At 37.2% G+C, this 72089-nt stretch overlaps 2 protein-coding genes across 2 annotated transcripts; one reads left to right on the top strand and one right to left on the bottom strand.

Annotated features, from left to right (window-relative positions):
• Window positions 1–62495: 62495 nt before the first annotated feature.
• LOC122030056 (heavy metal-associated isoprenylated plant protein 7-like) lies at window positions 62496–64506 on the top strand. The gene is made up of 5 exons (XM_042589210.1): window positions 62496–62698; window positions 62816–63083; window positions 63185–63399; window positions 63503–63590; window positions 63855–64506. The coding sequence occupies exons 1-5, from the start codon at window positions 62690–62692 to the stop codon at window positions 64337–64339; spliced, it is 1065 nt and encodes a 354-aa protein (XP_042445144.1). The 5' UTR covers window positions 62496–62689; the 3' UTR covers window positions 64340–64506.
• Window positions 64507–68324: 3818 nt separating this feature from the next.
• LOC122029834 lies at window positions 68325–68846 on the bottom strand. The gene has a single exon (XM_042588965.1). The coding sequence runs from the start codon at window positions 68715–68717 to the stop codon at window positions 68508–68510; it is 210 nt and encodes a 69-aa protein (XP_042444899.1). The 5' UTR covers window positions 68718–68846; the 3' UTR covers window positions 68325–68507.
• Between the last annotated feature and the right edge of the window lie 3243 nt (window positions 68847–72089).

The following is a 72089-nucleotide window of genomic DNA, read 5'->3' as shown; positions in this document are numbered from 1 at the left end:
TGGGATAACCAACCGGATGGTCATTGGGCACGTGAGTCATGCACGCTTATAACTTGCAGTTGAGGCAAGAGTCTGTGATAACCGACCGGATGAACGTTGGGCGCGTGAGCCATGCAAGCTTATAACTCACAGCTGAGAAAATAGTCTAGGACAATCGAGTGGATGGTAGTTGGGCACGTGAGCCATGCACACTTATAACTTGGAGCTGTGGCAAGAGTCTGGGATAACTGATTGGATGGTCATTGGGTGTATAAGCCATGCATACTTATAACTTGTAGCTGAGACGAGAGTCTGGGATAGCCGACCAGATGACCATTGGGCGCATGAGTCATGTACGCTTATAACTTGTAGCTGAGGCGAGAGTCTGGGACAGCTGACCAGATGATCGTTGGGTGCATGAGCCATGCACACTTATAAGTCGCAACTATAGCCAGAGTTTAGGACAGTCGACTGGATGATCGTTGGGCTAGTGAGTCATGCACTGTTATAACTCGCAACTGAGGTGAGTGACTAGGATAGACGACCGGATGGTCATTGGTCACATGAACCATGAACACTTATAACTCGTAGCTTTGGCAAGAGTCTAGGACAACCGACTGGATGGTCGTTGGGCGCGTAATTAAGTCATGCATGCTTATAACTCACAACTGTGGTGATTCTGGGATATTCGATTGGATGGTCATTGGGCGTGTGAGTTATGCACACTTATAACTCGGCAAAGTAGCACGAGTTTAGAGGCATCGTATATGACCTAAATGCCTTGAAGTTTGGAGGCATGGTGTTAGAGACATTATGTATGACCCGAATATCTTGAAACTTGGAGGCACGGTGTTGGAGGTGTGGTGTATGACCCGAATACTTTGAAGATTGGAGGCACGATATTGGAGGCATGGTGTATGACCTGAATGTCTTGAAGCTTGGAAGCACGGTGTTAGAGCAATGGTGTATGACCCGAATGCCTTGAAGCTTGGAGGCATGATGTGTGAGGTATGGTGTATGACTAAAATGTCTTAAAGTTTAGAGGCACGATGTTGGAAGCATAGTTTATGACCTAAATTCCTTGAACCTTGGAGGCACGATGTTGGAGGCATGGTGTATGACCCAAATGTCTTGAATCTTAGAGGCACGGTGTTAGAGGCATGGTGTATAACCTGAATGCCTTGAAGCTTAGAGGCACGATGTTAGAGGCATGTTGTATGACCCGAATGCTTTTGAGCTTGGACTTTCTATTGTGCTGAAAATAGGGATATATTTTGAATTTTAATCTACAAAATTCAAAATTTTAGGCTTATCTATTGAGCTGGCGTTAGAGGATGATCTCAAGTTGCTAAATGGAGACGAATGAGCCGCTTGGTATAGCTGAGTTGCAAGTTGGAGCTACCACTTGGATGACCGATTGAGCTATTGATCAAAGAAGATGTTTGCCATTTGTAGCCGAGCCGCTGATGAGCTACTAATTTGGCTGCTGCCAGTCAGATTGACCATGGAATCTTTTACAAAAACTCGATTGGAATTGCTAAATGGAATTAGGTTTTTTTTGCTAAGTGGGTTCTTCAAGTTCTAATTGAATTAGGCCATTTAGATCGCCATTCACTTTGACTTTGGTTGCTCGGACTTACCTTGCCAATTGGGCACTGCCCATTTTGATATTTGTCGATCGATCTTTACTTAGAGATATCGATCGGATGTTTGGTTTGAGCATCAACTAGGATCTTCCCACTATGTTCTTGAAGGAGATCCTCTTGAGGGGAGCGAGAATGATCCTTTATTCACTTTTCCTGACTCTGTTATTCGACAGAGCATCTTTGCATACTGATGACATTCCTTGGTAGTATGATGATGGGATTGATGGTACTCATAAAAATGTTGGCGCTTTTCAGGAAGCAACAGGTTTGGTACGACAGTTGATTTTGATCTGCTTCATGTCTTGCTCTCTTCTCCCTTCTTGTTGGCTCAAGTGGGCGACTTAAAAATGACAACTTGCCTCTTATGAGGGAGGAGGGGGGGGTCTTGCACTCTATCTAAGTTTAGCGGGAGTTGGTGTATTACTTTCTTTTCTGGCGGATTGGGCCTCCTCCACGTTGATATACTTGACATCCCTTTCTAGTAGATTATTGTAATCCTAAGGAGGTTTCTTAATCAGTTAAAGGAAGAAGTCCCCATCTATTAGCTCTTGGAAAAAAGAACTCACCAGAATCTTTGGAGTGGCCGAAGGGACTTCCATGACCACTTAGTTGAATCGTTTGATGTAAGCTCACAATGATTCCTTGGCTCCTTGCTTGAGCATGAACAGCTCAAGAAGGTCTTTTGATACCTCCTACTACTGTCGAAGTGGTGCAGGAAGTCTTTTCTAAATTATTTAAAAAAATTAATAGATCTGAGCGGTAGTCAGTTGAACCATCTCTGTGCCGAGCATGAGAGAGTAGTCAAAAACACTCTGTACTTTATTACATCGCTATACTGGTGCAATAGAGCGATGTTCTTGAATCTTCAAAGATCTTTAGGATCATTGTTGCCTCTATATTCCCCAATCAAAAAAAGTCGGGAATGATTAGGTAGCTTTTCATCTAGTACTTCTTGAGAGAATAGTACACTGGGTTATTCAGGTGATTCCTAATGGCAGGAGCCTTACCTCACCTCGAGTAAATTCATAAATTAACAAGCAGAGGCAAGAGAATTTATTAGGTTTGCAATAAGAGGATTACTAATCCTAGACAAATAAAGTTCACCCAAATCTCCTTTGGGCGGAGTAACTTCTTTACGACGTTGACAACTCACAAAAGTAGTAGAACAAGAATAGAGGTCATTTTACAAGTGATGATCTAAGCTACTGGGATTAGGACTGTATTTATAGTCCTAATCAAGGCGCTTGGAAGGGTTCCAAATGCCTGGACATGGATAGAATCTTATCTTCATCGCATCAGATTAAACAGGTGGTGTTTCGATAATTTTTCTGGTCTGGGCGCCCGGACCCGCTCCAGGCGCCTTAGACCCGTTAAAACCCGATCTAAAATTGAGGGCGACTCTGGGGGCACCCTCGGCACCCAAGGTGGTCTGGGCATCCGAACCAGCTCCGGGCGCCTAGACTTCGAGTGCATGAAATTGCTCCAAGCACCTAGACCACAGTCAACATCAAGTTGACTTTTCATCCAAGTCTTCCGCTCCGACTCTGCTCGATTGGGTGATTTTGATCATCCAGAATAGGGCTCACCCGAACCCATTTCCCAATTTTCTCAAGCAACCTTCCACTTCGGCTTCTCGTCCCTCGGAAACGTCGCACGCCTCCTTCTTGTCCACTAGTGACTCTTCCGCAGCGCCTCATCCCTTAGACACACCGAGCCCATCGATTCTCTCTCATGCCATCCTTCTCGCTAGCTGCGTCTTTCGCTCGACCTCCTGTGCTCCTAAGTTCCTGCACACTTTGACACAAGGTATCAAAATAACAACAAAACTTAACTTGACTTGGTTGATCACATCAAAACTATCACGAGGTACTTACAATCTCCCCTTTTTTGATCTGGATAAATCCAAGTTAAGTTAGGAAAAAACAAGACATTCATATTAAAGATATTAAATGAATATGCAAGTTTGAAACAGAAGAGTAGATATGCATATTTTGAAAAATATACCTCCCCCTTTAACTTAACTTCTAACTCTCCCCCTTTGATCACATTAAAAATAGGGGTTTTACTAAAATAAGTTGAAATTAAAGACTAAAGATTTTATACTCGAAATTAAAAATAGTGACTTATACTTAGGAAAAATTTTGAAAATTGATACTCGAAATTCTATTTTTTGTGATTAAAAAGTAATTTAAAACAAAAATAATTCTAAAAATTAGTGTATTTGTTGAAAAATTCTGAAAATTTTTATAAAGGTTAATCAGACACATCAAAGTAGGAATAAAATTTTCATAAAAAAATGACATTAATTTAAATAGTAATGATTTATTTACTATAGAAGGAGGAATTTTGATAAAAAATACTCAAAATAGTTTAGAGATTAAAAACATCTTGAGAAATTTTATGAGAATGTAAATATGTACATATATTTGCAAAAAAAAAAATAGTTTTAAAAAAAATTAAGTATTCAAGAATTTTTTTTTTATTTTAAAAGTTAGCATTTATCTAAACAATTCATAAAAAATCAAAATACTTTGAAAATAATTTGTTGGGCGGAGAATATTATAAGTAAAAATATCTCTATAATTTTTTTAATTGAAAATTATAATATTTGAAAAACAAATCATAAAATACAACGGTAAAAAAAATTAAAATTTTTTTCTCCAAATAGGAAATTAAATCCTCTTTTTTAAAAATTATACAAAGGAATTTATTTTAGCATATTAGACAATTAAAAGACATATATTAAAGTAAATTAAAATTAGAGATATGCACAAATTAAACTAGGCATGATTTTGGAACCCAATATAGATTTTTTCCTACTGAATTAATCAAACATTTTCTAGGGATGCATGTTTTCATTATTTTTCTGATATGACCCTTATGAAATCTATAATATCAATTTAATCCTTAATAGTTCCTAAAATTTAAACATTTTAAAGTTTCTATTTGTTCTTTCAAATTGGCATTTTTAATTTTTAATTTATCTAAATCCTCTATTAAGCATAATTTTGCTAAGGTTCTTTTTATCTCTAAATTTTTATTTTTTACTTTATCATTTTTAGTTTTTAATTTGTGCATTGATTTTGCCATTGATTTAATGCCAAAATATAGTTAATCAGGTGGTAAGAGGCATACCTCACTTACAATGTTAGATCTAAAGCTTAATTCTCCCCCTGCTTCGCTACATTCGTTTGAAGTCGCTATCTTTTCATTAATGTTGGCTTCTGAGGTGCTTTGTTTTTCGTGGTTATCCATCAGTGCTAGACCAATGTATGCTTCTATTTCTGACTCGGATGATAATCTTTCGTCCCCAAGTGGCCTTGAGATTCTTGTGCTTGTCTTGCTTGGGCCTCTTATCTTTTTTCCTTTTTGAGTTTCGGGTAGTCCTCCTTTATATGCCCTTCTTTTTGACACTGGTAGCATCAAACCTTTCTTCTATTTCTTGGATTTTTTTTCTGTTCTGCATTTCTTTGAATTTGTTAGATCTAAAAAAATTTCTAAATTTCCTTACCATATAAGCATTTTGGTCTCCTTCCAGATCTGAGTCTGACAAGGGTTCGTCCTTTTTTGTGACTTTTTGTGCTAGATTCTGGTTTGATTCTTTTGTTGTACCTACACATCTAGTTTCATGTAATTCTAAGATAGAAAAGAGTTCCTCTAGGGTACTTACCTCCAAGTTCTTCAAGATGTAGTATGCGTCGATTATAGAAGTCCATTCTGGAGTCTTGGGGAAAGCATTGAGTGCGTAGCGTATCGAATCCCAGTTGATTAATGTTTCACCAAATTTGACCAGTCCGGTGATTAACTCCTTGATCTTTGCATGTAGTTCGGCTACCTTCTCACCTTTTTTCAGACAGATGTTTGTTAGCTTATTCCAAAGAATGTCCCGTCGTGTGAGTTTCACTTTAGATGTTCCTTCGTAGAGTTCTAGGAACTTCTCCCAAATGTCTTTTGCTAATGTGTAGCTTCTGATGTGATTTACTTCTTTGTTGGCTATGAAATTGCTTTTCTCCTTCTTTGTCCAGAGGTACTCTTCTATCTCTACACCTTGTTGATCTTTTGGAATTACAAAATCATACTTAATTATTAACAGAATTTCAAAGTCAGTTTTTAGTAATACCTCCATTCGACATTTCTAGTGCGTGAATTTCCCCTCGAATTTTGGCGAGATGAGGCTTGGTCAGACCATCGATTTCTTTGCTTCGGTCAACAGTTAGTCCTTTTGAAGCATCTTGACTCTAATACCAATTGTTGGTCTCCTGGCGGCCAATAAGAGGGGGGTGAATTGCCCTAAAAATCAAGATCAACCTTTCTCGATGTTTTAACCTAATTAAGAAAAAACGTAAATGCATAAATTAAAAAAGCAAAGGCAAGAGAAATTACTAGGTTTTCAATCAGAAGATTACTAATCCTAGACAAATGAAGTTCACTCAAGTCTCCTTTGGGCGGAGTTGCCTCTTTACAAAATTAGTAGAACAAGAATAGAAGTCATTTTACAAGTGATGATCTAAGCTACTGGGATTAGGGATGTATTTATAGCCCTGATCAGTATGTTTGAAAGCGTTCTAGGCGCTTGGATGTGTATAGAATTTTATCCTCACCGCACCAGATTGCAACAGGTGGCATTTCGATAATTTTTCTAGTCGGGCACCGGACCCTTTAAAACTCGATCCAAAATCGAGGGCGCCTCTGGGGCACCCTTGGCACCCGAGGTGGTCCGTGCGCCCGGACCAGCTTCAGGCGCTCAGACCACAGTCAACATCTAATTGACTTTTAGTCTGGATCTTCTACTCCGGGTTCGCTCGATTGGGTGATTTTGACCATCCGAAATAGAGCTCACCTGAACCCATTTCTTGGTCTTCTCGAGCAACCTTCTGCTCCGGCTTCTCATCCCTCAGAAATGTTATGCGCCTCCTTCTCGTCCGTCAGCGTACTCTTCCACAATGCCTCGTCCCTCAAACACACGTAGCTCGTCGACTCTCTCCCGTGCTATTCTTCTCGCTAGCTATGTCTTTCGCTCGACCTCCTGTGCTCCTAAGTTCCTGCATACTTAGACACAAGGTATCAAAATAATAATAGGACCTAACTTAACTTTGTTGATTATATTAAAACCATCACGAGGTACTTACAATATGTTAGTATCCTAAGGTAGTTTTGATGTAATCAACCAAGTTAAGTTAGGTCCTGTTATGTTTTGATGTCCTGTGTCGGAGTATGCAGGAACTTAGGAGCACAGGAAGTTGAGCAAAAAATGGGAGAGAGTCAATGGGCTCGGTGCGTCCGAGGGACAAGGTGTTGCAAAAGAGTACGCTGGTGGAAGAGAGGGAGGCACCCAACATTTTCAAGGGATGAGAAGCCAGAGCGGAAGGTTGTTCAAGAAGGCCGAAAAATGGGTTCGGGTTAGCCCTATTTCGGATGGCAAGAATCACCCAAATAAGTATAGCCGAAGCGGAAGACCCGGACCCAAGCGAGCGAAATCGGAGCGACAGCCACCGGGAAGGAAAAGTCAACAAGGAGGTTGACTTTAGTCTGGGCGCCCGAACCTGGTCTAGGTGCCCGGATCACCTTGGCACCCCGGGGCGCCTCGACCAGCGGGGGCTGGATCGACACCGTTTGGGCGCCCAGAACCCTTTCGGGCGCCTGGACTAAAAAGTTTATCAAAACGTGACGTGTCGTGATCCATTGCGATGGGGATAAAATTTAATCCCCACTAGTCACTTTGAATCCTTCTAGGTGCCCCGATCAGGACTATAAATACAACTCTGATTCCAGAACCTAAACAACACTGAAAAATATAGAGAAGAATACTTGTAAACGTTTTACCTTGAGTTCAGCTTTATAATTGTGAGCTTTGACTGCTATAAGAGGCTTCTCCACCTGAAGGAGATTTTAGTGGACTTTCAATGTCTTTGATTAGTAATCTTCTGATTACAAATCAAGTAAAATCTTTGTGCCTCTTTTTCTTTAATTAGTTTCTTAATTCCTTCTATGTAAGTGTTTGTTTTAATAAAGCTATAAAAGTTCTAAAAAGGTATTTCTGCTTTTAGATTTCAAGCAATTCACCCCCTCTTGCTGGTATCCAAGGGACCAACAATTGGTATTAGAGCAAGGTTACTTCAGAAGTACTAACTGCTGACCGAAGCAAAATCAATGGTCGGACCAAGCCTCATCCCACCAAAGTTTGAGGGCGAGTTCACACACTGGAAACGCCGAATGAATGTATTCCTAAAAACTGACTTTGAAATTCTTTAATAATTAAGTATGATTTTGTAGTTGCAAAAGATCAACAAGGCATAGAGAAAGAAGAATACCTCCGGACGAAGAACGAGCAAAGTGATTTCATAGTCAACAGTAAAGAAAAATATCACTTATTAAGTGTATTACCGCCTCAAGAAGTAAATTGCATCGAAAGCTACACATTGACAAAAGACCTCTAGGAGAAGTTTCTGGAACTCTACGAAGGAACATCCAAAGCAAAACTAGCATGATGGGACATTCTTCGAAACAAGCTAAAGAACATTCGTCTGGAAAAAAGTGAGAAGGTAGCTGAACTACACACAAAGATCATGGAGCTGACCACCGGACTGGTCAACCTCGGCGAAACGGTAACCAACCGAGACTCTGTATGATACACACTCAATGCTTTTACCAGGACTCCAGAATAGACCTCGATAATCAATGTCTGCTACATCTCGAAGAACCTGGAAGTAAGTGCTCTAGAGGAACTTTTTTCAACTTTAGAATTACATGAAGTCAGATGTGTAGATACAACAAAAGAATCAAGCTAGAATCTAGCACTAAAAGCCACCAAAAAGGACGAATCTGAGTCAGACTCAGATATGGAAGGAGACCAAGAAGTTTATATGGTAAGGAAATTTATAAAATTTTTTACATCTAACGAATTTAAAGAAATGTAGAATAGAAAAAAATCTAAGAAATAGAAGAATGTTTCGATGCTACTAGTGTCAAAAAGGACATATAAAGGAGGACTGCCCAGAACTCAAGAAGGAAAAAAGACAAGAGGACCAAGCAAAACAAACACAAGAATCTCAAGGCCACTTGGGATGAAAGCTCATCATCCGAGTTAGAAATAGAAGCATACGCTAGTCTAGCACTGATGACTATCCACGAAGAACAAAGCACCTTAGAAGCCAGCATCAATGAAGGGAGAGCGACTTCAGATGAATGTAACAAAGCAGGGGGAGAATTAAACTTCAGATTTGACATGGTAAGTGAGGTATACCTCTTACCACCTGATCAACGGTATTTCGACATTAAATCAAAAACAAAATCAATGTGCAAATTGAAAACTAAAAATGATAAATTTAAAAATAAAAATTTAGAGATAAAAAGAACCTGAGCAAAATCATGCTTAATAGAGGATCTAGATAAGTTAAAAATTAAAAATGTCAATTTCAAAGAACAAATAGAAAATTTAAAATGTTTAAATTTTTTTACTACAAATTTTAGAAACTATGAAAGATTAAATTGGCATTATAGATTTCGAGATAAATTAGAAGAATAACAAAAACATACATCCTAAGAAAATATCTGATTAACCAATTAGAAGGAACCTATATTGAGTTTCAAAATCATGCTTAGTCTAAATTATACATATTTCTAATTTCAAATTAATTTAATATTTGCCTTTTAACTGCCCAATGTACCAAAATAAATCTCTTCATACAATTTTTGTTTAAAATTAAATAGCTATTAACTTTTCTGAAAAAGAGGATTTTATTTCCCATATATAAAAAATTTTCAAAATTATTTGACCATTGTATTTTTTTTTTGAATTTTCATTTAAATATTATATCTTACAAATTAAAAATATATCATAGAATTATTTTTTACAAAATTTATTTTTCTATAAAAATTTATCACATTCTCTATCCAAGAAAAATTTTATGATTTTTTATTGTTATTGAATTTTTAATGAATTATCTATTAAAATACTAATTTTTAGTATTAAAAATTCTTGAATACTCAATTCTAAAAAATTTATTGTTTTTTTTTGTAAAAAATATTTACTCTATTATATTCTCAGAATTTTTTTCAAAATTTTTTCGAACCTCAAAACTATTTTCTTAAGTATTTTTAAGTAAAATTCATCCTTCTATAGTAAATAAGTATTTACTATTTAAATTTCTTATGAAAATTTTATCCCGATTTAAGATGTATATGATTAACATTTAGAAATTTTTTTAGAATTTTTCAACAAATAAAATAATTTTTAGAATTATTTTGGTTAAAAGTTTTTTTTAATCACAAAAATCAGAATTTCGAGTATACATTTTTCAAAAATTTTCCTAAGTATAAGTCAATGGTTTTAATTTCAAGTACAAATTCCTTAGACCTTATTTCAACTTAATTTAGTAAGAAACCCCTATTTTTTATGTGATCAAAGGGGGAGAGTTAGAAGTTAAGTTTAAGGAGGAGGTATATTTTTAAAAATATTGCATATCTTCTGTTTCAAAACTTGCAATTTCATTTAATGTCTTGTTTTACTCTAGCTTAACTTGGGTTGATCCACATTAAAAAGGGAGAGATTGTTAGTACCCCAAGGTAGTTTTGATGTGATCAACCAAGTTAAGTTAGGTTTTGTTATGTTTTGATGCCCTGTGTCTAAGTATACAGGAACTTAGGAGCACAGGAGGTTGAATGAAAGACGCAGTTAGTGAAAATGATGGCATGGGAGAGAGTCGATGGATTCGGTGCGTCTGAGAGATGAGGTGTTACAGAAGAGTACATTAGTAGACGAGAAGGAGACGTGCGACATTTCCGAGGGACAAGAAGTCAAAGCAGAAGATTGCTCGAGAAGGTTAGAAAATGAGTTTGGGTGAGCCCTATTTCGGATGGCCAGAATCACCCAAGTAAGCGGAGTCGGAGCGGAAGACCCGGACCCAAGCGAGTGGAGCCGGAGCGAGAGTAGGGACCAAAAAGTCAACAGGGAGGTTGACTTTGGTCTGGGCGCCTGGACCTGGTCGGGGCACCCAGATTACTTGGGTGCCCCCGAGGCGCCTCGCCCAACGGGGGCCGGATCGACACCCTCTGGCACCCAGAACCCTTCGAACGCCCAGACAAAAAAGTTTATCAAAATGCGACGTGTCACGATCCGTTACGACGGGGATAAAATTTTATCCCCCTCTAGACTCTTGGAACCCTTCCAGGCGCACCGATCAAAGCTATAAATATAGTCCTAATCTCAGAAGCTAAACAACACTGAAAAATACAGAGAAGAACACTTATAAACATTCTACCTTGAGTTTAGCTTTATAATTGTAAGCTTTGACTGCTGTAAGAGGTTTTTCCACCTGACGAAAATTTTAGTGGGCTTTCAAAGTCTTGGATTAATAATCTTCTGATTACAACCCAAGTAAAATCTCTATGTCTCTTTTTCTTTATTAGTTTCTTAATTCCTTCTATGCAAGTGTTTGTTTTAATAAAGCTGTAAAAGTTCGAGAAAGGTATTTTTATTTTTACATTTCAGGCAATCCACCCCCTCTTGCCGGCCTCCAAGGGACCAGCACCTCTGGGGTGAATTCTCGACCGAGGAGGCTTGTGACCACTCAATTTTGGAGTAACCCTCAGTGGATGTTCGGAAAAACACTCGGGGGAACTCAAATAGTTGTTTTTGCTTGGATCTTTTCTCAGATACATGAAGCTCTTCTAACAAGGCTGCAGATGCTCGGTGTGAGTGAGAATCTTCGACCCATTCTTGGGACAATGCTTGTGCCTTGGAATTCATAAATAGCTCATACTCCTCTGGTGTTATGGCAACGTTGATTTTACAGGTTACATCCATCTTTATGTTTCGAAATAGGTGAATGTGTTCCTACATATGGTGCCAAATTTGATCATGTCTGGAAGTTGAGTAAATGGATGGCTGGTGAAGTGGAAGGAATGTTAACGGAGGAAAGACTTCGAGCTGGGAGCTGTGGACCTGGAGCTAGGAGTTGTAGACCTACACACACCATAGATAGAGCCAACGGGAATGTTAGAGCGAGAACTAATGAGGGGGTCCCTAGCGCAAGCACTCTGATGCTCAAGTCAGAATGTAGCCGAGCGAAAATGGAGAAGAAGATGAACATTAGAATAATAATGTGGATGTGTGTGAATGTGCACGCATACCTAGCCAACGAAGAGGACCCCTGTTTTATATTATATCTCATAACCTCCGTAATAATGAGGCATCAGAGAATGTTTGGTATCAGAATATGTCGGGTAGTGGAGGATATATGTGTAGGTACAATTGACCTCTAGGGTTTCGATGTTTGATAATGCACCTAAGTCTGGTCAGTTTGACTAAGGGTTAATCCAAATAGGACTTGATGTTTGGAAGAGAGAAGTCTAGTCAGGACTAGATGACTAGCAAGGGTAAGTCCTAACCGAAGGATAGGAAAATGAGTAGTCCTAACTAGAGGGTAGGCAAGTGGAAGTCCTGGTGAGTGAAGCCAGACCCTAGTGAGTGAAGCTAGGTGGTGGAAGTCCTGGTGAGTGAAGTCGGGTCATAGTGAGTGAAGCTAAGTGGTGGAAATCTTGGTGAGTGAATTCATACCCTAATCAGTGAATCTAGGTGGTGGAAGTCATGGTGAGTGAAGTCGGGCCATAATGAGTGAAGCTAGGTGGAGGAAGTCCTGGTAAGTGAAGTCAGACAATGGAAGTCCTAATGAGTGAAGCTAGGCAACCCTAGGAAGGTAACCCTAGGTAATGTGTGATCGACTAGTTTCCGGTCGACCGCGCGCGGTCGATCGGACCAATGAATCCTGAAATATGTTGGCACTATTTACTTTACTATTTTATCTATTGTACTAACCTAGTGTGCAGGAGTTGACAGGTCTAAGGGAGTCCAGGTAGGTTAACGGGCCGATCGGATAGATGGCATGAAGTCCAGACAGGTCGACGAGCTGACTGGATTCTGACGAACTGATAAGTTAAGGTAAGTCACTAGAGGAGAGTGACCAAGTGAGGATGCATCCCGGTTGAAGGGACAGTAGGTGTCAGTTCAGTTTAGGTCCATTTGGGATCCCTAAGCTGAGACCTTGACTAGTTCCTGATCCTAAGAGGACAAGAACTATACTATTCTTTAATTATAATTATGCTAACACTTATCTCGCAGATTTATCAGACTAACATTATTTTACAGGACAAAAGAGGAAAATTACCTTTGGGTGAACAGTGGTTGAAGGCGCCTTCCATGGCTATGGAAGGCGCCTTCATACTGTCCATAGGAGGATCCTTCCATGGCTATGGAAGGAGCCTTCAGCAAGATAAAGTTTGGCTGAAGTCGTGGATAAGCACAGGGCTATTCGGGATCGAACTTACCTCATTAGAGGCGCCTTCCATGGCTATAGAAGGCGCCTTCCATGCCTTTTATATGGCTGTCTCGAGAAGGCATTGAAACACAACACATATTCAAGCTACTATGGGTTCTTTTGAGGTTCCGATTGCTCCAGGCTCCTGCTACGACTCTACTGCAAAGTTGCTGCGCTCGACAACTACTTTGAGGACTTCCGATCGCGATCGGCAAACCGACATCGACACAAGCACTCCCACTTTAATTTTTAAGTGTCGGTAATTTTTATTTTGTAATTAATTGCTGCAAAAGGATAAGTGCAGTGAGTTTCCTCTTCCGGAGGTACCGGAAGAGGCCTTTAGTGAAGTACCCATCGATAGGTCTGCGGGACCTGAGTCTTGGAATAGGAGTCGTCAAATGCTCCGAGCCAAGTAAACAGTTCGTGTCTTCTTGTGTTTTCATTCTTCTTAGTTTTTCGCTGTGTTTGTACTTTGATTTTAAAACAAAAAAGATGAGTTTTTGAAAATCACGTTATTCACCCTCCCTCTCACGTGCGATCGATCTAACAGTATGATAATCCTCTTTTAGGTAGAAGAAAGTTCTATTGTATGTATATGTCAGAGTGGCAGAATATTCCCTGGTGAGAAGTTGTTATTCTCTAACAGATATTTGCGATTCTCTAACAATGCTCTCCTAGAGGGAGTTCGATTGGCTTGAAGCCAACCAAATTTAGGTGGGGAGCCATGCCCCGTGAGATTGGGAGCTGAGTCTCAGAGGTCTGATAGGCTATAGGGCCGACCAAATGTAGGATGAGAGTCATGCCCACGAGAAGTGGGGAGCTGAGGCCCGAAGGTCCGATCGGATATGGGGTCAACCAGATGTATGCTGGAAATCATATCCATAAGAAGTGGGGAGTTGAGCCCCTGGGGTCCGATCGGCTATGGGGTCAACCAGATGTATATTGGGAGTCATGCCCATGAGAAGTGGGGAGCTGAGCTCTAGAGGTCCAATCGACTATGAGGTTGTCCGGATGTATGCTGGGAGCCTTATCCATGAGAAGTGGGGAACTGAGCCTCGAAGGTTTAACTGACTATAGGGTCAGTTAGGTTTATGTTGGGAGTCATACCCATGAGATGTGAGGAACTCAGCCCTGAAGGTCTGACCAACACTACGGCTAGTTGGGTTTATGTTGGAAGTCATGCCCATGAGAAGTGGGGAACTGAGCCCCGAAGGTTCGACCAACTCTAGTGCCAGTCGGGTTTATGTTGGGAGTCATGCCCATGAAAAGTGGGGAACTAAGCCTCATAGATCTGACTGGCTCTAGAGTTGGTCGGGCTAATATTGGGAGTCATGCCCATGAGAAGTGGGGAGTTAAGCCCAGAAGGTGTGATCGGTCATAGAGCTAGCCGGTTAGGCTAATGTTGGGAGTCATACCCATGAGAAGTGAGGAACTAAGTCCCAAAAGTCTGACTGGCACTAAAGCTAGTCGGGCTAATGTTAAGAGTCATACCCATGAGAAGTAGAGAACGAAACCCCATAGATCTGACCAGCTCTAGAGTCGGTCAAGCAATATTGGGAGTCATACCCATGAGAAGTAGGGAACTTAGCCCCATAAGTATGACCGACTCTAGAGTCAGTTGTGCTAATGTTGGGAGCCCTGTCCATGAGAAATGAGGAGCTGAGCTCTGAAGGTCCGACCGACCCTAGAGCCGTTCGGGCTAATGTTGAGAGTCATCATGCCCATGAGAAGTTGAGAACTGAGCCCCGTAGGTCCGATCGGTTCTAGAGCCAGTTGGGCTAATGTTGGGAGCCACCATGCCCATGAGAAGTGGGGATCTGAGCTCTGAATGTGTGACCGACCCTAGAGCCGATCGAGCTAATGTTGGGAGTCATGCTTATGAGAAGTAGGGAATTAAATCCCAAAGGTCCAACCAGAACTAGAGACGATCGGGCTAATGTTGGGAGGTATGTCCATGAGAAGTGGGAAGCTGAGCCTCGTAGGTCCAATTGACTCTAGAGATAGTTGGGCTAATGTTGGGAGTCATGCCCATGAGAAGTGGGGAATTGAGTTTTGTAGGTCCGACCGGCTCGAGAGCTGGTCGAGCTAATATTGAAAGTTATGCCTATGAGAAGGGGAGAGCTAAGGCTCGTAAGTCCAACCAATCCTAGAGCCGGTTGGGCTAATGTTGGGAGTCATGCCCATGAGAATTGAGGAATTAAGCCTCATCGGTATGATCGGCTCTAGAGCTAGTTGGGCTAATATTGGGAGTCATGCCCATGAGAAGTGGAGAGCTGAGCCCCGTAGGTCCGATCGACCCTAGAGTCGGTCAGACTAATGTTGGGATTCATGCCTATGAGAAGTGGATAACTGAACTCTATAGGTCCGACCAGCTCTTGAGCTGGTCAGGCTAATGTTGGGAGCTCTGCCCCTAAGAAGTGAAGAGTTGAGCCCCGTATATCCGACTGATACTAGAGCCGGTCAGGCTAATGTTAGGAGTCTTGCCTATAAGAAGTGGGGAGTTGAGTCCCAGAGGTCCGACCAATTACTATGAACCTGATTTGGTTTATGCTAGGAGTCTTTCCCATGAGAAGTGGGGAGTTGAACCCTGTAAATCAAACCGGGACTAGAGTCGATCAGGCTTATGCTAGGAGTCTTGCTCATAAGAGGTGGGGAGCTGAGTCATGTTGAAAGTGATTCGTTCAGATATATATATATATCTTGATTTTGACTGTCACCTTATTTTAATCTTAACTATCACATCACCTTAACTATAGACCTCCACATTACGTTTACAGCCACTCATAACATCACCTTAACTATAGATCTCACATTAGAGCCACTCATAACATGTTATATCATTCACTAGACAATACTTGATTGATAGCTTTATTATGGATTTGACTGAATGATTAACAGTATATTAACACGTCTTGATTCGTGATTGCTAAGTGATAAAAAGAAATGGACAATCAACAAAAAAATATCAAGCTCTTTTTACGTTTCCCAGTGCCCTGTCGACTAGAAACAAGAATCAAGCTTAGTATCATGTATTGTGAGCTTCATCGAGTGAGTAGTAGTAATATTCAAGGATTCAATCAAAAAGGAAGTTATCAGCGTGATTATGTGGATGCCACCCACGTCAGACTAATTACATTATTGATTCACTAATACCTGCCAAACATGCGCGGCAAGAAATTGACTATTTAAAGATAAAAACATCATTTCAAAATCAACTAAAAGGATTATAGAATACTGCAGAAACACGTAAAAAAAAGTAACACTTGCTAATAAACATTGTAGTACAAAGTGTCCTTAAGATTAGGATAAGAGTTGGTTCAGTAAAACAATGAATGATATCATCGTTATTCAAAATTAGATTGATCAGACTGTCAGATCAGGAGTAACTTTGCAAAATCAGCATCTGAAAAAACAAAAAAAATCCAATGAATAGTTGGCTCCCTATAAAGTTATGTTGGTATCAAGATCCCATAAATAGTTATCTCCCTATGAGCCTATCAACTCATGATATGCACTGATCCCATCCTGTACAAAAAAAATTCATACTCAAAGTTTGCCTCGCTTATTCACTGCTTGTAATTCTATGCCGACGTGACAGATGGGATACCTTCATCGGAACATTTTTACACTACTAAAAAGTATCACTGATATATACAGAAACAATTCAACGTTACAAAATGAGAATTTTCTGTATCAACTGAAATTCTTGTTTTGAAGAGCATTAAATCAATCAGAAATTGGACCGTATACTGCAGTGTATGGCTTGTTCAATTAGGTGACTGGAAAACTAACTAAACTTTGTCTAATCCAGCAGCATTGTTCCTCAATTGCCAATGCACGTGGAATAAAATAAAATCCAATAAGAGAACAGAAAAATAAGTACCATGAGGATCGTAGGTTGATGGTACTAGAATCAAGGTTCCACGTAAAGTCACCATATATAACATTTCTTAGAAGGCATTGCTTTGCTTTTTTTTTTAAAATTTTTTTTTATAATCCAGTTATCCAACTCTTCAAATCAATTAATGACCAATATGATCCAACAAAAATTTTACACCTGTCACGCTTTGCTCAATTATATAATACTAAGTCATTGACCTTTAAATTTTGACATCCAAATATCTGTCGAGTTAATGGACAAATGCAACAAACCACTCCTAAGCTAGCTTTAATCATCCAATGCATAAGAAAAGCTTATTATCATGCCTAATAAGATTAGCTGTGAGGAGTTCGATAAGCATGCAAAACATTCTCTAGTACCACCGTACTTCTGCCCTTGTTTTGCACTAAAGATTGACTTTATTAAAGCCTCTGACACAATACATTGGGATCTCTTCTCCAAATTCTCAACAATGTGGTTGTCCTCACTAAATAAATTTAGGGTAATATTAAATGGCTAAAATCTGATCATCCAAACTACATACATATATATATGTGTATGTATGAATATTTTAGTAATATCATATATACATATTAATTACATGTATGTATATATATGTATTATGATTGATAGATAAAAATTTCTAACTGATCAGATTCTTACTAACAAGATTTACTAATAAATTTATTCCCCGACATTTTACTAGGAAATCTGCAATCTTGTTGAACAACTCACTGGTCGTTTTCATGCAGACGGGGACAGACAGGGTGACACTCTCTCCCGTCTCAGCCTATATCTATTCCTCCTCATTATGAATCTCCATAACAAGATCATCCTCAAGGGCCATCAAATTTATCTAATCTGGAGCATGTGATCACATCATCTCAAACAACATGCAGGTCATGCAATAAGCTGACGAAGTTATCCTCCTGCTGTAACAGAATCCACTCTGATACGAACAGTGGTGGATCCAGGAATTTAAGTATGGAGAGATAATTTTTAAGTGGAACAGGGGTAATATCTTCTATCTCCACCGGTAAAACCACATACTATTAGGGGTTCCATTACCGACAAGGAGGGCGACTGTCGATGCCGCCCCCCCTCTGGATCCGCCCCTGGATACGAGCCGTATTAAAAGTTGTCACGGTGTAAAGAAGGTCGATCAACCTACTGAGTTAAATTAAAGTCAAAAGAGGTCAATGGGACCCTCTCTTCTCGATTGAGCAGACCCGTCACTCATTTCAATTGAGCCAACTCGCTTGTCATTTTGGTTGAGCCGACCGGCCAGTCATTCAAATTGACCGGGCCAACTTGCTACTCATTCAATCGCTCATTCAGCGCCTCTCCATTCGGTCTTATACTAACAAACTCTCCAATTCTGTCCTCCCGATTAACAAGAGCACGTGGGCCTCCATGTTGGTTGTAAGAACCTAATTAGGGACATGGGCGACTTGACCTTCTAACACTTTTGACATGACACATTCTTTACCGTACTCTCTATAAGAGACCCACTACCGCAGGTCAAGGTATGTTAGGTATTAATTCTTACACACATTCATATTTTATTACTCAACTATCGTTCATCTTCTCTGTATTTTTATATTTCCAAAGATTTAACTTGAGCGTTGGAATGGAAAGTCAGGCAGTTCAAAATCCATTCTAATCTCCTCCTTCACTCTTTTACCCTTTGCAAACTCTCAAGACGATTCAGTCCAGCTCACAGCTACTTAGTCAACTTCGAAGATAGCTCACTGACATTTCTGACAGTCCTAGCTTCCTCCTAGTCATGGAGACTTGGTCAACATCGGCAACACCTCACCGGTAGTCCAACTCTCATCAATTTCAGATAGAATAAATTTATCGGGAACATATTCATAATCTGAAACTTAAAGATGAATGACATCGAAAAATTCTCTGTCATCACCATGACTTTGGAGGATTTTAACAAGTCCGTCATCACCGTATTACTAGAGCGAGAGAGCAAAATTTCTTAAATTTTATTTTTATTCAATACTGTGCTAAAAGCCCCAAAGTCTTCATCCTAACAAAATCCTTACTCTTCAGATCTTCAATCGGCAGATTTCTGTCACACTCAATGGAAAATTCCAATTACATGTAAATGGGCAAAAGCCGAATGACACTCAAATTCCGTGCAAATTCAAAGGGGCTAAGTCCAACCAAATTGGCAAACTCCAAGATGGCAAATGTCTATCGACAAACTCCAAATTTCGTTAACAATCCCATGGCCAAATCCGATCGGCTAAGGGACAAAGTAAAAATTTTCAATTAGCTCCAATTGGTAAAGTCTGATCGGCATCTCTCAGTAAAATTCGATTGGCAGATGTGATGGGCTAATTCTAATCGATCGTTTAGTCGACACTTCCACTGAAAATTCCAATCAAGTTCTAAGTTGGCAAAAGTCGGTTGGTGATTCTACTCCAAAGCAATTCAGATGAGCAAGTCCCAAGCCAGTTCAAATGGGAAAATTCTAATCAAAGTCAACATTAGTCAATTCAAATTTCAAGTGGCCAAAGCTGATCGGCAACACCCAATCGTTAATTCCAAGAATATTCCGATCAACGTCAAGTGGAAAAATCCCATGGGCAAAATTTTAATCAGCTACAATCGGCTTTGATCGACAACCGCTTAGTTTACAATAAAAAAAAAGTTAAAAGATAATCCTTTTTATGCATTATCTATATGATTAAAAAATATTGTTAAAAGTATGATTATTATAAGTCGGCATAAAAACAACACATAAAAACTATTGTCATTTGTAAACGGTTACTTTTGTGATGCTTAAAAAGTATTACCGTATTTTGCAAAGAAGTGATTTTACAACAGTATTATTTTTTCTATTTGTAAAATCATTATCTATTATATTTACATCATAAATTATTTAATCAAATTCTTATAAATAACATCAATTAAAATATTATAAAAATACAATTGATCAACCTTCTTACTATTGGACTAGAAATGTGTTATATAATTCAAATAAAAAATATGTAAATATAATCCATAAACTTTGGATCCATGTTAAGTGTATATAAAAACAAAAAAATCCTATACATTAGACATGCATATTTGTTCTAATATATCTTGCTTCTTACATTGAATCTTTTAGTAATATTGCAACTTCTCGAAAATATATGAGTACTCTTCTTGGTAAAATAAAAACCTTATTTTTAACTTATTTTCACATTCATCTACGAGGAAAAAAAGTATTACATTATAATTAAGTAAGAAAAATATTACATTATAATTAAGATGAAGTAGATTATATAATCAATATATTAAATTATTGTATTATAATTAAGATGAAGTAGTTCATATAATCAATACATTAAATCCGGCCAATGAACATATTTGACAAAGAAAATAAGTTAACAACAAATACTATATATATATATTAAACTCAAGATAATAAGTAAGCTCACATAATTAATACATTGAACTTAATGAACATATTCTACATTTATAAAATGCCTTTTTTAAGCAAAGGATAATGGATTCGATTTTGAAAAATCAAAAAGTAGATACATTACATGAAAAAAGTGAAAGATAATATTTTTTATGCGTTGTTTATGTAGTTTAAAAAGAATCGTTAAAAACATTGTTATTAAAAATTCACTCAAAGACAATATATAAAAGCATTGTCGTTTTTACAAAGATAACACTTTTGTAACGCTTAAAAGGTATTATCATTTTTTGCAAAGACGACGCTTTTGCAACATATAAAAAATATTGTTTTTTCTATTTACAAAACTGTTGTCTATTATATTTACACCATGAATTATTTAATTAAATCCTTACAAATAACACCAATTAAAATATCATGAAAATGCAACTGATCAATTTTCTTACTATTGAACCAGAAATATGTCATACAATTCAAACAGAATGTAGACATAATCTACAAACTTTGGATCCAATGTAAGTCTATATAAAAGCAAAAACCATATATATTAGACATGCATATTAGTTCCAATATATCTTTCTCCTTGAATTAAATCTTTATGGTAATATTGCATCTTTTCAAAAATATATGAGTACCCATCTTGGCAAAACAAAAACCCTAATTTCAAAATTTTGTTTTCCACATTCATCTGCAAGGAAGAAAAGTATTACATTATAATTAAGATGAAATAAGTCATATAATCAATACATTAAATTATTACATTATAATTAAGATGAAGTAGCTCACATAATTAATATATTAAACCTAATGAACAAATTTGACAAAGACAATAAACTAACAATAGATGCAACATCTATATATTAAACTCAAGATAATAGTTAAGCTCACGTAATTAATACATTGAGTTAAACTCAATGAACAAATTCTACACTTTTTAACATAATCAATACATTAAACTTAACTAATGAAATCTAGAGTGAGCAGCAAAGTAAAGTCATTCTCATAAAGACAGACATGAGTATTGATCCATGGCATTGGAAATTGAGAGCAATAGCAAAGTAAAGTCATTCTCATATATTAATTTGACTGAAACATTCACTACATATAGAGCAGTAAAGAAATATAATCCAATCTACCTTAATTGCATTCAATTAAAAGACATCAACATAAACATGGGAGTTTAAGACAAGAATTCAACTATTATAATTGCTTTTGTTGAATACCTCTTTCAACTACTGCAAATGCTTTCAACTACTGTAAAGATAAATGAGTGCTACATATACAAGCTCGAATAATAACAGACCTATGATATACAAATATATTGCTTATCAAACAAGTGATGCATCACAAAGATTTTTCTGACAAGAAATGGAGTGATATAAAAATCTGTAAAGCATAATAGGAGACCAAAAAAGTATGTTAGCTAGGAAAGCAAACAACATAGAGGAACGAATACGTAAATGAAATGCCATTCATCGTGTCAAACACACCCATCTAACCAATTTATTGTCAGAAAGTTGCAAACTTCAGCTACGACCAAGAAACTACTATAGTTTTTAGTAGTTAACTAGCTAAAGTCATTAGTGTGAATTACTACAAGGAATTAAAATACCTGAAGAACCACTGTAGATGTAATAAAAACAAATACATACTCTCTAACACATGGATGACGAATAATTGTGGCCTCTTTAAAAGCTGTGGTATTTTGATATGCGCAATAAGAGCAATGGTACATTAAAATATGGGTTTATTCAATGCTCGGTTGAGGTATCAATAAGAACATTTGTTAATTTGAAAGAAAATTGTAGAAAATGTAGAATTAGATCATGATTAATTAGAGATATAGTGCATAAATGAATAAATACTAAATACTTGAAAATTATGGCTTTAATAGTGGAGATATCCAAAATCACAACAAGCCCAGCTAATTTCAAGTATTTGGAGTTTGGTACTTGAATCCTAACCCACCTAATTGAACTCCATTCAAGGCAATTTGAGTCACAAAAATTTAGGAAATATTAGAAATAAACTGTTGCGTGAAGAAATTTATCCAAATTCCTATATAAAGCAAGAAAATAACAAATTGTTCCATTTGCAAAATAAATTAAGATAAAAAAAATAAATTATCTAGCAAAATAATACAAAACATCATGACAATGTCACTATTTTTTTTAATATTCTATACAATGTATTGGATTGTTGTTGGAATAAAAGTAGTAACAAAATCATTTAAGGGAGGCAGAAAATTTATTGAGAAAATGTTCTTTAAAACCAGAAATGGCAATTTTGTATCGTTGTAGTTAACTCCTATGAGTGGAAAAAAGATGCTACAAATACGGTAGCTATTATAAGAAATCAGTTTATAACCGCTACCAACGGTATGTCTGATAGTTTTTCATAAAATAAAATGAAATATGAACCGTTTTCAAACAAATCAAATACCTGGAGAAGTTGCAATGCTAATTTGCTTTGATGTTGAATAAATGTGCTTTACAAAAGGCATTTTTTTAATGTCTTTCATTTGAATGCAACTATAGTAGTTGAAAGAGACATTCAACCAATCTAATCTAATCTATCCTAAAACATTCAACTAACTAAGCATGATAAGAATTCAAACCAAGAAGATGCAAGTTTAGAAAATAATGAAAGAGGCATTTCATCGAACACATAACGAGTGATAATTCAATTAAGCAAAATACGTGCAATCCTAAACATGGGAGAATAACTATATTACAATTCAACAATCAACAAGTACAACACAATCCAACACAGATATAAATAACCCAATGTTGTAGACGCTAATTGGTATGAAGCTCTTCTCTTTGAATCCAAAGAGTAGAGGGGGTTGCTGAATGGAGCTTCTCCAACGACCAATCTGAAGTGGATGGCTCCTCACGAGTGGAGAATGAACCCTTCTCTTCGAATCTGAGGAAAAAGGGGTTGTCGGAAGGATGATGAACTCTCCTCTTCGAATTCGAAGAGGAGAGGGGCTGCTAGCTAGTGATGAAGCTCTCCTCTTCAAATCCGAAATGGAGAGGTGGAGAAGAAACCTCTCCCAATCAAGAGAGGGTGAGGTGGAGTCCGAAGGTGGCGCATCTCCCCATTGGGAGAAGGTTGTGGGCTAAGGACAAATGCACTGTGAGAGGGCTTTCGGATTTGGAATCTCTGTGAGAAGACCTTATGGTCAGTGGTGCAGTGAGGAAGATGGTAGAGGAGATGAGATGGCTGGCGGATTCTGGAATGAAGCTCCTGTTGCATGTGTTGGCATCGGCGGTGGATGAGATGGAGGCAGAAGAGGGAGCCTCTTCTCTCCCAATTGGGTAGAGGAAGAGAATGAGGGAGGTCGGCGGCGATGAAGTGGAGGAGGCCGACGACCTTTGGTATTGGCGGAGAAGAGATCAAGCTTTGGGTTTTTGTCCGGGTGACGAGATATCCCCATCGTAGTTGCTGTGCCTCGCCAGTGCTCTTCAAATCTAATTGGACAACTCTGATTAGTCTAAATTTGATGGCGCGATTGAGATAGGATCTCAGCAGATGGTCAAGATCAAACATATCCTAATAGATGATCACAGACAACGATTTTTAAAAATTATTGTATACATCAAAAAGTGTTGTCTTTAACCTAAAAAAACAACTAATAAATAATAATTATTTGAAAAAAACATTGTTTTGATAAGAAAAGAAATTATGAACAACAATTTTTACTAAAAGCGTTAAAAAAAAAAAAAGACAATACTTTTAATAAAAAACATTATCTTTTCAGTGTGTTATGTATAAACATATTTCTTATAATGACTTGATCAAATTCGAATCACCTGCTCCAAACAGCAACTGCCCACCAACTCCAATCATAAAACTTCTGATTGCCAGCTCCCAAATTCCAATTTGAAAAATTCAGTCATTATGACCAATCAAATTTCCAATGGGCAATTTCATCACCACTCAATATTTTCAGCCAACATCTCCAAATTAGACGTCTTCAAAGTCATTCAGGCTCTCCAATTATCAATCGACATTCGGGTCATATATCATATTGCCCAACTCTAATACATTTGGATCATATATTATGTCTCCAAGCACCAATCATCATTCGAGGCATACACTATGTTGTCTAACTCCAAGGCATTCGGGTTATGCATTATGCCTCCAAGCATCAAGATATTCAGGGCATAGACCAGGCTTCCAAGTACTAATCGACATTCAAGTCGTATACCATGTCATTTAACTCTAAGGAATTCATGTCATACATCCTGCATCCAAGCACCAATCGAAATTTAGGTCATATACAATGTCGTCCAACTCCAAGCCATTCAAATCATATACCATGCCTCCAAGATCCAAGGCATTCATATCATACACAATGCCTCTAAACACTAATCGACATTCGAGTCATACACCATGTCGTCTAACTCTAAGGCATTCGGGGCATACACCATAACTATAAGCTTCAATACATTCAAATCATATATCATGCCTCCAAGCATCAAGACATTTGGGTCATGTACTATGCCTCAAAACTCTAAGACATTCAGGTCATACTTCATGCCTTCAAGCACCAATCAGCATTCGGGTCATATACCGTGTCATCCAACTCCAAGTCATTCAGATCATAGACCATGCCTCTAAGGTCCAAGGTATTCGGGTCATACACCATACTATTAGTATAATTTGTACTAACGTTCTAACTCAGATTTTGATCAAGGACAAGTGAGTTAAGTTAGGTGTTTTTATGGTCTAATACATTTATCAAGTATGCAGGGTTGACTAACTTGGCAGGAAGTCCAGTCGGAATGTTCGATTCCCGATTGGCAATCGGGATATTTGATTCCTGATTAGAAGGAAGTCTAGTCAGGATCTTTGCTTCCCGATTGGATGGAAGTTCAGTCAGGATGTTCGATTTCTGATTGGCAGTCGGGATGTTCGATTCCTGATTGGAAAGAAGTCCAGTCAGGATGTTCGATTTTCGACTGGCCAAAAATCAGATGTGTAATTCTAGAAAGAAGACCGGGATGTTCGATTCCCGAAGTCCGAATGTGCGATTCTGGAAGGAAAATCAGGATATTCGATTCCCGATGTGTTTACTCGACAGTGGATAAGTAAAGGTCAGTCACTAAAAGAGAGTGACTAAGTGAGGACACGTCTCGGTTGAGGGGGCAGTAGGCGTCGATCCAATTTAGGTTAATTTCAGAAACCTAAATTGAGCTAGATTGGATCCTTATTTGGAAGACAGAGTCTAAGTCATAAATTAATCATATTATTGTTATGCTAATTTTGTTTTGCATATTAAATTATTGTTGTGTTGAACTAACCTGACTTGCAGGGCAAAAAGAGCAAAAAGGGCTCGGGTGTGTTGGATCGAGAAGCGCTAGAGGGGGGGTGAATAGCGCTCGCAGCTATTTCGTATGATTCGTAAAACACTCGAGTAATTAAAACGTAGCGGAATAAAAAGGCAAACACACAAACACAGAGGAATTTACTTCGTTCGGAGCCTAAGGCGACTCCTACTCGAAGGCCCGCGATCCTTGATCGCTTCCGGTGGGCAACAACTATAAGTTCGTTAAAAGTACAATAAAAGATTTACAATTATAAGCACCAAAGTAAACTATACCGACAATAACAGAATCGAAACTGATGCTACAGGTCGTTGGTATGTCGCAACAGCACCTCGGAATGATCTTGTTAGTAGCACGTTGAAGAGAGGAAGCCTGGAAGTTGTTGTCTTGAAGTGCTAGTCGAAACCCCCTTATAAAGGGTGTTCAAGGCGCCTTGAAGGCTGTTCAAGGCGCCTCCATGCTGCTTAGTCTTCCACGTGGATCAGATCTGAACTGGTCGAACTTCATCCCTTGGAGGCGCCTTATACCCTGCTCAAGGCGCCTTCCAAGGCGCCTTATACTCCCTTCAAGGCGCCTTCGATGAACTTTCGCAGCCAGCTCTGCTTTTGCACCCGAGGCGCCTCGAACACTGTTCATCCGAGGCTTTAGGTTGCTCCTTTGCACCTGCAAGATACGTTAGTCCCAAACAATATCCTGCAACATAAAGTTAGCACAATAAACATGATAAATGAAGTATAGACAGTCTCCGGACTGTCCGAGTCTGACTTCGGGTTTCCGACCGGAAACCCTAAGTCGACCCGACGCCTACTGTTCCCTCTACGGGGAACGCGTCCTCACCTACTCCACTCAGGAGATTTACCTGTTGCCAGTCGATCCTCCAGATCGACTGGACTTTTGCTCAGCACTCGATGCTTCCGGACTTTCTGCTGGACATCTGCTTCACGGCTAGTCCAGACTTTCACCTGGTTCGCGACACCAGGACTTTCCACCTAGGGTTACCACCCCCTAGGACTTTTGTCTGAAGTCATCGACCTGCCAAGACTTTCCGCATAGGGTTACCACCCCCTATGACCTAGGGTTACCACCCCCTAGGGTTTTCCCTTTGCCTAACCGCAGCTAGGACTTTTCTCCACCTAGGGGTACCACCCCCTAGGACCTAGGGTTACCACCCCTTAGGGTTTTCACCTGCCTAACCGCAGTTAGGACTTTCCTGAAACCTTATTCAACATGTTTAGATAACAGAGAATCTTAACTTTGAATCCCTTTGCCATTATCAAAACTTAGGTTCAATCGTCGGATGCTTCCTGCACCAACAATCTCCCCCTTTTTGATTATGGCAACAAAAATTCAAAGTTAAGAAAATAATGTCATTAAAAGATAAGCATGAAAATACAAGCATAATGAGTGTTAAGTGCAGAGCTAAATTAAGTGCAAAGCTCCCCCTTAATATAAAGACTCCCCCTTAATAAAAGCTCACTTTTTAAAATTTGAATTTCTTTCAATTTTCTTTAATTCTTTGAATTTTCTTCTACTCTCCCCCTTTGCCATATATCAAAAATCAGTTGAAAGCAAGTTTTAAGATTTTAAGAAAACAATCTTTTTGAGAGAAGGAAGAAGAAGGCTTGTGAGACTTAGTTAAACGGAATATTTTTCACCTAAGTTTAAAAGGCTAATATATGGATTATTTCGAATGATGTCTTTAGTGTTGGTGCAACATCCCTTAGGTCAAGGTTGACCTGGTTGACCAAGCTTGAGTCTTGGTTTGGGTTTCGATGTTTGACAATGCAAGGTTGATTGAAGAAGAGTCAAGTAGGTCAAGGATGACCGGATACTTGACTGGGAATTGGGAAAGTCCTGGTGAGTGAAGCCAGGTGAAAGACCTAGTGAGTGAAGCTAGGCAATTGGGAAAGTCCTAGTGAGTGAAGCCAGGCAAGAGAAATCCAAATGGGTCAAGGTATGACCAGACATTTGGTGAGAGTCCAAGTAGGTCAAAGGGATTGACCGGATACTTGGCACGAGAAAGAAAAGTCCAAGTAGGTCAGAGGGACTGACCGGATACTTGGCAAGAAGAGAAAAGTCCAAGTGGGTCAAAGGGATTGACCAGACACTTGGTGAGAGAGTCCTAGCCGGTCAAGGGTGACCGGATGCTAGGTCTTATGTACCAACAAGTCATGGTTGACTATATGTTGGTTTAGGGGGCTTTAGACTTGGTTTTGGACAAAAACCAAGGTTTGGATTGATCCGTGGATTGATCCAGCAGGTTTGGATTGATCCGTGAATTGATCCAGCAGGTTTGGATTGATCCGTGGATTGATCTAACAGGTTTGAATTGATCCGTGGATCGATCCAGCAGATCTGGATCGATCAGTGGATCGATCCAGAAGATCTGGATCGATCCGCCGATCGATCCGGTGAGTCCCCGCGAACAGAACCCTTCTGGATCGATCCGTGGATCGATCCAGATGTCCCAATCGATCAGTGGATCGATTGGGACGCTGCTGCTTCGCGCGATAAGCGCTGGATCGTTTCCAGAGCACAGAGGCACTCTGGATCGATCCGTGGATCGATCCAAAGCCTCCCCGATCGATTGGGAGCAATCCAATCGATTGGGATTCGACCGTTGGCGTCGTTTATAGCTGTTGGCGTGCGATTTCTTCAGAATTACTTCACAGATTCATCTCAAATCTCTCGCCAGCTCCTCCACAGCACTCACAAAGCTCAGATCGCCAGTTCTTGAAGGATCTTGGAAGTTCTCCAAGTCAAGAGGCGGATCAAAGCCAAGAAGAAGAAACTAGGGTTAGGGTTTGCACTCATTGTAAGCTTGTAAGCTTGTATTTTTTGTATCCCTTTCCTCTCTTCTTGTATTGAGTCTTGTAGGGCTTCTCCGCCTTTGGTAGTTACCATAAAAGAGGGTTTTATTAGTGGAGGGTGTGTGTGTTGGTGTGGATCCTTGGATTAGTCACCTCTTGTGAGGTGGATACCAAGTAAATCAACCGTGTTAGCGTTGTGTGATTTGTTTCTTGTACTTCCGCTGCGCATCTTAGAAGAAACAAGCAACGCCGAGCAACGAGCGAGGACTAGCTCCCCCCCTCTAGCTAAGTTTAAAAGGCTAATATATGGATTATTTCGAATGATGTCTTTAGCCACTTTTGAGACTTAGTTATTTTTAGAAAGACATACCTAACTAAAGTTAGAAAAAATTAGCTAGATTTTTTTTTATTTTTTTTATTTTGGAGCCAAATTGTTTGTAAAGAAATTTGAAGTCTCAATTTACTAAGCAAAAGTCTTTTGAAAGCCATGAGTTAAATTTTGCAAGTAAAGAAATATGCTTTTTAATACTTTTAACTTAGAAAAGTATTTTAGCATTTAGAGTTAAAATTTGTAAGGTGGCTAAGTTTGAGAAAGTTTGAAGGTTGCTATATGAGTCACTTTAGCTAAGCCTTTTGCAAACAATGAATGTAGGTTCAGTTTAAAAGGTAGTTAGCGTTAAAACTTAATTTTGAAAAGATAGGAGTAAGAATTTGTTTTTTTTTTTTTTGGTTAAAGAGGGAGTGACTAAATGTTTAATTTAGGTTATCTATTTTAGTTGGTCTTTAAGTCCAAGCATGAGGTTAAATATATTTTAAGTTATCCGGATTGTTTTGTTCAGGTATCAGAGCCGTAAAGTATGAGCATGCTCAAACTTCAAATCTACATTTCCTTCAGGGCTAATTCCATAGTCTAGTAAATTTAGGGGAGCAAGATTTTCAAGTTAGTTTTCTAAATATTTTTCAAAGGATTTTGAAATTAGTTTTTCAAATATTTTTCAAAGGATTTTGAAATTAGTTTTTCAAATATTTTTCAAAGGATTTTGAAATAAGTTTTTTCAAAGAATTTTGAAATAAGTTTTTTCAAAGGATTTTGAAATTAGTTTTTCAAATATTTTTCAAAGGATTTTGAAATTAGTTTTTCAAATATTTTTCAAAGGATTTTGAAATAAGTTTTTCAAATATTTTCAAAGGATTTTGAAATTAGTTTTTCAAATATTTTCAAAGGATTTTGAAATTCGTTTTTCAAATATTTTTCAAAGGATTTTGAAATAAGTTTTTCAAATATTTTTCAAATAATTTTGAAATAAAGTTTTAAAATATTTTTAAAATGATTTTGAAAAGATTTATCAAATAATTTTGAAATTAAGTTTTAAAGATTTTGAAATGATTTTGAAAATATTTTTCAAATAATTTTGAAATAAAGTTTTAAAAGATTTTTAAAATGATTTTGAAAAGATTTTTCAAATAATTTTAAAGAATTTTGAAATTAAGTTTTAAAGATTTTGAAATGATTTTGAAAATATTTTTCAAATAATTTTGAAATAATGTTTTAAAAGATTTTTAAAATGATTTTGAAAAGATTTTTCAAATAATTTTAAAGAATTTTGAAATTAAGTTTAAAAGATTTTGAAATGATTTTGAAAATATTTTAAAATGATTTTGAAAAGATTTTTCAAATAATTTTGAAATAAAGTTTTAAAAGATTTTGAAATTGATTTTGAAAATATTTTTCAAATAATTTTGAAATAATGTTTTAAAGATTTTGAAATGATTTTGAAAATATTTTTTAAATAATTTTGAAATAAAGTTTTAAAAGATTTTTAAAATGATTTTGAAAAGATTTTTCAAATAATTTTAAAGAATTTTGAAATTAAGTTTTAAAGATTTTGAAATGATTTTGAAAATATTTTTTTAAAATAATTTTGAAATAAAGTTTTAAAAGATTTTTAAAATGATTTTGAAAAGATTTTTCAAATAATTTTAAAGAATTTTGAAATTAAGTTTTAAAGATTTTGAAATGATTTTGAAAATATTTTTTAAATAATTTTGAAATAAAGTTTTAAAAGATTTTTAAAATGATTTTGAAAAGATTTTTCAAATAATTTTAAAGAATTTTGAAATTCAGTTTTAAAGATTTTGAAAATATTTTAAAATGATTTTGAAAAGATTTTTCAAATAATTTTGAAATTAAGTTTTAAAAGATTTTGAAATTGATTTTGAAAATATTTTCAAATAATTTTGAAATAAAGTTTTAAAAGATTTTTAAAATGATTTTGAAAAGATTTTTCAAATAAATTAATTGATTATAGAATTATAGTTATGAGTTTAATTTGAATTTTAAATTACTTAGTCATCTCACCCGATCTAAGTTTTCAATCAGGTAATCCTATAATTGTTGTGAGATGAATTATTGTTGAATTTAAGGGTCTGATTTAACTTTGTGTTAGATTCAGGTTTAGCTTTGGTTCTAACAAGTAAGCATTCTTTGGATAAACTTCTAGGCTATGGTGAGTCACACGGAGCTCATTAAAGTAACCATGCCTTCGAGATTTTCCAAATAGTCCTACCCATTGAACTTAATACTAATCCTTGGTCTAACTAGTTAGGATCCATTTAAGGGTAGCTTCGGTCAGTTCCACTTGGCCAAATGCACCAGGTCGAAGTCATATCTTCCTAGACATGCGATGCCCAAGCTTCCCTAACGTACTATCATCCAAAAACTTTACCAGTACTGTGGTTCAAGTTAAACTTATCCCGTTTTAATCTAACCTTAATTACCCTGCCGGGTAATCTATTCTTGTTTTACCCATTTCGGGTAAATTAGGTTCAGTTACCCTTTCGGGTAGTTCAGTTGGAGGTGCCAGCTAGTTTGGATCCTCCATCTATTTTTCAATTTTTCAATTTAATTAATTTTGAATTTTGAATTTGTAATTTAATTTCAAATTTTAAATTTAATTTTGAATTTCAAATTTTGAATTTTGAATTTAATTTCATTTCGAATTTTAAATTTAATTTTGAATTTCAAATTTTGAATTTTGAATTTAATTTCATTTCGAATTTTAAATTTAATTTTGAATTTCAAATTTTGAATTTGTAATTTAATTTCAAATTTTAAATTTAATTTTGAATTTCAAATTTTGAATTTTAAATTTAATTTCATTTCGAATTTTAAATTTAATTTTGAATTTCAAATTTTTAATTTTGAATTTAATTTCATTTCGAATTTTAAATTTAATTTTGAATTTCAAATTTTGAATTTTAAATTTAATTTCATTTCGAATTTTAAATTTAATTTTGAATTTCAAATTTTTAATTTTGAATTTAATTTCATTTCGAATTTTAAATTTAATTTTGAATTTCAAATTTTGAATTTTAAATTTAATTTCATTTCGAATTTTAAATTTAATTTTGAATTTCAAATTTTTAATTTTGAATTTAATTTCATTTCGAATTTTAAATTTAATTTTGAATTTCAAATTTTGAATTTTGAATTTAATTTCATTTCGAATTTTAAATTTAATTTTGAATTTCAAATTTTGAATTTTGAATTTGTAATTTAATTTCAAATTTTAAATTTAATTTTGAATTTTAAATTTAATTTTGAATTTTAAATTTAATTTCATTTCGAATTTTAAATTTAATTTTGAATTTCAAATTTTTAATTTTGAATTTAATTTCATTTCGAATTTTAAATTTAATTTTGAATTTCAAATTTTGAATTTTGAATTTAATTTCATTTCGAATTTTAAATTTAATTTTGAATTTCAAATTTTTAAGATTATTTTTCTTTTTGCTCCCCCTGGATCATAGCCTCGATATGGTCTATCGAGGTAGTGTATTTGATCCTTCGGGACCCAATATTGACCAAGTCCAACTTGATTGACCAAGTTAGACTTAGGTACCCATGCTTGGACTACCTTTATATTATTTCTATTAACTAATGATAAATACGATTTGTATTTCGTTTTGATCTTAAATCCAAGTCCGGCTTTGTTGTAAACGGCTCGCTGTTTTCCAAGAATCAGATCCAGATTCTTGGAACCCCAGGTGAACCGTTCCAATGTATTCTTGAGTTCTTTAATTTGAGCTTTCAGATTGGAATTTTCTTCCTCAAGTTGTTGGACTTGAGTTGAACTTCCAATTTGAACTGACTCAGTTAAAGAACTCGAGTCAGTCGCTTCCTTAAGGGTTGTTACCTCCTTTTGGAGCGACTTAACCCGGACGTTGGATTTAGCCAATTTTTTAAGCAAGTATGGAATTAAATTTTGCGAGTCATCTAAGTTAATACTAGACATTAAAGCACTTACTGTGGGTTTTGGTCCTTCGAAAACAGATGCGGATCCGTGGCTTCGCTTGGACTCGGTGTTTGATTCGCTCTCGGTCTCTGAATCGGACTCGAACTCGGACTCGGTGTCAATAATGTTCGCTAGTACTGGTAGAGCGAGAAGGCTCGGTTGCTCTTCAACGGATCCGGATTCATCTGATGACTCAGACCAGGTTGCTTTCAACATATGTTTCTCTGTCTTACTTGTACCTGCAACCATCGTAATACCTTCCTCGGCCGAAGTAGTATCATTCTGTTCATCCAATTCAAATAAATAATTTAAATCATGCTTACTTGTGTTTGACATACCTTCGTGAAGTTCTATCAGATTCTCCCACAGCTCCTTAGCGCTTGAGAATGGGCCGGCACGATTCAGCTCCTTATTCGTTAAGCCGCACTGAAGTGTATACGTTGCTTTTGCGTTTGCTTCTACCTTTTTGATAAGGTTCGCGTCCCAGTTCTCGTACGGTAGTGGCTTGCCGACACCGTCAGTTGGCAGGTGAAGCCCGGTTTTGACGATCATCCAGACTTCAAAGTGAGTCTGGAGATACGCTTCCATCCGACCCTTCCAGTCTCCGAAATCATCTCCGGAGAAGAGCGGTGGGCGAGCAGTGTTATAGCCTTCTTGGAGAGCCATTGAATCTTGCACGAAAAAATGAGCAAAAAAAACTTGTCCCAGGACTTAATCCTGGATTAGTAGTGTGGTAGAAGGATAGAAGGATAGAAAAATAAATTTACGAGTTTCAAGAAAAAATAATAAAATAATAATAAAATATTATTAAAAAAATATTTAAAAATATTATTTCAAATTTTGTCAAATTCAATATTTTATCAATACTAATAAATCGTGAAAGGATGAAAATGTATTTTTCGAAAATAATTTTGGAGGGAAAAAACGAAAGGCGTAAGGTTTTATTTTTACCCTATAAACACGACAAAGCCAAAAAAAAAATGCTTGAATGGTGGTTGCACCAGTTCAAAGCAACCCCGCTCTGATGCCAATTGTTGGATCGAGAAGCGCTAGAGGGGGGTGAATAGCACTCGCAGCTATTTCGTATGATTCGTAAAACACTCGAGTAATTAAAACGCAGCGGAATAAAAAGGCAAACACACAAACACAGAGGAATTTACTTCGTTCGGAGCCTAAGGCGACTCCTACTCGAAGGCCCGCGATCCTTGATCGCTTCCGGTGGGCAACAACTATAAGTTCGTTAAAAGTACAATAAAAGATTTACAATTGTAAGCACCAAAGTAAACTATACCGACAATAACAGAATCGAAACTGATGCTCCAGGTCGTCGGTATGTCGCAACAGCACCTCGGAATGATCTTGTTAGTAGCACGTTGAAGAGAGGAAGCCTGGAAGTTGTTGTCTTGAAGTGCTGGTCGAAACCCCCTTATAAAGGGTGTTCAAGGCGCCTTGAAGGCTGTTCAAGGCGCCTCCATGCTGCCTAGTCTTCCGCGTGGATCAGATCTGAACTGGTCAAACTTCATCCCTTGGAGGCGCATTATACCGCCAAGGCGCCCAAGGCGCCTTCGATGAACTTTCGCAGCTCTTTGCACCCGAGGCGCCTCAAGCTCCATGGAGGCGCCTCGACTGCTCATCCGAGGCTTTAGGTTGCTCCTTTGCACTGCAAGATACGTTAGTCCCAAACAATATCCCGCAACATAAAGTTAGCATAATAAACATGATAAATGAAGTATAGACAGTCTCCGGACTGCGAGTCTGACTTCGGGTTTCCGACCGAAACCCTAGGTCGACCGACGCCTACTGTTCCCTACGGGGAACGGGCCCTCACCTACTCCACTCGGGAGATTTACTGTCAGCACGATCCTCCAGATCGACTGGACTTTTGCTCAGCACTCGATGCTTCCGGACTTTCTGCTGGACATCCGCTTCCCGGCTAGTCCAGACTTTCACCTGGTTCGCGACACCAGGACTTTCCACCTAGGGTTACCACCCCCTAGGACTTTTGCCTGAAGTCATCGACCTGCCAAGACTTTCCGCATAGGGTTACCGCCCCCTATGACCTAGGGTTACCACCCCCTAGGGTTTTCCCTTTGCCTAACCGCAGCTAGGACTTTTCTCCACCTAGGGGTACCACCCCCTAGGACCTAGGGTTACCACCCCCTAGGGTTTTCACCTGCCTAATCGCAGTTAGGACTTTCCTGAAACCTTATTCAACATGTTTAGATAACAGAGAATCTTAACTTTGAATCCCTTTGTCATTATCAAAACTTAGGTTCAATCGTCGGATGCTTCCTGCACCAACAGGGTGAACAGTACCCGAGGCACCTTCAAGCATTGGAAGGCGCCTTAGTACTGTTCATGGAAGACGCCTTCGGTGCTATGGAAGACGTCTTCCAATAGATAAATTTCAAACTTCGTCGCAAATAAGGAGCGAGCTATTTAAGATCAAATTCTATATATTGGAGGCGCATTCAAGACTATGGAATGTGCCTTCCATGCTCAATAAGAGGAGTGCTCGCCCAAGCCATTAAACAAAACTTCCATACAAGCTTCTACATGTCCAATCAGCTTTCCAATTGCTCCAGCTTGCTGCTACTGCCCTACTACGACTCTACTACGCCCAACTATCGCCAAGAAGCCTTCCAAAAATCGAGCTTGAGCTGACTGGCTACAAACAGTGTTTGGTAACAAAGTTAATTACTGTACTTAATTTCTGTAAACTGGAAGTGTAGCATGTTACACTTCTCTAATTATCTTTAGACTTGATCCCCTCTTCCAACGGTTTTAGAAGAGGTTTTTTAGTGGATTACCCATCGATAAATCTGTAGGACTTGAATTTTAGAGTAGGAGTCGTCAAACCTACAAACCAAGTAAAATTGAACACATGCTTTTTGCTTGCTTTTCTACTTCACTTTCTTACTTAATTTTCTGTTGTGCACTTGATTTTATAAAACCGAAAACAAGTCTTTGAAAATCACGTAATTCACCCCCCCTCTCTGTGTGGCTCGATCCAACACATATCTCCAAATACCAATCGACATTCAGGTCATACATCGTGTCCTCCAACTCCAAGGTATTCGGGTCATACAACATGCCTTCAAACCTTAGCTAAAATATCAAGTCATATACCATACCTTCAAGCTCCAAGGTATTCGATACACTATACCTCCAAGCATCGATCGTCATTCAGGTCATACACCCTATCATCCAACTCCAAGGCATTGGATCATACACCATGTCTCTAAAATACCAGTTGGCGGTCCAATTGGCCATCGATAGTGAAATCGACAATCGACAGCCAAATCGACAATTGACAGAGCCAAATTGACAGTCGACAACTCTGAATCGGCATCGATTGCTAGCTCTGCATCAGATGTTGGCAGCTCCAAATAGACTGTTCAGTAATTCAATCTGTAATTCTCAAAATGCTTCATCAACAAAAATCTGATTGGCTCCACCAATCATAAACTCTAAAATATCCAATCGACATTCCAATTCCAATTACACACAAATGGATAAAATCTGATTGGCATAACTTAGTCGGCGATTCCAAAGAACAATTTTCAATCAAAGTTCATATTCATTCACTTAGATAATTTAGTCACCAGTTCCATATTTGAGTATTCCAAATGATAGCTTTTTCCCATCGGTAGCCCTCTCACAAGCTCCAATTGGCAACCCTCTCACAAGCTCTAATCGGTAGCTCTCTCGATCACAAAATCCGATTAACAATTCTCCAAGTGGCAAGTCTCCAAACCCCCAATCGGCCAAGGCCAAAGTGAACAATTTGCACATTGCCACCACAGTGCTCTACACATAAAGTTCGAGTGTAGATGGTTTTATCTTTCGAATATGAATTGTTGCTCTTCTTCATAGCTTTACCACAACCATCAATTGAGTGACTCAAACCCCTCCACCAAGTTCAAAAGACTGAGTGTGCCCCCACACCACAAAATACTGAGTGTGTTCCTTGAGATAAAGATTAAATGTGTGTTCCCCATGCACAAGAGACTAAACGTTCGCTTGACACAGAGACTATCAACCTTACGATAGGCTCAGAGCTCCTAGCCCCGCACTAGCGATTAGCTTACTACATGCATTTCTGACCCCTCAATCAGAGGAAACTTAATCTTACAACAGGCTCGGAGCCCCTAGCTTCGCTCTAGCGATTAGCCTTGCGATAGGTTTGACGACTCTTTGTTGACTCCTCAGTTGGAAGTTACTTAGTCGGAAGTTATTTAGCCTTACAACAGGCTCGGAGCCCCTAGCCTAGTGCTAGGAAATTAGCCTTACGATAGGCTCAACGATTTTTCCCCGACTCCTCAGTCAAGATTGATCAGCCATACGACAGGCTCAGTGATTTTTCCCGACTCCTCAGAATGGAGCAATCAAACTTATGATAGGCTTAGCGATTTTTCCCCAACTCCTCAATCGGGAGTGATCAACCTTATGACAGGCTCACCAAATTTTCCCCGATTCCTCAGTCAGGAGCGATTCGACCTTATGATAAGTTTAGTCTAGTTAGTTAGACTCATGCCTCATTCGACTAGACTTGAATGGGAGAGGCTTGTGATATTTGGCGTATTAAAAGTTACCACGGGTATAAGAAGATCAATCGACATGCTGAGCTGGGTTAAAGTTGAGAGAGGTCAACGGGACCTTCTCTTCCCACCTGAGCCGACCCGCCACTCATTCCGCCCGATCCAACCCGCCAGTCATTCCGGCCAAACCAACCCGCTAGTTATTTCGGCCGAGCTAACCCGTCACTCATGCCGACCAAGATGAGCCACCACTCATTCAACCCCTCTTTGAATGATCCTATATTGACAAACTCTCCAATCCTATCCTCCCAATTAAGTAGTAGCATGTGGGCTCCAATCTGAGTTCTTAGAACTCCAACTGGTCAATAACACATGGAGTAACTTGGTAGACATAGCATTATCCCAAAAGATCTCCTAAGACATGGGTGACATAACACTTTGATATATTTAACCTGACACATTCTTTACTGTAGATATGACATCTTGCCAAAACACCTAACACAATGCTTGCCCTATATGGATCTCCCACAATGCTGCCAAAACACATCACTTATTCAATGTTGGATGATTTATTCTTAGCGTTAACAATGTCTTAATGTCTTAATTGTGATCTCAACCTACTACCTAAGAATTTGCTTCTCACCAACAATGCTGCCAAAACACATCACTTATTCAATGTTGGATGATTTATTCTTAGCGTTAACAATGTCTTAATTGTGATCTCAACCTACTACCTAAGAATTTGCTTCTCACCAAGCTTCCCCCCCCCCCCTATTCTCAAATCCACTGACACTTTTCAGGACATCTACATTCTCCACTGCTTAACGTATTTCAGACTTCCTCCTTCGTGAATGTTCCAAGAATCCCATCAATGGCACATATCAAGAAATGATGATTTCACCATTAACTCTAATTATGTTGTCAATTTCAGGAGCGTGCACTAACTGACCTTGGCATAGACACATTTGCAATCACTAACCCTCCCAGGTTATATTGAAACATCTTGAGAGACCACCTAAATAACAAAATCTAGCTTGCAAGGGGCATCGCGAGACCATGGGCCAACTACTATCTATGTACCATTTCAAATCTTAATTTGCATAACAATTTAAGAACGCGTTTGAATCATTAAGAGAACATTTGCTTTGTTGATCGAAGATTCCTGGGTGATAAAAAGTGTTAATGGGTTGTATCAGGTCAACCATCTTACCTCCCAACCACACCCTAGTCTTAGTTAACTCAACTTTAAAAAATGGATTACAAAATAAATATTTAAAAAACAAAAAGAAAACTAACTAAAATTAAAAATTATCATTTATTAATAGCATGTGGGTTGTTTCAGCCCAATCATTTCGAGTTAGACAAGGCCCATAAACTAAGAAATACAGTCACGGAGTGGCCCATCAACATGGTAAAGTCGGTTCTAGGCTCGCCCATTTAGGCATCTCTAATTGTTAGTCATGCTAGTTGTCCTGTTGCAGAAGATACCATCTGGACACTAATTTAGATATGTAAATTATGTCCAATTACTTTTAAAATTTATATTATTAATTATATATCTCCGTAAATTAAATTTATTATTATCACCTTTAATTCAAATTTCCATTCTCAAAAGAATTAACTAATATAAATCACCATCAAATTAATATATAAAAAAAAATTGGAAAATTGGAAATTGATTCAAAAACACAATAAATTAATCTAGAAAGTTTAACTATTTCCAAACTTAATATAGGGTTTCCAATAGAAAAATGCAATCCGATGGTGGCGTTAGCAAATACAGCATAGGAAATCTAAAAAGAATGAAGAGATTCAAGATTGCACTAGTCATCAGAGAAGATTAAAGATAAAGAATCATCGCAGAATGTTAACAGATTAAAATATTCTGAATGGCCGATGCAAGATTCGAAGGGGGAAAAAATTAAATTAAATCGTCTGACATTAATCCGCCATTAGTGAGCAAATTTTGAAATGAATTCCTGAACATAATTGGATATATACCGCAATGATTGGAGAGGATGCGGATCCACGACGACCATGTGGCGCTCATGACTCGCTGCTTTTCACTGCGTCAATGCTTTTGGGGAATGGGGAGAGCAGAGCAACGCCAAACAGGGTCCATTAAATTGATGGCCTAGGGCTCTGTGCTCCATTGGAACTTTTCGTTGAGCTGCAACCATTTAGAAAGTAGGTAGATACAGGGAATTGAATGCGTTATTATCCAAAATATTAGTAAATTTAATATATGCCTTACTATTTGGAAAATAGGTGAGAAACAAGTAGAGAAGGACAGAGCACGAAAATGTTAAACCGATGAAGTGGTAAAAACAGGAACAGGAGGCAGCTTTGAGAGTGGATGAGGCAATGGAAACAATAAATAGGACAAGCAATCAAAAGGCTGGTGTCACTGTGCAAGGACAAAGTTTATGTTGGCTTTAGGGTTGGAGCTTCTTTTTAAACCAAAGTTCTTGACTTTTGTTTTATTTTCCCTCTCCTGTCCAGATCTATTACTACTCGTGGCTCATCTCCATGTGGTGCTGCAACGGACTACAGTTGCTGCTGAGCAGGCTTCACAACTCCCCCATTTCTCCACCTACGCTACGTTTTGTCCGAGAAAGTGAGTAGAGGGTCCGTTGGTGGCCACCAAGAGTTGCCACTCACAAAAGTTAATGCCAATTTGGATGGTACAACGTATCTGTATAGAAATTGAGCATCCATTCGAAGAATTAAAATTAAGTTGGTGCTGCCCCGAGTAACAGTGAGGCGGTGGGATGTAAGAGTGGGTCATGATTAAAATTTTAATGAATTAATGGATATTTTTTAATAAATAATTATCTAATAGTATTATATTAATAATTCGTCTATTATAAATATTCTTCGATTTATCTTAATATTCAATGGAAAATTTTAATCAGATAGAATAAATTATTTTTAAAAATAATCATGTAAATTAAAATAATAACTGCTAAAAGCAAATTAAGTTAGGACTTCATACTTCAAGATATAAAAGAAATAATTAGATAATGAAATCATCTATTATTTTTATAAAAAAAAGAACGAGAATTACTATAAGTATGCAAAATGACTAGTAAAAAAGATTAAAAAAATCAATCATTATTTTTATTAGTTCATAAGGTAATTTAACTTGATCATGCAAGTGGGTAGATTCATATCATTATTATTTATATAAGTTACACTTGATGGGAATATCATATCTCTATTTTTATAAGATTAAATTGATCATTCGAAATTCGACATTTTCCGATCTAATTAATCATTCATCCATTAACTTGTAGCTCACATGAGTGTGGATCATTCAAAAAATATGTTTGCATTTGTGAGAGATCGTATCTTCCTGATGGACTGCAATTGATTTTTTTTTTATCAAGATAAATATTATTTTTTGTTTGTTTATTGGATAAAATGGTGGCACTATGTTGAATAATGGTTGAATGAGCTATAAGGGAATGAACAACAATTGTTCCTGCAATTACAAATTAATGATGCAATTGACCCTTGGTAAAGGCTTATCAAATTCGAGTTAACTCGAGTTAAGATTTTGATGTTGGATCAATATGTTAGTTGATTAAGTAAAACATCAAGTAAATCAAGGTTGATCAAATACTTGACAGTCAATTAATATGTTAACTTGGTTGAACTTAAAGTCAAATAGGTTAATGTTGACCAGATATTTGACAAGATATGAAATATCCAAATGGATCACAATCGATTGGACACTTGTCGGTCGGAAGTCCAATATGGAGTTGGTATAAGATAGAAAGTTCAAGTGGACATGATTGACCATACATTTGATGATCAAAAGTTTAACAAGTAGTTGATAAGAGGAAAATCCAAGTGGATCATAGTTGATCAAACACTTGGCAATTGGAAATCTAACAAAGAGTTGACATGAGACATGAAGTTACGGCAAGTTAAGGTTAATCGGATGCTAGACAATGATGAAGTCTAACAGATCAAGGTTGATTGGATACTAGGCAATGAAGAAGTTTCGGTAGGTCAAGATTTACCATATACTAGACACCGAGAAGTTTCAGTATGTTAAGGTTGACTAGATGTCGGGCAAAGAAAATATGTTGAGATCAACTGGATACCAGAAAAGATGAGAATTTGAATTTGACAAGGCTGAAACAAGAGTATGAGTTGATTGATGGGGTGTATTGATTGACTAATGGATGCAAACCCCCAAAACCCTAAAATATATTATTGCTACAGTACTGCTATAGTAACCATGGATAATATTTTACTGTATTGTTGGTACAGTAATAATCAATTGATTGGCACTATAACAAAAGTTTCAAAACTCGACTGATTATAACAGTCGACTGATGAAGTGTATCAATCGATTGATATCATTGTTTCAAAACTCGATTGCGGGACTAAACTGATTAGGTAACAGTCGACTGATGCTAATAGTCAGTCGACTAACTATAAAAAAAGCTTTTAGAAGTGGTTTTAAAAGGCAATTAACCACGATTATCAATCGATGCTTGTTGAATTGGTTTTTCAGCCATTGCAGTTGTTGCTAGTATTAAGGGCATCCGAAGCAGTAACACTAATCGTTGGTTTAAACCATCCACCAACATTTGATGTATAACTTTAGAAGTGATTATTAACGGCTTGTGAATGTTTTCTATAGAGGCGGTCATGAATTGATGTAGAAAGATGACTTGTAGAAGTGGTGATTGACCTCGTGTGAATGTGCTCTACAAAGGCGGTTGTTAACCCATGCAAAAACATGGATGTTAGAAGCATTTATTAACTGCATATGAATATATTTTATAGAAGTGATCAATAATTGGTGCAAAAAGTTGGGGGTTTAGAGCGGTGAGTACCCACTTTTGATTGTTTGCTATTGCAGCGGTTAAAAAGCGCTCGTAATATTGAATTTGAACAAGTTAAAAAAACATATTAATACCTCAGCTTGTATTGACTAATAATCAAAGGGGCACCTCCTTTCTTTCTACTTCTTCGACTCAATTGTTATATTTCAATATGACTCGATTTTATGCCATTCTCTTGAGACTAATAGGCTAAAAATTCATATTTAATACCAAATATTAACAACATAAATTGTTATATATGTGCAATAATTTATATTGTTAATTTACACGTTTCATCAAAACTAACTATATACATTACATTGCTTATAATCAATATCTAGAATTCCATAAAACCTTAGAACTTCAAGGATAAGAACATTAAAGTGTAAAATAGTAAATAAGCAATGAGAAACTAATTTTAAGGATGAAAAGAAATAGTTTTAATTCTTACAAACTTATATTTCAATGACGGAATACTAGTGTGTCCCTGTGCATAGGCCCCTTTCTTTTTGTTTGCATTTTCTCTATTGATTTTTGAAATTATTTAGCACAAAAATTTATAATAAAATTATAACATCTATAAACATATGTTAAAATAATTAATACTAGTTGTACCTCAGTAGACTTCGAATAGTTATAAAAAACTTTCTAAGTTTGAGATGTCAGTCCATGAGGAATGGGCCATATTGCAACAAGCTTTTCTAGTGGAGTATTTAAATCATAAGATGTAACTTTCACTTTAGTCCTATATCGTCTTCACGTAGTCCCCATCATTTGCATTATAACTCTTCTATAATGATTGAAGATATGGAAACATGCCTATAAATATAAAATGAAATATGTTCATTCTTTAAATTAAAAATTGAAATTAAACACTTGTCAACTTACCGTAACAAGTTTCCATACATTATTCTAACTATTTGTTGACATTTTCTCAAATATAAAAAGTTTAGGGGTAACACAAGTTCATTTTGTGCAATAGTCTCAATAAAATTTACAAGCGTCAATTGTAGATCATCGTGAGATTATCCCCTTTCATTGAATTTCACTACTAGCACATGATCAGGATGTAATGCATGAATATCTCTCAGAATAGTCTTGCCACGTCTTCTTTGATGAGCTTGGGATAAAGACAACCTCATTGTCATTTGAAAAATATAATTTCCATTTAACCTCCTCAGTTTTGTGTACCATTTTATATCTCCAATGGTGAATGAGATGTTGTGTCTCATGATTCAATTTCATCATCAACTCCTCTATTACTTGATTCTTCTCCCCTAAATCATTTTTGGCAATTTTGGATTAACTTTAGTATTCTTTTATTTGTAATTTTCAAAAGTTAACTTAAAAATAACAATATAGAATCATATGATGTTAATCACAAAGATACAAAATAAATAAACTTTTTAATTGGTGGTGATTATATATTCGGTTTCTCTTTGATACATATAGGGCAATAAAATAAAAAGATGCAAGATATTTTATCCACTCAATCTAAATATTCATTCAATCTATCCAAATTATGCATCAACCATTGACTCCATGCACCATTAATCAAAACAAATTTTAATATAACATCTAAAAGTTCTAATTTAGACACAAGTGTGTTTCCATTCTAATTACAAGTTACCAGTATAGATGAAGGAAAAACCTAACGCATGAAAATTTAAAATTATAATACTTAAATGTACACAAAAGGGATCAATTCTAGTAGTTCAGATTTATACCAAAAGGTGCTTCTTAAACTTTGTCTACGTGCATAAGATGCTAAAATGCCAAAAACTGACATTCAAACAACCACAATACTTTTATTTGATGCTAACATAGAAAGAGAGTTAAACCTAATGCAAATCCCTATGGTCTTTATAAAAGCAAACAAGACTCGTGTTCAAATCCAAACAAAATTAAATATTTGAACATGTTCAAAGTAAATCCCCATCATATGCACTCTAAATTTAAGATGAAAAACTACTCTAAAACTAAGATGAAAACTACCTTGGACGCCTAGAAACTCATTAGGGTGGGGAAGTAGCGGCATGAGATGCAGAGAAGAGTCGAGTGCAATGGTTAGAAATGGCGGCACAAGCTTGCAATGAAATAGAGAGATGACCTGATTTCTAGTCGCGGAAGTGATGCCATAGGCAACATAGAGAAGAATCATCAAGGGAATGAGACAGTAGTGTAAGGTAAGGTAATAGGAAGGGAGATGAATCGACATAAAGTGGGAATGTAAAATTTTAGGGTGGGAGTGTGACAGATGATGCTAGGGCGACTAAACCAAGAAATTACCTCCATAACAAAATCAAAGGCAATTTATGACTAAGGTGTGGTAGGATGATGCTAGGGTGCAATTCATTTGATGGCTCACTAGAACATAGAGAGATAAAATTGTGAAAATAATATAAGACGAGTACACCTGAGTACACTTTTTTTTTAATCTCATATGCGACCTTTAGAAGCGGTCTTAACCGCTCCAAAAATCAACTTATAGAATAAGTTATGTTGGTAATTTTTGATAGCATGAAAATCGAAACTAAACAAAAATAAAACAATGCGGTAATTATAATCACTCATAGTGATCTCCCGAAGTCGCAACTGAAGATGCCAGCGGTCAAAGTGGGCAGCGGCTGTCGGAAGCACAATCACGGGGCAATCGGAAAGTGCTCCAAAGTTCACGAGTCAAATCCCAACCACTGGGTGTTCTCCTCTGCTCGCTGTTCACCTCGCAAAGCTCTCTGATCACCTCCGCTATGCTCCTCTGATCAGATTGCCTTGGGCGCCATCATATATAGCAAGCAAGACATCAGTTACCAACCGATGCCTTGATGGTTGCTTTCAATGGAGGAAGATGAAGGTGAATAGGCACCCCTTCATCTTTCCGACGTTGCAACTGATGCAACGTTTAACATTTCCCACTCGTCCAAGTCAATCCATATGGTCACATAGACCATGTCAGTCATATAGATTACAAGACGATCAAGTCACGAAGACCAGAGCGAAATTTAGTCACAAAGACTAAATAAGTCACGAAGACTTTATGAGGATCAAGTCATGAAAACCAGAGCAAAATTTAGTCACAAAGATCAAATAAGTCACAAAGAATTTATGAGGATTAAGTCACGAAGACCAGAGCAAAATTTAGTTACAAAGACCAAATAAGAACATCCGTTTCATACATAAGAGAAAATGGTTCGTACGACAGCAAGCACAATGAACATTCAATTGCTAAGAAAATTGTCACACCTTACTTAGCTGCTCCATAGAACGAATCAGAGACATATGTCCATAGAACGAATCAGGAACATAAATGACTTGCCTTTACCCCAAATTAAATCATTTACATCATTATGAACATCTCTAATCCCTCATTTTGACCATATGTCAAGAGCATGTTCAATATCTCCAATTAAACAAATTATTCACAATTACATTTTATATACTGAACTAAAAATGTAACTGGCGCTAGTGAATAAATGTCACAGATATAAATCAATCTTAATCATCCTTTTTAGCTAGAATCTATTTATTCTAATCAGTATCTTTCCTAGTTATGCTTCATAGACCGAATCATCCATAGGCAATAGGAAACATGCTAAAGTAGCAGACATTGATCAAAATTTCAAATAGACAGCTAAATAGTCACTTAGGGTAAGATTGAGATTAACTTATAATCTCAAGGGTCTCACATAGTAGAGAAGCAGGGATCCATTCTCCTACTACCCTTCTTGTCACCATAGCACATGTGGTATGAATTACATGTTACGATGTTATTCTCTTTACTAAAAAGAGCGCATGTTTTTCCCATATTTAACATCGTACAGATTTCGATTTAGACATTCCCAATGTCTAATCTTGAATTCAACATATGAATTCTAATATGGCCTCAAGCAGATTCAGTAAATGGTGGGTGCATTTACTCCAATCATTACACAAATGATCTCATCTTGACACAAATATCAAGGCGATCTTAACTTATGGGAATGTCTCTATTCACAGCTGCATAAGCTGTCCCATAAGCAACAGTCTTACCTCTATTCGTACTTAACAAATAGAGATGATTGTCCATGTGAGTGGACCAATCTCAATCTGCCAACATGCTTATCGAGACTTTTATTCAAATGTAATAAAGACATATACACTGAATAAATCATGGCATTTTTCATTTATTAAAATATCTTTACAATTAGTTACATTCTTCAAAGTCCCAAAGACTTCACATGTCCATGAAATGACTCTTTAGTCAATGGCTTAGTAAAAGGATCAGTAAGCATATTCCGTGTATGGATGTACTCAAGAATTATCTTTTTCTTGTCAATAATATCCCTTACAAAATTATACTTAATTTCTATATGCTTACCGTTGCAGTGATATTTGGGATCTTTGGAAAAAGCTATCGCAGCTTGACTATCACAGTACATAGTAATAGGACTCCCACTATCCTCAGCAATCTTCAGATGCTTCAGGAACCTTCTTAGTCAGACAACCTCTTGCACAGCCGCTGCACAAGCCACATACTCAGCTTCCATTGTCAACAAGGCTACACAAGTCTGCTTCTTGCTGTTCCATGAGATGGCACTACCATTCAGCAAGAAGACATAGCCGGATGTGGATTTTTTATCATCAAGGTCCCCTGCCCAATCTGCATCTAAGTAGCCACTTAGGCTCATATCTGATCCTTAGAACTAGAGGCAATAATCAGCTGTTCCTTTAAGATATCTGAATATCCTCTTCACCGCTTTCCAGTGTCTCGATCCCGAGTTTGACTGGAAACGACTAACTAAGCCAACAACATAGCTTATATCGGGACGGGTACACAACATAGTGTACATCAAACTACCAATGACACTGGCATATGATTTCTTCTTCATTTCGGCTATTTCCTTAGGAGTCTTGGGATACATACTTTTGCTCAAGATAATACCTTTCGTTATAAGCGTCTGTTCAACGTTGCAATCTGACATATTGAAGTATTGCAGCATCTTATTGATATAAGCTTCTTGAGACAAACCCAAAAGCCTTTTTGATCGGTCTCTAACGATCTTCACTCCTAAGATGCACTCTGCTTCTCCCATATATATTATGTCAAATTGTGATGAAAGCCAACTTTTGACTTCTATCACACACTTTATGTCACTTCCAGCTATTAGCATATCATCAACATATAATGATAAAATGACAAACTTTCCTTTTTTCCTTTCTTATATAAACACAATGATCCTCATTGACCATTTCGAAATCATAAGATAATATTACTTCATTAAATCTTATGTTCTATTGTCTTGACGCTTGCTTTAGCCCATATATAGACTTTCGAAGTCTACATACTCTTTTCTCTTGGCCTTCAGCAACATAACCTTCTGGTTGTACCATCTAGATTTCTTCATCAAGATTTCCATTAAGGAAAGTCGTTTTTACATCTATCTGATGTAATTCCATGTCATATTGTGCTACTATAGCTAGGATGACACGTATTGACATAAACTTCACAACTGGGGAGAATGTCTCTTCAAAGTCAATACCCTCCATTTAGGTATATCCTTTTGCAACTAATCGAGTTTTGTATCGATTAATTGATCCATCTGCTTTCCTATTTACTTTGAGAATCCACTTATTCCCAATAGCCCTTCGGCCTGAAGGAAGATCAACTAAATCTCAAACTTGATTCTTTCTCATTGACTCCATTTTTCCATCTATTGCAATTTTTCATTCTTTTCTAACTGAGCTTCTCAAAGCTTCCTCAACTGTTCGAGGTTCCTCATCATCAACTGGGAGAACCATCAATGCCTCATTCTCAATATCAAATCTTCTCCGAGGAATAATCTGACGACTACTTCTTCGAAGGTTAGCCTGTTGAGAAACTGACTCATTCAGTGGCAAATTACTCCCACTCGGTTGACTAGATTCAGGCATCTCCTGATCTATTGATAAAGGAACATTATCCTCCTCCTCTATCTCATATAGAGGAATTGTCTTATCAAATTCACCTCGTGTTGGGAACTCAGTTTCTAGAAAAGTAGCATCTCTTGACTCTATTTCAGAGATGGTTCCATCTTGTCGCTCACCAATAAAAACATAACTCCTAGAAGTCTCAGAGTACCTTATAAAGATACACTTCTTACCTCTGGGTCATAATTTTTCATATTCGTGAGTCTTATCATGAACGTAGGCAGTTGACCCCTAAGGTCTCAGATTACTCAAATCCGGCTTTCTGCCTGCCCAACGTTCAAGTGAGGGTAGATGGAACTGACTTTGAAGGCACTTTGTTAAGTATATAAGTCGCAACTAATAATGCATCTCCCCAATAGGAAATTGGCAAATTAACCTGTGTCATCATAGACCTAACCATTTCAAGAAGAGTCCTATTTCTTCTTTCAGCAACCCCATTTTAATGTGGAGTTCCAGGGATAGTTAGCTGTCTAATAATCCCTTTCTCATTACACATTGTCTTGAATTGATCAGACAAATATTCTCCTCCATGGTGAGTGCGCAAGGTTTTAACCTTACATTCCAATTGATTCTCAACTTCGTTCAAGTAATTAATAAAGCAATCCAATGCTTCAGGTTTGTGAGAAATCAAATACACATGACCAAAATGTGTGAAGTCATCGATAAATGTAATGAAATAAGAACTCTCATTTCTAGCCTTCATATTCATTGGACCACAAATATCTGAATGAATTAATTGCAATGGTGATTCAACCCTAATAGTCTTACCAAATGGTTTTCTAATTATCTTTCTTGCAAGACAATGCTCACATATAGACAAGTTAACCTTAGCATGAGTGCCTAAAAGACCCTCCTTATATTCATTCGTTCTCCTATATGTCCTAATCTAACATGTCAAATTTTATCATTAACATCAGCATTACTAGTAAGAGCAATGTTTGAAAAAACAACCATCATTATTATTTGGTTCTACATCAAGAACCATAAAACCATTTGTTATATAAACATATCCAATTAACACAGAGTTAATTTGAAGTTCCACACAACGGCTATAAAAATTTACATTGTAACCTAAATCAAGAAGACAAATGACGGAAACCAGATTCCATCGAATCTCAGGAGCATACAGGACATCATGTAGAAACAAGGTGCCTCCACCACGTAGGTTGAGCTTGAAAATGTCAATTCCTTTGACTTCAATTCTTACATTGTTTCCTACATATATCCATTTGTTACCAGTTGGTACCCGACGGTACTCCATATATGTAGCTCGATCATGAGCTACGTGGTTCGTTGCTCCTGAATCTACAATCCATAAAGGATACGAATCAGCTAACAACACTGTACTTGCAACATATTGTTCGCGGAAAGAAGACTATAATGGATCTACCTTTTTAGGCTCAGCACACTCCCGGGTAAAATGACCCTTCTTGCCACAGTTGAAGCATGTCAACCTGCTCTTAGGTTTTTGTCCATATTTCTTTCCTTTCTTCTTGATTTGGTTTTTCGTAGCAACAACATTAGCCTCCTTTCCTTTTCCCTTTCCTTTCTTAAAACAATTGTTTTTATTCTTGGAACCAGAACCTTCAACTACAAAAACTTGACCCAAAATTCTTGCGGATCAATCCTCTCCGCCTCAAGTTCCACATGGTGTGAGACATCAGTGAAAGTCTTGATACTCTCACTATGGGTCAGGTTCTGTTTCATCATTTCCCAAGAATCATGAAGGGAACGAATAACTGTCTGAACCTGTTGTTCATCGGTCAATGCATAACCAGCAGTGTTAAGCTCTCGAATCATGTTACCCATCTCCCTGAGATGTTGGGCCATGGTAACATTTGAGCGCTTTTTACAACTATCAAACTTGATAGTTAGCCGACGGAGCTTACTTAGATTGACTCCACTGTACTTCTCTCTAAGGGCTACCCAGACAGCATGAGCCGATGGTAATGGCTCATACTCAAATATCATGTCATCCACCATTGAACTAATCAATATTCCCTTAGCAATGGAGTTCTTCCTCTTCCATGCCTTATAGGCATCAAGGTCACGCCCGTGCTGTGCTGTAGAACCATCAATCGGTTCCTCCATGATTTGATTTAAAGCCTCTAGAACTTCTTATTCCTCAATAATGTATTGTATATTGAGGTGTCAGATTTTGTAGTTATCCCCATACAATTTCTCACCCTTATTGAGTTCAGCTATGATGTTTTTAGTTGTCATGATCTACATAAATAAACACATTATTTATTATTTCAGTGTAATTCATATATGTGCAATTATTTATTAACTTGGTGTAAATTAGAGTTAGTTTATAAAATCAAGTGATAATATTGTTTCCACTCATCATTTGTATGTTCTAATCTAATCAACACTGATCAATTATATTACACATATCCCATCTAATGAATGAATCATTATTAAAATGAACTAATCATTTTTCATATGAACTAATCATATGGATATATGAACAAATCATATTCACATGAACTAATCATGTCATGAAATGAACTAATCATGTCATGAAATGAACTAATCATTTCCAAGTTTGTTAACATATAACATAACTTTTCATTATTTAATTCTGTTCATACATAATGACAGAAATTATTACATGACTCAAAAACTAGATGAGCTTACACTGTTCGTACATAATGACAGTAAACAGAACACTAGTAAACTAGATAAGTCAGCACTGCTCCCACCAGGACAAACACTAGTGTGGCAGCCAACATTATCCCTATTAACCTGGACTCATTTGGGATAATTTCAAATGGGGCAGCTTCAGGATTCTCCATCATATCCATTTCTAAATCTTCCTCGAGCATTTCCTGGTCCTCTTCAGACTCTTCAGGCTCTTCTTTACCCATATGATGAAGTAGTTTCTCACATAGTACTGAATATGTGACTCGTCCTTCATGACACCCCCATACATAGTCTGCTATTATCCTAGGATACTCTGACAATGAATGCATCAATGCCCAGATCCTATAACTGTCCAAGACTGGAAACTCTTCTTGCTCAAGTTTCCAAAATAGTCTATCCAGCCGTCTAACCTGTCCGTCGACTCCATAAGCAGACTTATACTCTCTCCTGAATCTTGTCTCGAGCTGGTTTCGCCGCACTTCGTGACGATTCAATGTGGTAATCGTCCCCATCTGAAAAATTGAATTTAAATAAGTCAGCACAAAATCGACTAACCAGTACAAAACCAGTTTAATTCAATTTATATAGGCATACCATCATTATAAATTAAGAAAAATAAATCTTCTCGATTTTCAAGAATTTAAGTCGACTGACCCATTAGACCGGTCAATCAGGAGTCCGGATGTTAAACTTAGTCTATTGTCCTCATTAGAACTAATCTAATTGGATCTATGTTCTGTTATTGTTTAAGCACATTTGAGTCAATATCGGACTTATTGATCAAACTTAGGTCCGTTTGATTTATCCAATGCCCATTGGATTAAGTCTGACCTATTAGAGCAAATCTAATCTTTTTGATCAAATTTGACACAACGGAACTAATCCGGTCATATTTGATCAGCCCAACTTTTGTAATCAAGATTACCTCAATTAATTCAATAATAAACGAACTGGTTAAACCAACAAATAATTTGAACCAGATCTTGATATCATTGAATCAATTTGGTCTGCTTAAATTAATTAATAATTTAAACCAGACCTGGGTTTGATCGGCCAAGTTGGTCTGGTTTCATTTATAGTAAATTGGACCATAAATTAATTAAATATTTATTAATTAATTAATAATACATATCTATATGTATTTAATTAATTAATAAATATATTTAATTAAACTTTAACCATACTGTTCATATATGTGAAAAGGAATAAAAAAATAAAAAAAACGCATGCACGGTTTTATAGGGTTTTCCTTTTTTTTTCTTTACAGTGCTTCGTTAAAAACAATGTTCATTCTACTTTTTCTTCTCTTCAATCGATTGAAGTAGTTTCTTTTCTCACTGTGCTTCGTCAAAAGCACTGTTCATCTCGCGATTTTGAATCGATTGGAATACAATTTCAATCGATTCAATCCAATTGAATCGATTGGTTAATCGATTCAATTGATAAACAGTATCGTCTTCTTCGCGACAGAAGAAGAAAAACACGAGCTTTTTTGTGTTGATTTCCATGCTTTCAGAACTACGCTCTGATACCATTGTTAGTAATTTTTGACAGCATGAAAATCGAAACTAAACAAAAATAAAACAATGCGGTAATTATAATCACTCACAGTGATCTCCCGAAGTCGCAACTGAAGACGCCGGCGGTCAAAGTGGGCAGCCGCTGTCGGAAGCACAATCACGGGGCAATCGGAAAGTGCTCCAAAGTTCACGAGCCAAATCCCAACCACTGGTTGTTCTCCTCTGCTCGCTGATCACTTCGCAAAGCTCTCTGATCACCTCCGATGTGCTCCTCTGATCAGATTGCCTTGGACGCCATCATATATAGCAAGCAAGACATGGCTACTTTCAATGGAGGAAGATGAAGGTGAATGGGAACCCCTTCATCTTCCAGACGTTGCAACTGATGCAACGTTTAACAGGTTAAAGAAACCACTTCCAAATGTGTCAACAATAATGATTTTTCAACTGCTTCAATTGGTCTAACTTATAGAATAGGTTAAAGAAACCACTTCCAAATGCGTCAACAATAATGATTTTTCAACTGCTTCAAAAAAGACCAATTGAAGTGGTTTTAGGAGTGACTAACTTTGGCCGATTTTACTAGTTCTAATTTTACAATTGTTTTGTTGACCACATCTAAAATTTTGGTCTAGATGACCATTTTTTTGTAGTGAATTGATGGGTGTATTGATAGACTAATGGATGCAAAACCCTAAAATATCAAAAAAAAAAAAACAAATATGATTGCTACAGTACTGCTACAATATCATGAACAATATTTTACTGCAATGTTGGTATAGTAACAGTCAACTGATTGATACTGTAGCAATGTATAGAAGCTTGCAATCCACTGATAGTAATAATCAGTCGACTGATACTGAGATGGATAGAGTCATTGAGCTGCCACATCAATAGTGGATAAATTAACTAATGATTAAGATTAATCAACTTATAGACAGAAATCAACCCTGATCTAAATACTATAAAAATGATTTCAAGAATATTTTTGTCACCGATTCTTAGGGGTTTGAGAGCAAAGTGATACTTTATTTCCAAACTAACAAGAGACAATTCCAAGCAAAAAAGCATTCAAAGCAAAGTTTTCTCAAAGTGTAAAGTGTTTTACTTTCATGTGTATGTGTTTCTTTGTTTTGTTTTGTATTGTTTGTAAATAACATGTGTTGTAAGAGGCTTTTTCGCCTCCAGAAGATATACGTGAATTAGAAGGTTTAGTGGTGGTAGATCGCTAGGACTAGAACATGGAGTAATTGCCTTGGGAAGTGAGAACCAAGTAAATCAATTTGTGTTGTGCTTGTATTTTCTTTGATTTTTCACTATGCATTAACATTTTGTAGACGAGCATGAAATTAAGATAAAGTGATTAAATCTATTCACCACCTCTAATTCGCAAGGGTTATAACAAATACTACTCTTGCTAATACATTGACAAAGTTCCACAAGAAATAGAGTAGCGAAATAAAAACAAACATAAACAAGAATTGTATATCAATTGCTATATAAAATGGTTATGATAGAACCTATGATTTATTTGTTAGGCATATAGAGAGTTTGGGAGTGGGGGGAGGTGAATAGCTTCAATTACTTCTTTGAACTTAAATGCCAGTGGAAAACTTGAAGCAATGCTAACACCTTCGATTTACTTGGTCTCCACCTCTTTGAGGTGACTAATCCAAGGGTTCGACTCTCATGATCTCATCCACTATGAAACTCCTTGATCCTGTTTGAGAGTCGAGATAATGGATGTTGGGGACGTGGCGCTCCTGATGACCAGTGGTGGACTCCTCGTCAATGAAGTCTGCAACCATAGCAACGCCAGTGCCAAGTCGGGGAGGGGTTCCCGACGATGACCCTCCGACGCTCAAGTAAAACATCTACGATGTAGAAGAAACAAGGAGGCAAAATGGCAGGGCAACTGTAGCTATAGTAGAGATTATGCATACCTCCGTCGAACCTTGGGGGTCTTTATATAGAACTCCCTGAGAGCGCTTGCACGCTCCCCGATGCATACACGCTCCTCAAAGCATACCCTGAAGAGACGTGTCAGAAAAGTATCCCTAACATCATACCTTAATAACTCGAGCATATCTCTGACAAGATAGCGGAAGCTTCCGTCGAACGATCTTTTGCCCGCCAAGCATGCCGTCTGTCGGTGGCACAGGTTCCCAGAAGGATATCCTCTGATCCTCCTTTTGTCTGTTACAAGCCGAGTGGAAGTGCTGCTCGGCTAGCTATCGGTCGTCCGACCAGCTAATGGCCGCTCGGCCAGTATCCACTGTCCAGGCTCCACTCTGTGTAGACCGGAGCTGTATCTAAATGCAGTCTGCGCGGTCATTACTGCTTTGCCGGCGTGAGTCCGAGCGGGCTGGCCGCTCAGCGCATACCTTGTTTGTCTGAACGCCGGAAACTCGGCACTTGGCCGAGCTGTGCTAACGTCTGCTTCATGCGGGCTCGACGGTTCTTCCTCCAGGTCGAAAAATGGGGTTGCCCGATCGGACGACAATATCGGGGTGCTGACCAGCTTGACTTTGACCACCATGTTATTAACAACACTATTCCAGGGCTCCTCCTTATCACCGGATCACTCCTCATTCTTAAAATATTTGCAGAGGTGGAGAAGCCTTTTCTCATAAGAACAAAATACAAACAACACCAAAAATGAATGAAAAATGAAAGCACAATACTTTACAATGCCTTTCTTTTTGCTTTAGATGCTTCCTTATGGCTTTGGATTGCCTCTTGGTGGTTAGAAATACAACATCACTTCTCTTCCAAACCCTTAAGATTTGGTGTGTGGAAATCTTCAATGGCTACTATTTGAAGGAATTTTTGCCTACTAATCGATTAGCTTCTCTTCCCAATCAATTATTATGTTATAATTCGATCATTCGACTTGTAAAATGGCTCTTTTTCTAACACCGAATCTGTTAGTGAGTCATACTAATTAATTTGGCAGATTCTAATCAATTCTGAAGATTTATATTCTCTTTAAAAACATGGCTAATCAATTACCCTAATCGATTACCATGTTAAATCGATTACCCAATCGATTCAACCTTTCTATTCAGTGTCCAATCAATTGTCCTAGTTGATTGGTATTGCTAGGATCGATTGCTTCAATCGATTCCAGCTCTTCTATATTTTGTGAATCAACCTCCCAATCAATTAGGTAATCAACCTAATCAATTGGAACAAGCCCCAATCAATTAGGCAATCTACCTAATCGATTGACCTTGGGTTAATCGATTGAGCTAATCAATTGCTCAACCCTAAACTCTGAACTTGAGTTTAGGATTCGTTTGCCCAACCCTAAAGTCATCCATGACTCGTTGAGACTTTTCGTTGTCTAGCATTCGGTCACCCTTGACCTACCAAGCCTTCTTCACCAAGTGTTCAGTCAACTGTTGACCCACTTAGACTTTTCATTTAGTACCAACTCTCGTTGAACTTTCGATCACCAAGTGTCCGGTCAACCTTTGACCCACTTGGACTTTTCCATTGCCTAACTTTGCTAGGACCACCAAGAAGAAGATGAAAGTAGCTCAGAAATGAGCATCGATGAAGGGGGAGGATCATCAGAAGAAAGCTGCGATAAAGGGGGAGCATCAGAATATGAGATAAGTGAGGTACGTGCACTATCTCACAAACAGTCTTTTAATTTTATTAAGATACTTTCCAAAGATTTAGTAAAATTAGAAAAATAAAATACTATGTTAAAATTAGACTTAGCAAAGATATGTCTCTTAGATTTGTTTGATAATTTAAAATTAGAAAATGATAAATTGAAAATACAAATTGAAAATTTAGAAAAAGAACATCATGTTTGAAAGTAATTTTCAAAAATTAGAAATTATGATAGGCTAAGCTGGTACATTAGAAAACACCAGGGACAATTTAGAAAAAATCCCTAGAAGGTATGTACCCCTACAATTTTTAATTAACCCAGTAGATAGAAACCTATATTGGATTCTAAAATCATGCTTAGTCTAAAATTCTTTTAATTTTTTTTAAAAGGTTAAAATGTCAGAAAAGGAAATTAAATATTTAATTTTTTAAGAGACTTTGTTTAGAAAGTGGTTGTTGCTCAAATAACCAAGAAAGCCTAGTGCCTCGCTACAGCCTGGAAGCTGATTATTGAAATAAATATTTAATTGACAAACTGATACATATATTGATATTAATTAAATAATGCTTTCAATATTTGTCAAAAATATAATAAGAACTCAATTGTTTTAGAGGTGTTAGAAAAGAGTTATATTTTTTTCAATATTCTTGCAGTTTTCTTAGATTTTTTTCCTTATTAAATATTTTTTTGTATACTATTTTTGATATGATCAAAGGAGGAGAAATATGTATAAGTTAACGGGGAGTTAGACTTAATGTTTTTAATCACTTTGGTATTGTAATTTTTTTTAATCTACTCAAGTTATTATGAGATTTTTTTTTATTTTTATCCTAACTTGAACTTGGGTTGATGCACATAAAAAAGGAGGAGATTGTTGAAACCCCGTGGTAGTTTTGATGTGATCAACCAGGTTAAGTTAGGTCCTGTTGTGTTTGATCCTTATGTCCAAGTGTGCAGGAGCTTAGGAACACAAGAAGTTGAATGGAAGACGCAGCTAGCGAGAAAGATGTTACATTAAGGGAGTTGACGGGTTCGCTGCATCTGAGGGATGAGATGTTGCGGAAGAGTACACTGATGACGAGAAAGACGTGCGTGACGTTTCGAGGGACGAGAAGCCGGAGTGGAAGTATGCTCGAGGAGAAGATCAAGAAATGGGTTCATGTGAGCCCTATCTCAGATGACTACGATCACCCAGGTGATCGGAACAGTGGAAGAGCAAAAGGTGGTTGTAAGTGCTGTTGGAGGCACCTTAAAGGAAGTTGAAAGTGCCTCCACGTGCCTCCGCACCTTCACTGTGGAAGGCGCTAGCCCTATGGAAGGCGCCTTCAACCAGGCTGATATTGTCGTTACCAAAGGATAAAGCTTTATCCTTTGGTGCCTCACTGAAGGTGTCTTCCAACCTGTTGGAGGGACCTTCCAACCACGAATAACTTTTCTCACGGGCTATAAAAAGACCCCTGGACGTAGGAAATAGATATCAACTCTAGTATTCATTTTCTAGCACATTTCTGAACTTTTAACGAGTGTCATAAACTTCTCCGCCTATACGAAGGAGATCTTTTCAGTGCTTTCTTTTGTCTTGGATTAACAACCACCTAAGTTGTAACTAAATAATTTCTTTGTGTCTTTTATTTAATTATTTCTCAATTTTTTTTATAAGTGTGCTACTAATTTGAGTTGAAGGATTGAGAAGGTATTTTTTTACAATTCACCCCCTCTTATCGACCCCCGTTACGCCAACACAAAGATTATTCTATAATTCTAGTGTTTGCATTAAAGGATCTATGGATAAGAATAACACTGAGTTTGATTACTATGGTAGACTTGATGAAATCATAGAGATTGAATATCCTGTATTACTTATAAAGAGGTGTGTGTTGTTCAAATATTCATGGCATGATTTAACCCAAGAATAGGTACTGGAATACATCCAAATTATAATTTACCTGAGGTTAATAGAAACAAAAGATTCAACAAGTTTGAATTTTTTTTATTTTTGGGTTTTAAACATGTCAAGTTTTCTATCTTGAACACCCTACGAAGAGAAGAAGATCTAGTGAATGATTGTCTAGTCTCGCTTGACCATAGAGATGTTGAACATAATCATTGCTCAAAACCATGATGCATTTCAGAATGATGAAGTGGAGAGACATTCAGTTGATTTACAACTCCAATCTACTTATCAATTACTTGTAGATGTTAATATCACTTAGAAGAGATAGATAATGGAGAGATGTCTAACAGTGAGGATGAAGTTTAACTAAGTTCATCTAACGATAAGGACATAGAAACTATTAATGTTGATTGATGTTAATGATGATTAAATATTAAGATAATTGTTCATCAAGTAAGTTATGCTTCCATACTATTTTGTATTTATATTATTATGTTTTTAAACCTTATTATGATGTATTGTAATGTTATTTTGTAGATATCATTATGGCAGAGCAGCAGGCTGTAACACCTCGTGGCTACATGGTTGTTAGAGTTGTTGGGAGCTCGTAAGTATTTTTTTCTTATTAATAATTCAAGTTCATATATGCCTTTATTTATAATATATTTCTCATATCTTAATATTATTTCGTGCAGGTTCACTCCAGATGGCCACCGAGTTGCCACCTATATCACGGGAAATTTCAAGGAACGAGTATGCGCTTCTGGTACTATATGGAGACATGTAGACCAATAGATGAAGATATTTTATTATAATGAATTTATGGTAAGTAAATTTAATATATTTGGTACTTTTTAATATAGTCATCCTTTAAACTAAATGTTTAACTTATAATTACAGAAAAGATATATATGGGAGGACGGGCAAGAAGAACAATTTAAAGCTACATGGAATACTTATCGTGCAAACTTTACAGAGATTATATGTACCATATGAGAAAAAGGGCACTAGACCTGCGTAAGTTTCTGAGGCTATATGGAGTGCATGGACGACCACCTGGGCTGCAGAAAGGTGACAAACAAATGCTGAAAAGGAAAAAGTAAATAGAAATATAGAGCCAAGTGGCTCGAGCACCGGAATAGCTCGACTTACGTCAGGTTCCAAATCCATTGTTAAGCATGTCATGGATCTGGTGAGTATAATTTAACGTTATACTTTATAACAAATTTTGTATTTATTATTAAACTTGCATAATTTTATCCCAAATTATTTTGTATGTAGGAATGTGAGCTTGCCCAGCCCACATGTATGGAGGTATTTCTCAAGACCCATAAGAAGAATGATGGGTCATTTGTTGCTTCTCGATCTCATACTCTACATATAAGATTATTAACTTTATTACATTTGTTTGTTTCTATCTTGATTAGTATTTAGTAATATTGATCAAATTAGATATTATATTTTTTCATACAACAACAAATGATAGATAGGGTGGCTCAAACATCTCAACCATCATCAGCGAGGGGAGAGTCATAGTCTCTATCCACAGATGCTCTAAATGAAATTTATTATGATGTTGTTGGTGGAAGGACAAAAAACCCCACCTTCTACGGCCTTGGCTCTAAGGTCAAAGTTGCATTTGATTGTTTGAGGAATCCGGTGGGTTGTGCTAGCTCCTTTTTTTATAGTGAGATGCAGTCTTTAAGATGTAGAAATCAAGAACTACGCATTGACTTGAAATCAATGGATCAGAGGGTGGCTGACATGGATTAGTGGAGGGCTAATGAGGAGAAGAAGAGAGCCGAATGTGACGCAACTAATGAAGCTCTCATGGCCCAGATGCGAGCGATCATGGCTAATTTCACTCAGGCATCATATGGTTTTGAGTCACAGGAGATTGAAAATCCATTAGACGGTGATGATTAACTTTTATTTGAGGTTTATTCAACTACACTTTAGTTTTTTATTTATTATATATAGACCTTTGTAATATATTTATTCTGTTTTGATATTATAATATACTCATTTCTAACTATTTTATTATTATATATTTCAGGAATCACGTTCGCCCTATTTTCATATTGACTTTTCATGTCATCATATACTTATTTATGTTCTAGTATCATTTTATTACATATAAAATTCATTATACATATATGTAAAATGTTTATTTATATATCAACATGATCATCTTGTATTTGACTTTCTACAGGATTTTCTTTATTATCTTGTGTTCTTGTATTATTTGGAGTACTTTCTATTGAAGTATGTATTCTATAAACTTGGATTTGGATATAGATATTTGCATATGTATTCTGTAGAATTATTTAGTTTTGTTTCTTTTAGATGACTATAATTGTTTATATTAGTATGTATGTTAGTTTATTTGTGCTTATATGGATTGTATGAAGAAGAAGAATAATTGTTAAGATGTATGGAATGTGTTTTTATATATGGATTTTATAAGTGTAATTGTTTATGTGTGATTGTTATATGATGTATATGTGTGGATTATATTTGATGTGTTTGTATGTGTGAATTGTATGTATAATACCATTGTGATGATTTTTGGAAATTGTATATAGGGAAAAGCATGTAAACATACTGAATCTGTGAATTTTCTTTCATTTCCCATTGAAATATCGACGGAATAGATTTTTCGTCGGTGATTAATGAAAACAAACACTGACGGAAACGACATTTTATGTCGGTATTTTGATAAGTTACCAACGGAAACACTATATTCCGTCGGTAAATACTGATGAAAATGACATTTTCTGTTGATATTTTGATAGGTTACCGACAGAAACACTATATTCCTTCAGTAAACGCCGACGGAATTAGAGTTTCCATCGGTGTTTACCGACGAAATTAGAGTTTTCGTCGGTGTTTACTGACGGAAACTCAATTTCCGTTGGTATTTACCGACGAAATCTAATGATTCCATCAGTAAAACTGTGAACTGGTTAGGGTTTAGGTTTGTTGTTTTTCGACGGAAAATGTGTTTCCGTCGGAAGTTACCCAATTGTTGGTACAGTGTTTTCGACGACTTTAACGACGGAATTATAATTCTATCGTTAAAATATTAACCACGGAATCCCTTAATCCGTCGGAAAATCCGTTTCTGATAAATCCTCTCTTGATGTCTGTTTTTCCGTTGGTAATCCATCGGTATATGTATATACCGATGGAATTCTTATACGGGTAATTCCGCTCATAAACCTGATTTTTGTTTTTAATGAATTAATCACTACTTTATAAGCTCTCAAATGTTCGCCCCTGCTCCCCTTAATATATGTATACCTTATTATTTTTGGATTTCTTTAGCTTATGTCTGTCAATGACTACTTAAATCAATCGGATTCCATCATTGATCAACTGCTTCACTATATCCCTTAGGTTATTCAACCTTTTCAATGCAACTTTATGTAATCAACGACTCCTTTTAGCTTTCGTGTTTAACATTAGTTGATTGAAATTCTTTGTGACTATTCAATTGCTTAATTTTGAATAGAAATATTTTATTCATAATGACTCTGATCAGTTAATCCTGCTCTATCACTGAATGATTAAAGATTTAATCATGACATCCTCCTTCCGGAAACCAACGCACACTAGCAATGGTGATCGCTAACCAGCTACGCTTTGTTGGCCGCTTAGCTAAGAGTAGTACGTAGCTAGCGCATTTTAGTTTTAACCATATATGAAGTACTCCTAATTTAGCTCTAACCATACACGTAGTCTTTTAACTTTTAACTATATATGAAAATAACTCTGTAGAAAGGAAATTGAGATTATTCACATCAACAACATTCTCTGTACATGTGCAACAGCATGTGATTTCTATTTCTTATCTTTCAGTACATACCGTGGATCCCCACAGAGAGGATCAAAATTAAAGCCTTGCAGAAGTCACACCCTACATTAATACAGTAGTGACATTTGTACTTTATGCAGCATATAAATATTCTTGTTTTAGCCTAAGTATCGATTCAGCGTTTGGGGTTTTGTTTAGAATCCCATAATCGTAGACTAATTAAACATGGCAGCCATGTGGCTGGACCACTGTTTAGAATCCCATAATCGTTTAGCTTAATTATTTCCTACGACTGTTTACGACGAGGTTTTGTAGGACAGTAGAGTTGTTACTTTAATCACTCTACTTTGGTTAATTCCTGGAGTAGTTACCGTTTCCAAAAAGAATTATATTTGATATTATACTGTTGTACTAGACTCCCACTGAGCTTTTTGTAATCAAGTCCTCTCCACTCATGCCTTTTCTTATCACAATTACCACTGGAACTATCCGTAAATATAAATAAATAAATAACTTACTTAGTTTTACACAATTTGCAATAAACCCAATATAATTACATGGCTTAAATAGCATTAATGGGAATTATATTGCAGTTGATGGTTCTGGACCACTAAATTAAATTCTCCAGAGGCATAAATAGAATGATGAATTGATAATGGTGGTGGTTTTTTATTGCGTAATATTTTTTAGAATTTTCCTGAAACTGCGTAAAGAAACAAGAAACCAAGATAACGAGATACGCTTTATTAGTTACAACAGAAAACTTTTTAGTCAAATGATGGTAAAATCCAAACGTCAAATTAAATAGCGTTTTTTTAATATGATTTCTCTAGAATTGTTATATTTTTCTTTTCTATACGAATTGCCACCTTTACTTTACACGAGCGCAGGTCTACAGGTCAAGGTTCGTACATGCGCCGCCCCAATGGGGGTGTGTTACCCCCCATACGTCTCGCACGTGCCTCCCTCTCTCTTTCTAATTGACACGTTCACTGCTTTGCTGCCCACTATCAACTGGATACACGCAGACTGACTCCACACAGAGAGAGAGAGAGAGAGAGAGAGAGAGAGAGAGGGGCGGAGCAGCAAGTGATACCGTGGGAAGGTAAGGAAAAGCTTTTGGTTTTTGGTTTCCATTGCCGGCGTTGAGCTCCTGGCAGCAACCGCGCAGGGTAGAGACATGGGAGAGGTGCAAAGTTGATCCCTTTTATGTTTTTGTTCGGTTTTCAACTTTTTTTTTTTTTTTTTTTGTGATTTTGGAGTGTAAGTGGGGATTTTATAGAAAAGATGGGTTGTTTCATTGTAGGAGGCGAAAAAGGCGGAGCAGGTGAAGAAGGAGCCGGCGGCGGTAGACGAGAAGCCAAAGGGTAAGGAAGAGAAAAAGGAGGAGAAGAAGGCAGAGGAGCGGAAGGACGGCGGCGCAGAGGTTGAGGGGAAGAAAGATGGAGGCGAGGAGGAAAAGAAGGCAGACGCGCCGCCTCCTCCGCCGCCTCCGGAGGAGATCGAGATGCGCGTCTTCATGCATTGTGAGGGGTGCGCGAGGAAGGTAAAGAGGAGCTTGAAGGGATTTGCAGGTAATGAGTGTTGTAGGTGAATTTTAAACTTTTTTTTTTTTTTTGAGTTTTTCTTCATTTCCTTTTGCGTGAGATTTGAATACAAAATGGTTTTTTTTCAGGGGTGGAGGATGTAAAGACGGACAGCAGGACGCACAAGGTGGTGGTGAAGGGGAAAAAGGCGGCTGAGGATCCGATGAAGGTGGTGGATCGGGTCCAGAAGAAGACCGGGAGGAAGGTCGAGCTGCTGACGCCGCTGCCGCCGACGAAGCCGGAGAAGAAAGAGGAGGAGAAGAAGGAAGAGGAAAAGCCCAAGGTGGAGGAGAAAAAGGAAGAGGTCAGCCATTTACTCTTGTAATATTTCTCAATCTATGTTTTTTCCTGGATCAACACTTCGAATCTCGAATCATTTCTCCCTGTTTCGTCCTCTTCGTCCACAGCCAAAAATGATCACGGTGGTGCTGACAGTCCACATGCATTGCGAGGCCTGCGCACAACAGATCAAGAAGCGAATACTAAAGATGAAAGGTTCCCCTGTTTTTCTGCCTCGTCCCCTACAATGATTTTGATTCATTACTTTTAGCTGCTATTAATTTACCGAGTTCATTATATGCATAGAAGCAAGATAAATTAAAAGCGTCAATTTCAGTCGCATTTTCTTTTTAATTTTTCTGTTCTTTCGTTTTTGGTTTGAAACATGAATCTTCTGACTGATGCTTTTAGCTTGGAGATTGTGACCAAAGATCCTTCCCTTTTCGTTGCTGTTAAGATTCATTTTCCCCTACCGAGCAGGTGTAAAGGAGGCGGAACCGGATCTGAAGGCTTCCCAAGTTACCGTGAAGGGCGTGTTCGAGCCAGCGAAGCTGGTGGAAAACGTACATAGGAAAACCGGCAAGCACGCAGTGGTGGTGAAGCAGGAGCCGGAGGAGAAGAAGGACGAGAAGGGCGGCGGCGCCGGCGAGGACGCGGGGAAGGACGAGAAGAAGGCCGGCGACGCTGGTGGGGACAATGCCGAGAAGAAAGAAGAAAAGGAATCAGGCGGAGGTGCAGAGGAGAAAGAGAAGAAGGAAGGGGGCGGAGCGGAGACGGCGGAGGCTACGCCGCCGCCGAAGGTGGTGGAACAGCTGATGCGAAACGATTTGTATCACTACTACCCAAGACACCCTGCCGCGGGTGGATTTGTGGGATACGCGTATCATCCCTCGTACCCCCCTTATACCACGTATCCCCCTCAAATCTTTAGCGACGAGAATCCCAATGCTTGCTCTGTGATGTGATCCGAAGAGGGGAAAAAGCAGACTTTTTGTATAAGTAAAGAGGCGGATTAGTAATTAGTGGTGCATAATTAGTGCGATATTAGATCCACCTCGGGAAAAACAGAATTATAAATAAGTTTGTCTCTGTTTTGTTTTCTGAGGTCGATTAATTATATTTTCTTTCTTTCTGTTTTTAGTGTTTTTCTGGGATCTTTTCGTACGGGTAAATTCTAAGAGGTGTGTGTATCTTTTCTAATGTGTATTTAAGTATTTCTCGAGCTATGCTTTGGTCCATTCCGGTTACCACTCTTCAAAGAAATGGTAAGAAATGGTAGGGCAACGTGGCAGTATTATTTTTCACCAAGAGGTGATGTGTATCTTTTCGATCAGAATTCATCTGTACAATGAATTTATTTGAACGAGTCTGTCTAATGAATTCCTCTATTTCAAATTTGTGTTCTTTAGAATTTTTTTTTCGTTATAATTTGTTTGGTTAAATTTAAGATGGAATTAGATTTTATTATTGGATTATGTCCAGCGTGGCAGTATTATTTTTCACCAAGAAAAAGGCGGTGGCATTGAACAACGTCCATTAACCCAAAATGTCTGGTGGTTCGACCAACCCAGCCCTTCCAAATTGAACCAAAATTAAACATCGACCTGAGCCACCGACATGACGCTTCTATTAATTTCCCATTGCAAAAGTGATCTGTATTTTACTACGTTTCAACGCCTGCATTCGACTATGTCATCTCCAAGCTGCAGCCGTCCCATGGCAGAGCAGGTTTCAACCGCGGTTGTGGCGCTGATGATGCTGGTGGCGGCAAGTGCAAGCGCCGCCGCCGCCGCCGCCTCCATCGCCATTTGTCAAACGCGAACCACAGTCCATGGCGGGACGTACGGCGACGGTAGCTGCTTCGATGTCACTGGGCTCCACAGCGAATCTCGGAAAGGATCCCTCTCCACGCGCGTGATAACTTTTCGTCCACGGTGCGATCCGCTTTACTGCTCGTGAGTAGTTTCTGATCACCTCCAAGATCCCGGACACCATACATTAATGTGAGACCGCGCATTTGATTTGCTAGCCTGGAAACTAGGTCGAGGGGAATCAGCAGGGTCCCACGACTTTCCCTCCAGCTGACAATTATTCACCTATCATGCCTTCATTTTTGTCACACTCATATTTCAGATGCTAATTCATCACTACAACTAAAGCAGAGGTTGTGATCGAATCTACGAAAGTTGGAAATGTTCATCAGCAAAGTCCAAGAGAATTTTGTAAAATGAATAAACAAAATATAAATTATGGGGTACTAATTTAATTAGAAAACTAGATGTAATCTTTTATTAATTTTATACATGCTTTTAAAATCCTTTTTCTCCAACCCCCATATATCCTTTTAGCTTTCACATCTCTGCTGAATTAGTTTTTAGTACCACGTTCTTATAAAAGTTTTGAGTTAATTCATGTTTCGCAATTTACACCATTGACAGATTAACTGAAACTGCATGCTTTTGTGAACATTAGTTATTTTATTGAACCAGTCAGGTTCTATCTCCTATTCTTATCTTACGGTATCTCGTGCTTCATTCTAATTTATGGTCTGACGATTTCTAGTATTTCTTTAATATCTGCGACTATCTCTTCAAGTTCTGTGAACACTCGCATTGATTTTCGATATTCCCTTTTGGGTTGGCACTTGTTTCCCCTTCTCTTTATTCATCGAGACTAGCTGCTTAGGTGTTCCATATTGACCGGAAAAAGTTGCAGTTACCTCTGTTATTAAGCAGAAGCTCAAACTTGATGACAATTTTCCAAGCTAAAAACTGATGACTCTTTTATTTGTTTATGAAATTAATTTAGAACTCTTAAGAAAATATGTACTAGTTTATTATTTATGACTCCTTTGGTGCTTTAGCACATGAAGGATCTGGGCAAATTTGTTGCGTAGCTATTAAAGACACATTGACTTAAACGATGATGTTGAATGAGAAGCCAGATCTACTGCATCCCCATTAGCCAAGAGGAAGTTCGAGTAGCTTCCAGATGAGGTAACTCAGTACCAAGCTGTTTCTTACAAAAACAAAAAAGAAAACAGCTATTTGAAAAAGAGTCTAGAGGTGGGGAAAAAAACTCACAAGAAAAATAGTGAGAAATGTTATTTCCTTTTGGCAAAAGGGAAGTGAGAAAAAAAAATCTTTAATATTTGCTGTTAAAAATAAAAAAATATATAATCAGAAATAGATTTGAAAAAGTTTTTTTTTTTAAAGTTCAGATTTGAGCTTCACTTCATGTAAAAGTGAGTTCACCCAAGTTATCTGAAAGTAATATAGAGAAAAAAATAAAAAATAAATAAATTTTTGGTAAATTATCTCAAAATTTCCAATCATAATTTAAACTTTGTGTAGTCCCCATTTAAAAAAAACTTTATTTTCACTTCATACGTGTTAAATTTTATTTATTTCAACTTCCTGTATGTAAATATTGTCTCATAATTGTCTTTCCTTTTTTAGGTATAAAAGTTCAAAATGAGGTATAATTCCTTTTAAATTTAGCACATTTAAATTTAAATTGAGTATATTTTCTATTAATTTGAGCATGACTTTTTTTTTCCCGCTTAATATAATTCCTCTTAAATTTAACATAATTTAAAGAGAATGTAGTATATTTTTCATCCAATTGAGCATTAAGAATCTAGTATATTTTCATTCAATTGAGCATGACTCTTTTTCTGCCTAATCAACCAATCGGTTGGTTTAGGATTAATCAATTGACCCAATCAATTCAACCTAAGTCTATCAATTGGTATGAGCTCCCAATCGATTTGTGGAAAAAGAATCGTGCTCAATTCATAGAAAATATATTAGATTCTAGTTTAATGTGCTGAATTTAGGATAAATTATACTTTATTTTAGACTTTTTGTACCTAAAAAATAAAAGACAATTAGATAAATTGGTGTCCATTATATTTGGTTAGGGAGTGGAAATAAAATTTTTTTTATATATGAACTACATGTAAAGTTTAAGTTGTGATTTAGAATTTTAAGACAATTTCCCCAACAGTTTTTTAGTCTTTTTCTTCTCTGCAGGTTTTGTCTAAGGAACCTGTTTCGTTTTGATGGAGTGGTTCAGTTTGGCTGAAAGTTGTATCTTCATTGAAACTTTGAATCAAACAGGATATGCTGTTGTTTCCAATACTTACATATTTATTAGATTCCTATTGAATATAATTCATTTATTATTGTTTATCAAAAAAAAATTCTGACCATTCTCCAATCATATGATATTTTTTTCATGTCGAGGTTATGAATTGACTTTGTGACAGTCAGATATGTTTATAGCAGTTATATTAATGCTTGAGAGGGTGGATTGGATGTTCTAACTGATTCCAACATCTAAAGCAAGCTTCCATGTGCTACAATGACATATTCCATCTTCTCAACTATGCCTCAGCAGTGGCTTGTTCTATGGATTTGATGTCTAGGATTGAGTGGCAATTGTGTGTGTGTTGATTTGAACAAAGATTGTCCCATCTTTTTAATTTGATTGTTCTATATTTTTGATTGTTTGATTGTTCAATTCTATATCTATATACAAAGATGGCGGCCTGTGAATGAGTTCAATTAATCAAGGATGGCTGCCAAAAATAAGCTGTAGGCACAAGAGTTGTGCAAAATGTAATTTTTCCTGCCATTAGAAACACCTCCAAACTCAAGAAAGGTAAGGGAAAGAGGAGTAGAAAGACAGGAAGCAATATATAGAATGAAAATGAAGAGACAGGTGCAAATCCCTTAACCATATATATACCCTTGATGGCCATCAAAGGATAGAAAAGAGGAAGAAAAAAAATAATTTCACTGTTGCCATTATCTTCATCCACCAATCTATCACACAAGCTCGTCTATGCAACATTTCTCTAGCTCAATACATCTCTGAGTTCATTTGCAAGAGAACCAAGAGAAAGGAGACTTGTTCCACAGAGCAGAAGAGGCAAAGAAGAGTGGGTGGGTGGGTGTGAGACAGAGCTGAACTATTCATTCATTCATTCATGACGCATCCGCCAAATATTGAACAAAAGCCAAAGTTTACATCCAAAAAATATTTGTTGAGTTGCGTGTACGATTGACAGAATAACCAAGAGAGCAAGGGAAACAACAAAGCACACTTTGTAATCGCAATTGGTTACACTTAAGCAGTCTGAACATGGATTCCGATAGCAATAACAAGGATCGTCATGAGGACAAAGAGGATGACTGCATGCACCAGAATGGAGATGCCGCTGGTGCACATGTTCCCAAACTCCACGACCCTCGTCCTCGACGGCAGCTGAAACAGCAGCCCCGGCGACAGCAGGATGAACAGAATCACAGCGACGATCACCGGACCCCAATCGGCCATGTGCCTTGATCAACAAGCTAAACTCTTAGATTCTTCTTGTTTAAATTTTAATTGAATCACAAGTGCATGTAAGATGAGGAATGCATGTAGAAGAAGAAAAGGCTGTTGCTATACTTAAGCAATAAGAAAGCAAAAGTGCAAGGGGAGGAATTGCTTTATGATTCATGGAATGCAAAGCTTTACACTAATACATTTGGTGATTGGTCACTTTAGTCGGGATTTTTTTTATTAAAGTTGCAGGAAATCGGAAAAGGATTTGAATGCGCTCTTTATATATCAGTGCAGTGTGAATATGAAAAAGTTTAAGAGCATTAATAATAAAGGGAAGGAAGAAATTAGCTGGCCTGTCGTTTTACTGTTATTGTGCAAAAGGCGAAATGCTCGCTCCTCTCTTTGAATTTAATAATTATCTTTGTAATCACAGAATTATCCTTGAATTATTAGCTGATGCTGCCGCATAAAAGAAGTTAGATGAATATAAAGCAAAGTTTGTTATTCCTCTTTCCGTGACAAGAAATATTGGTAAAAATGTTAATGATATGTAATAGTTGTTCATGGTAAGAAAAAAATTTATTTGAAAAAAACAGCTGTACATTCATAAACTTATAAATGTTAATGCTGCTGTCCAAGTTCTAACGCATATGCATATCTGCACTCAATGAGGAGAAGTCATCTGTCAACAGAAGAGAATCTGTAATGGTGTTGCATGTGCTATTAATTACCCTTAATCTCCTTCACTTAACCATCATATTTGCACACTGTTTCTGGCTCGGCTCATATGGAGATTTTTATTACCATTAAGATCACACGGGGAATTGGGATCGTTCTCTTTAATTAAACAGTAAGTTTTGTTGGCCGTTAGTTAAAATGAATTGTAATGTCTGTATATAGTTAATATATAAATATGATATTATTAAAATATTTTTGATAATGACTTATAAAATATATTTTTGCGGGTCAAATTTTAATCATTTAATAATATTCTTAATTAAAAAGGATCATATGTTATCATGTGTAGAATTTTAAATTAATTTAAGTGTAATTTTTCTTTATATTGTAGTAATTTTGAATAAAATTGATATAATAATAGTGAAATAAGAATAATTTTAAAAATAATTTCTTATACTAATATTAATAATAAAATTATTTTTAATTTTTAATTTTTTTTTATTTTCAATTATTATCTCTCATATTTATGCTCTGACTTCCTCGTGTGACTCAGTAAGGAAGGGCATGGCTAAGTGGCCTACACTTTTCATATCTCATATTATTTTCTTTTTCTTATTTTGTTATTTCAGGAGGCGCCCCGGAAGCTTCCCTCCACTGTGAGGACGATGAACCATTACAGACGGCTCTCAAGTTGCGTGGGAAACTTGCAAAGTGATTCTCAAATTTCAATCCCGGCCATCAAGCATGATTATTTTATCCAGTTGGCGACAAATTTTAATAAGATTGAACCAATAGCAGACCTAATCAAGATGATCTATTCGGATTGTGGGTTATGAGCGTCAAAGCTAATGTCGTTATTCCAAATTGTTTTCGTATTTTTTTTTTTCCTTTTTTTCATGATAAATTAGGAGTTTGTCCCTTTCTAAACTTCATCGGGTCCCCAGGTTGTAGTCTTGAACGTGGTTCCACCCCTAAACCAATCGATTACATCCAAAATTAATAGCATAGTAAGAATTATTATTTAAAAAATATAGAGACAGAATTTTCATTTTAATTAGGTTAAATTGAACCAACAATGTTTTATTTAAAATAGGAGGGTAATTTTCTTTGAATGTAATGAAAATCTGATATCCGATTTGAATGGAAGAAGATGGAGAGGAACTATCGATATTTGATTCGAATACTCAATTAAATAATATATATATTAAAAAAATCTTAAAATTTATCGATATTTGACACGAATACTCAATTAAATAATATATATGATCCTATCCGAAATCTGAGTCGAATGAAGGCCGGGTGAGCTGTTGCTGGCGTTGACGGAGGGGCGACTAAGACACCTTTCTAGTATGCGCTTCCAAAAATGGACTCACATGTGGTACTGACGGACGACAATGACTGAGCCGGCAGTACCTAAGCTTTACGCACACTCAGACATGCACATGGGCATTAGAGGCCAGAAACCAGGGAAAAGGTCCCCGGAGCAGGTCCTCCGACGCTCAAGTTAAGTACTTTTTCCCCAGAAGAACAGTGTACGAAGAAAAAAGAAAGTAGAAGACAAGTGCGAATGTGCGAGAGAGCATACTTGTGAAAGGGAGAGGTCCTCCCGTTTTATATGATAGTGCGTACCTTCTGAAGTCTTACTGATGTCAGAAAATGTCAAGTGTCAAGACTTGTCGGGTGATGGAGGACACGTGGCATTTCCCTATAGCCTGAAGGAATATTCCATTCGCAGGTGATTGCAGACCGTTGGAATATTCCCTGACACTTGGCAGTTATTCTCCGACAGGCGATTACGATTCCCTGATCTTGTTGCCCTATATCGCTTTCTGCCCCCATCGGGAAAGAATAGGACAACCTTGGATGATCAGCCGAGTCTAATGCCTTTATGATTCCCTGACCTTGTTGTCCTGTAGCGCTTTCTGCCCCAATCAGAAAAGAATAGGGCAGCCTTGGATGATCAGCTGAGTATAATGCCTTGGCCTAGACCTTGGTAGGTTGAGGCCATGAAAAGATAGTCCAGGCGCTGACCAGGAGTTTTAGCTTACTGAGAGCACCAACCCTAAGTACCGCCAGGCCGCGAAAGCCTAACCCGTTAGATCCTAGTCAGGTGCCATCCGCTTGTCTCCCCAAGTGTCTCAGATCTGGAGTCCCGGTCTGTTGGAACCCGGCCATGAATCAAGTTGCTGACGTCGTTCCATATATGTTGATTGCCACGTTCCCCTTAATTTTTGACTGTCACATCCCCTTGACTTCTGACTTCCCCTTGACTTCTGACTGTCACGTCCCCTCGACTTCTGACTGTCCACTTTTATCGGACCCCACCATCATGCAACGTATCACAAGCCTCCCCCCAAGTCTAGTCGAAGGAGGCTCAAGTCCGACTGACTAGACTCAGGCTCTAGTTTACTCGTTTCCCTATGACGTTCTTAAATGTTGCATCTTTTCCCAATTCCTCGGCTATGAACGCTGATTAATTACCCAATCCACCTTGGGAGAATAGCCTCTTAAATTCCTTGAGGTCGTCTCTTTCCACCTTCCTCTTTAAAAAGGGCTGAGTCCCCCCCTACATCATTGTACTTTTCTTGCTGACTTCTTCTGGCCATGGAATCTACCCCTAACTCCGATGAGGTGTCATATCTACACCAATAATTAGCCCATATGACTCAACTACTCGCCTACAAGAATACTGCTTTAGTCGAG

Source organism: Zingiber officinale, chromosome 10B (assembly GCF_018446385.1).
Source record: "Zingiber officinale cultivar Zhangliang chromosome 10B, Zo_v1.1, whole genome shotgun sequence".
NCBI lineage: Eukaryota > Viridiplantae > Streptophyta > Magnoliopsida > Zingiberales > Zingiberaceae > Zingiber > Zingiber officinale.
Note: the sequence above shows the minus strand (reverse complement) of the source record. Positions and strands in the feature narration are given on the sequence as shown.

What these genes read in the sequence shown, in the direction of transcription:
- LOC122029834 (XM_042588965.1), bottom strand. Translation starts at nt 68,717, where the DNA reads ATGGCCGATTGGGGTCCGGTGATCGTCGCTGTGATTCTGTTCATCCTG.
- LOC122030056 (XM_042589210.1), top strand. An exon ending in TGGAGGAGAAAAAGGAAGAG is followed by an intron (nt 63,400 to 63,502) that starts GTCAGCCATTTA and finishes CTTCGTCCACAG; the next exon opens with CCAAAAATGATCACGGTGGT. An exon ending in GCGAATACTAAAGATGAAAG is followed by an intron (nt 63,591 to 63,854) that starts GTTCCCCTGTTT and finishes CCTACCGAGCAG; the next exon opens with GTGTAAAGGAGGCGGAACCG.